This window comes from Neomonachus schauinslandi, chromosome X, assembly GCF_002201575.2.
Source record: "Neomonachus schauinslandi chromosome X, ASM220157v2, whole genome shotgun sequence".
NCBI lineage: Eukaryota > Metazoa > Chordata > Mammalia > Carnivora > Phocidae > Neomonachus > Neomonachus schauinslandi.
In genome coordinates, this window is record NC_058419.1 from 79,299,621 (window position 1) to 79,371,709 (window position 72,089).

Sequence of the window (72,089 nt, forward strand, 5' to 3'; positions counted from 1 at the left end):
GGCTTAGAGATGCATGAAAATATGCTCAACATCACTTGGCATCAGGAAAATACAGATCAAATCTACAATGAGATAGTACTTCACATCTATCCGAATGGCTAGAGTTGACACCTCCAGAAAGAACAGATGTTGGCGAGGACGCAGAGAAAGGGGAACCCTCTTACACTGTTAGTGGGAATGCAAACTGGTTGAGCCATTCTGGAAAATAGTATGGAGGTTCCTTAAAAATTAAAAATAGAACTACCTTATGACCCAGCATTTGTAGTACTAGGTACTTATCCAAAGGATATATAGTGATTTGAAGGGGCACACAAATCACAATGTTTATAGCAGCAATGTCTACACTAGTCAAAACATGGAAAGAACTCAGTTGTCCATCAACAGGTGAACGGATATAATGTGGTATATATATATGCAATGGAATATTACTCGTCATCAAAAAGAATGAAATCTTATTTGCAACAATTTGGATGGAACTATGCTATGTGAAATAAGCCAGTCAGAGAAACACAAATACCATATGATTTTACTCATATGTGGAATTTAAGAAACAAAAGAGATGAATAGAGGGGAAGGGAAGAATAAAATGAAATAAGTTAAAAACAGAGAGGAAGGTAAACCATATGAGACTCTTAACTATAGGGAACAAACTGAGGGCTGTTGGAGGGGAGGTGGGTGAGAAGATGGAATAAATGGGCGATGGGCATTAAGGAGGCCACTTGATGTAATAAGCACTGGGTGTTATATGCAAGTGATGAATCATTAATTCTATTCCTGAAAGTAATCATATACTATATGTTAATTAAATTGAATTTAAATTAAAAAAATCAATATAAGATTAAGATTGCAAAAAACTAGATTGGAAACAGGCTTCATGCAATGAAGAGCAGGCTGGTAGAAGGAAAGTAATTAATCACCTGGAAGACAAAATAATAGAAAGAAATGAAGCTGAACAAAATAGAGAGAGAAGAATCATGCAAGAGGAGAATAGACTGAGGGAACTCAGGGCGTCATCAAATGTAATAACATCCATATTATAGGAGTCCCAGAAGAAGAAGAAGAAGAGATATGGGGGCAGAAAACTTATTTGCAGAAATAAAAGCTAAAAACTTCCCAAATCTGGGGAAGGAAACAGATATCCTGATCTAGGAGGTACAGAGAATGCCCATTAAATTCAAAGGCAAGCCAACACCAGTCATATTTTAATTAAATTTACAAAATATAGTGATACAGAGTAAAAAAATCTTAAAAGTTGCAAGACAAAAGATGTCTTTCACGTACAAGGGAAAACCCATAAGGCCAGCTGGAGATCTTTCAACAGAAACTGGTAAGCCAGATGGGAGTGGCATGATATATTCAAACTGCTAAATGGGAAAATATGCAGCCAAGAATACTTTATACAGCAAGGCTATCATTAAGACTATAAGGAGAAATGAAGAATCTCCCACACAAACAATATCTAAGGTGGTTCATGACCACTAAGCCAGCCCTACAAGAAATATTAAAGGGGACTTTTTGAGTGCAAAGGAGAGACCAAAGCTGAGAAAGACAAGAAAGGATTAGAGAAAATCTCCAGAAACAACAAGTAATAAAATGACAATAAATATATATTGACTAATAATTACTTTGAACATAAGTGGACTAAATGCTCCAATTTAAGAGACATAGGGTATCAGAATGGATAAAAAACAAGAATCATTGATATGCCACCTAGGAGAGACACAATTTAGACCTAATGATACCTGCATTTTGAAAGTGGGGGGTAAACATTTATCATGCAAATGAATGTCAAAGAAAGGTAGAGTAGCAATACTTATACTGATCAAACTAAACTTTAAAACAAAAACTGTAAGAAGAAAAAAAGGACACTATATAATAATAATAAAGGGGGCAATGCAATAAGAAGATCTAAAAATTATAAATATATTTCCACCCAACATGGGAGCACCCAACTATATAAAACAATTAATAAAGAACATAAAAGAACTAAATAATAATAATAGTAGGGGACTTTAACATCCCACTTACATCAATGGACATACCATCTAAACAGAAAATCAACAAACAATGGCTTTGAATGACACACTGGGCCAGATGGGCTTAACAGATATCTTCAGAATATTCCTTCCTAAAACAGCTGCATACATGTTCTTTTCAAGTTCACATGGGACATTGTTCAGAATAGATCACACATTAGGTCATAAAACAGGCCTAATGAAATCCAAAAACATTGAAGTCATGCTATGCATCTTTTCTGACCATAACACTAGAAAGCAGAAGTCAACCACAAGAAAAAATCAGGAAAAGGCCACAAATGCAAGGAGTTTAAACAACATGCTATTCAACAATGAATGGAAATCAAAGAAGAAATTTTAAAAAAATACATGGAAACGAATGAAAATGTAAACATTACACTCTAGAACCTTTGGGATACAGCAAAAATGACCCTATGAGGGAAGTATATAGCAATATAAGCCTGCGCCAGTAAGTAAGAACAATCTCAAATAAACAACCAAACATTACACCTAAAGGAGCTAGAAAAGAACACCAAATGAAGACTAAACCCAGCGTAGGAAGGAAATAATAAATGAGCAGAAATAAATGATATAGAAACTAAAAACAAAACAAAAACAAAAACGATAGATCAATGAAGCCAGGAGCTGGTTCTTTGAAAAACAAATAATAAAACTGATAAACCTCAAGTCAGAGTTATCAAAAAGAAAAGTGACAGGGCACAAATAAATAAGATCACAAATGAGAGAAGAGAAATAACATCCAACATCATAGAAATACAAAAAATTATAAGAGAATATTATGTATAATGCTATGACACGTAATTGGACCACCTAGAAGAGATGGATAAATTCCTAGAAATGTATAAACTACCAAAACTGAAAGAGGAACAACAGAAAACTTGAACAGACTGATAACCAGCAAATAAATTGAAGCAATAATCAAAAAATGTCCCAACAAAGTCCAGGGGCAGATGGCTTCACAGGTGAATTCTACCAAACACTTAAAGAAAAGTTAATACCAATTCTTCCCAAACTATTCCAAAAAATAGACTGGGAAGGAAAATTTCCATTTTCCAAATTTCCATTAATTCCATGAGGCCAACATTACCCTGATACAAAAACCAGATAAAGACTCCACTAAAAAAGAGAACTACAGGCAAATATCCCTGATGAACATGGATTCAAAAATTCTCAGTAAAATACTAGCATGCTGAATTCAACAATACATTTAAAAAATTGTCACAGGAGGGAGGCAAGATGGTCGAGTAGTAGGGGACCCCCTTTCAACTGGTTCCCTGAATTTAGCTGGATATCTATCAAACCATTTTGAACACCCATGAAATCAGCCTGAGATGTAAGAATATATATCTGTATCTCTACAAGCAGAAAAGCAACTACTTTTTGCAAGGTAGGACGTGCAGAGTTGTGAATCTGTGGGGAGATATCAGAACATAAACAGAAGGGGGAAGAAGCCTCCTAATAGCTGGCTCATGGAAAGTGATATAACACTGGAGTGCAAAATCGGAACCCTTAGAAATCTGCTCTAGTGAGAGACATCCCTCTCTGAAAGGTGCTCTGGAAATGAAAAGGCAGATTTCTAGGTGGGGCATTGTGGTCTTGGGATCCAAGGAGTCACAGAGTGAACGGGGGTGCCTGAACTGGTATAGTGTCTAAGCAGTGGAGTGGGGAAGCAGGTTATGATCAGCAAACCCAGGAGGGGACTCCCAACTAGGGTCAACATAAACCACGAGCCAGGCCCCTAGGGAATCACTCCTTTACCTCTTTGGTTAGGTTTATTCCTATGTATCTCATGTTTTTTGATGTTATTGCAAATGGAATTGATTCTCTAATTTCTCTTTCTACAGTTACATTGTTAGTGCATATAAAAGCAACTGATTTCTGTGCATTGATTTTGTATCCTGCCACATTAGTGAATTTCTGTAGGAGTTCTAGTAATTTGAGGGTGGAGTCTTTTGGGTTTTCCACACAAAATATGTGTCATCTATGACATCTATGAAGAGAGTTTGACTTCTTCTTTGCCAATTTGAATGCCATTTTTTCTTTTTTGTTGTCTGATTGCTGATGCTAGGACTTCTAGTAATATGTTGAACAACAGTGGTGAGAGTGGGCATCCTTGTCATGTTCCTGATCTTAAGAGAAAGGCTCTCTGCTTTTCCCCATTGAAAATGATATTCGCTGTAGGCTTTTCATAGATGGTTTTTGTAAAATTGATGAATGTTCACTCTATCCCTACACTCTGAAGAGTTTTAAACAGTAAAGCATGCTGTAGTTTGTCAAATGCTTTTTCTGCATCATTTGAGAGGATCATATGGTTCTTGTCTCTAATTAATATGTTCTATCACATTGATTGATTTGTGAATGTTAAACCGTCCTTCCATCCCAGGAATAAATCCCAGCCGGTCAAGATGGATAATGCTTTTAATGTCCTGTTGGATCCTATTGGCTAGGATCTTGTTGAGAATTTTGGCATCCATATTCATCAGGGAAATTGGTCTGTAATTCTTTTTGATGGGGTCTTTGTGTGGTTTGGGGATCAAGGTAGAGCTGGCCTCATAGAATGAGTTTGGAAGTTTTCCTTCTATTTATATTTTTTGAAACAGCTTTAGGAGAATAGGTATTATTTCTTCTTTAAATGTTTGATAGAATTCCCCTGGGAAGCCATCTGGCCCTGGACTCTTGTTTTTTGGGAGGTTTTATTTTTTATTTATTTTTAAATATTTTATTTATTTGACAGAGAGAGATACAGGGAGAGTGGGAGAGGGAGAAGCAGGCCTCCCACCAAGCAGGGAGCCTGATGCAGGGCTCGATCCCAGGATCCTGGGATCATGACCTGAACCGAAGGCAGACGCTTAACAACTGAGCCACCCAGGTGCCCCTTTGGGAGGTTTTTGATTGACGCTTCAATTTTGTTACTGGTTATTGGTCTATTCAGATTGTCTATTTCTTACTATTTCAGTCTTGGTAGTTTATAAGTTTCCCAGGAGGCATCCATTTCTTCCAGGTTGCTTAATTTATTGGCATATAGTTGCTGATAATAATTTCTAATAATTGTTTCTATTACCTTGGTGTTAGTGGTGATCTCTCCCCTTTCATTCATAATTTTATTAATTTGGGTCCTTTCTCTTTTCTTTTGGATAAATCTGGCCAGTGGTTTATCGATCTTATTAATTCTTTCAAAGAACCAGCTTCTAGTTTCATTGATCTGCTCTACTGTTTTTGTTTCCATTTCATTGATCTCTGCTCTAATCTTTATTATTTCTCTTCTCCTGCTTGGTTTAGGTTTTATTTGCTGTACTTTCTCCAGTTCCTTTAGGTGTAAGGTTAGGTTGTGCCTTCAGGATCTTTCTACTTTTTTGAGAGAGGCTTGGATGACTATGTATTTCCCCTTTAGGACTGCCTTTGCCATATCCCATAGGTTTTGGACCAACGTGTTTTTGTTCTCATTCGTTTCCATGAATTGTTTAAGTTCCTCTTTAATTTCCTGGTTGACCCAAACATTCTTTAGCACAATGGTCTTTAGCTTTCAAGTGTTTGAATTCCTTCCAAATTTTTTCTTGTGATTAAGTTCGTTTCAAAGCATTGTGGTCTGAAAACATGCAGGGAATAATCTCAATCTTTGGGTATTGGTTGAGACCTGATTTGTGACCCAGTATGTGGTCTATTCTGGAGAAAGTTCCATGTGCGCTCGAGAAGAATGAATATTCTATTGTTTTAGGGTGGAATGTTCTGTATATCTATGAAGTCCATCTGGTCCAGTGTGTCATTCAAAGCTCTTGTTTCTTTGTTGATCTGCTTAGATGATCTATTGCTGAGAGTGGAGTGTTGAGGTCTCCTACTATTAAAGTATTATTATCAATATGATTCTTTATTTTGATTAAAAGTGGGCTTATGTAGTTGGCTGCTCTCATGTTGGGGGCATAGATATTTACAATTGTTAGCTCTTCTTGTTGGATAGACCCTTAAGAATGATATAGTGTCCCTCTGTATCTCTTACTACAATCTTAGCTTAAAATCTAATTAGTCTGATACTAGAATTGATACCCCAGCTTTCTTTTGAGGTCTGTCGGCATGAAAAATGGTTCTCCATCCCCTCACTTTCAGTCTGGATGTAACTTTAGGTTCAAAATTAGTCTCTTGGTGACAGCATATGGATGGGTCCTGTCTTTTTATCCAATCTGCAACTCTGTGCTGTTTCATGGGAACATTTAGGCCATTCACGTTGAGAGTTACTATTGAAAGATATGATTTTAGTGCCATCATGTTGCCTGTGAAGTCCCTGTTTCTACAGATTGTCTCTGCACATTTCTGGTCTATATTACTCTTGGGGTCTTTCTTCTTTTATAGAAACCCCCTTTAATATTTCTTGCAGGGCCGGCTTGGTGGTCACATATTCTTTCAGGTTTTGCCGGTCCTGGAGGCTCCTTCTTTCTCCATCCTTTCTGAATGACAGCCTTGCTGTATAAAGTATCCTTGGCTGCCTGTTATTCTCATTCCATACCCTGAATGTCTTGCCAGCCCTTTCTGGCTTGCCAGGTCTCTGTGGACAGGTCTGACGTTATTCTGATGTTTTCCCCTCTGTAGGTAAGAAATCTCTTCCCCCTAGCTGCTTTCAGGATTGCTTACTTGGTTCTACGATTTGCAGGTTTATTATTATATGTCAGGGTGCTGGTCTGTTCTCATTGATCTTGGGATCTGTTCTCATTGATCTCTGCCCATTAGACACGAATGCTTTTTTCCTTTCCCATATTAGGGAAGTTCTCAGCTACGATTTGCTCAAATATATCTTCTAGACCTCTCCCTCTCTCCACTCCCTCAGGGATCCCAATAATTCTGACATTGGAACGTCTCATGGCATCATTAATTTCTCTCAGTCTAGTATCTTGAGCTTTAAGCCTTTTCCCCCAGGCCTACTTGGTTTCCTTCGTTTCTATCATCTTATCTTCTAGCTCACTAATTCATTTTTCTGCCTTGTTTACCCTGGCTGTTAGGGTATCCAGTTTAGACTGTGCTTCATTCATAGCACTTTTAAGTTCTGCCTGATTAGATCTCATTTCTGCCCTTAGAGATTCTAGATTGGCGCTAATATTTTTCTGAAGCCTAGATACCGACTTCATAATCTCTACTCTGAAGTCTGTCTGACATCTTGCTTATATCCATATCCATTAGGTCTGTGGCAGAGGCCACAGTCTCTGATTCTTTTCTTTGTTGGGGGTTCCTCCTCTTAGTCATTCTGTTGGGGGGTGGTTGAAGGAATGTACAGAGTCCAAAGTATTAACCACGACCCAAGTAAGATGCACTCGTTTTATAGAGAACCTAGGGTTGTTGTCCTCTTGTTCTTCCAGCCTGTCTTCTGGGGGAGGGGACTGCCACACTGTTACTTATGCAATCCTGCTGAGCAGAATTGCCCTGCCCCTTGTCAGGGGCAGGGTGGGTGGTGGGCTCAGTGGAAACCAGTTTTTTGAGTTTTTGTTCTCTGGGGCTTTCTGTGTCTCTTCCGACCGCACCCAAACCTCTGACCCAGAGCAGAGAAATCATAGTCTGCTCTTCACTGAGCTCTTCAGGACACACAGTCTCTGTTGCTAAAAACCGCAGCCTCCCCAGTGGTGTAGCCCACAGCAACTCTCCCAGAGATCGATCCTAGGGCTGGTGTATCTCTGCTCTTTGTGCTTCTAAAGCTGCGAGCTGCCCCTGGTTCGCACACATGCACCCACAGCTCCTGGATCCTGTCTGGGGCTGCACTGAAGTCTTTTCCCTGCTGCTACCGCTCTGCGGTCTGTGCCTGTTCCCCAGCGCTGGACACTTTTGTGCTCTGGTATTATATCACCTTCCTGACACCAGCTTATGGCGGCTCCCTCCCCCTTCTGTTTATCTTCCAATATCTGCCCACAGAATCAAGGCTTTGCCCTTCGTACCTCATGACCACCAGAGATTTTCTGCTTGTAGAGATCCAGATATATATATTCTTACATCTCAGGCTGATTTTGTGGGTGTTCAGAATGGGTTGGTAGATATCCAGCTAAATTGGAGACTGGTTGAAATAGGGTTCCCTACTCCTCTGCCATCTTCCATGCTCTTCCTAAAACACAACATCTTGAAAAATATTTTAAAACTACTTGACTAGCATAATGAAGGCATGTCCCATTAGGTGTAATGGAATATATAAATTAACTATTCCTGGACTACAGAGAAAGACGACTTACATCTCATAAATCCTATCTCTTTTCCCTCAACTTTTTATTCATTTCTTCTCCAATTGCATCCTGCAAGAGACTTTTCAACACACCTCAGGCCTAAATTAGTGCCACAGCTTCCCCAACTGCCACCAGTAAGCCTATACAGTCTAGGTTAATTTTCTTTCAAAATTCCTTTCACATTAATTCCCCTTTTCAAAAGCTTATAATGCTTTCCTATTTCTTATCACATTATATCTAAACTCTTCTACCTAACTTTAAGGCTATGATCTGGCTCCATCTTTCCTATCCAACTTTATTCTGTAATATTTCCCAACCAGCAGATCCCCTCCCCCTAGGATAACTGCGAAATTCATTTGCTCTTAGGGAAAAGTTGAAGAAACAAGGAAAAGAAAAACAGACACTGAAATCCCTAACAGCAAAAGTTTATTTATAGTTGAAGTTAAGTAATATTTTTAATGCATGCTGAGAAAACAGTAATATTCCAAACTTACAGGTTACTATCTGATAAGGAACACAAAATGATGTTGGGAAAGGCTTTGGCATACACAACTATTAGAACTAGGTTATCAGAACACACACTATTAGAATCTTATCAGAAGACTTACATATCACATAATTTTATGCACATCAAGTCCATGAACAGCTCATCTTCTAACTTCTTACTGGCTATTTTAGTAAACAGCATTCAAGGTTAAACATTAAGACTAGAGAGTAGGAAGGAAATATAGAAGTGGTAAGCATCACATTTCAGAGCCTACATATATGAATACCTTAAGATTAATTAAGAAACAGTATTTCAAAATTTTTTGAAACAACACTTGGCAATGTTTAGCGCATGAGAAGACACTGCTTTGGTCCATCCACCCTTTCCAGCTTTTCAAAGTGTTTTCTGGCATTGCGGATGTTGATCAGAGTAGCTGCAGAAGCTGAGGGTAGGAGTGGAGGAAACAGCCAACAGAATAAGTACAGGCAGCCAAAGGAATGTATGACTAATAAAAACAAATAAACAAAAGAGAGCCAAATCTCTCAACATATGTCACAGAGAACATACAGGAATAGAAGTCCCAAGTTAACCGGGACTTAATTTTTCTGAATAAGTAGAAGATTTGTTTATATTCTAAATACTACATTTCCAAAATAAAATTTCAAAATCTTTTGGTTTGGTTTACTTTTAGAATAAAACCCATTATCTTATGTTGTATTTTAATATTAACCAAAGGTAGGAAAAGTGAGTGGATCAGAGATAATTTAAACTTCTGCGAACATCCTAAAAATACTCAACTAATGAATCATTGAACGTTATATCAAAAACTAATTAGCCAAGGTGTACTATACCTTAGCTAATTAAACAAAAAAGAAAAGAAATACTGCTAGAACCTTTATTACAGTGGTTATGATAGATATGGCTATTATGGCATGGATGTACCAAATACCTACTTCCCTTTATGCCCATAACACAAATATGGGAATATGGTACTTAGGAATATACATTAAAATGGCTTAACATTTAGTAGTTCAGAATTTAGATTGATTAGTCTTTTAAAAATGTTTACTATATGAAGCATAAATCATACATTTGGATTCTCTTTTCTTCAAAATCCCTAGATTTAGTAACTTGATTTTTGAAATACCATGAAGAAAAAACAAAATACCCTAGAGTCTAAATTATTTTTAAGCTTCAAAATGTAAGTCTATGAAACAAAAAACTATTTACCACTAGTATGAAAATAGCTTTTTCATTGTGGTCAATAATACATAACAAAAAAATTACCATTTTAACCATTTCAAAATATATAGGTCAGTGGCATTAAGTATATTCATACTGCTTTGCAGCCATCCCCACTACAAAATGTTTTTTTTATTACCTAATAAAGTACTACCTCTAGGGCAATTAGTTTAAAGAACGTGCCTTGAAACCTATGTCAGCTAAGTTTAAACTTACGAATGGATGGATCAGACATCACGACCATCACGTAAGTGTTGGATGTAAAGATGTCAATGAAAGCAGCAAAGTTAGAGTTCCTGACTTCCATGCTCTGAAAAGAAGCAGCTAGTTTGCTATAGGAGAAATGAGAAAAAGAAGTAAAGAATATAAAATAATATCAATATAAAACATTCTTACCTTTTATACCATTATACCTTGATTCATCACTTCATTAAGACAGTTAATCACTAACCTCCCTTTCTTTTCCAAGGAAACTCTACTGCTGTATATTTTGGAAAGTGACTTAGAAACTGCATTAGGACTTGATATTGACTGTGAAATGGGCTTAGACCCAGATCCATGTTAAAATATCATGTTACAAAAGATTTCTCTAATATTTAAGAAGCTTAAGTTGAAATTTTCCTATCATTGTGATTAATAACTGTATTTTTTGAATGTTAGTTATATTGAAATTCAAGAAATGATCCCATTTCTTCAAAAACAAACAAGGTAATTACATTTGTATGTCATTTGCTATTTCTTCCTAAAAATGTAGGCATAAACATGCCAGTAAGTCTCAGAGAGTACAAAGGCATAAAAAGAGTAAACTTATACCTGTACTTATACCTATTCTATTGTCTGGGCATCAAAATTTTACCAGGATAAGAATTTTGTTGATTAAATCTTTACTAAATTATAATGTTCTACCATTCTTTCTTCCTACATTCACAATGTTATGATTCAAACTGTATTTTATCAAAGGTGAGACAACATGATTAGGCATTTCTAGAATCTATTCTGTATTATTCCTGAATCATGACATCGCTATTTTAATTACTATAGTTTTACAGTAAATCTTTTATTTGGTAGGGTAAATTCTTTCTTCTTTTTCAAAACTCTCTTGGACATTGTTTATTTCTTCCTAAATAGTATCAAGTATCTCGAAAGGCTATTTTGCTTATTTTGCACATGCTTCTTCTCTATCAGTTGAATTTGCATTAAAGGACAATGACTTTCACCTCAGTCAATTGTAGGCTCCCTTAGAGGTTAGCTTTCTTTTTGATTAAATGAACTTTTATGAATACAGAAGTGCAGTCTACTATAGTTATTTGAACCTCTCAAAAATGACAATAATTTCTTTCTAGACATAAATAAATCACACAAGATCTCTTACCTGCAGCTCAGCTTAAACTGCTTAATAATGTTGCTGATTTTCTCAAATCTGTGGGCATCACGCTGCTTTTTACACTGATAGTGAGAAATCACCTATGAAAAAGAGCAATGCCTTTAAATATGCAAGGTAGTCATATCACCCTCTGCTACTTACTCCTCAAGGCAGACCTCTGTCAGTCTCTTGGTCACCCTATTTTCAGGGTAGACTTGGCACCTGGCTTCTTGTCTCTTCTTTCCCATATCATGCCAATGTTCTGCATAATTTCAACATCCCTATGGATAACCCATATAGTAGTGTTTGGTTATAATTTTATTAGAGCATTAAAGTATTATCTATTTTGGTTCAGTGCTGTTCTTCCTCACTTACTTTAATCATTAAATGTTCATCTTATATCAATATTTCACAGTATGTTTTTGATTAAATAAGTACAAATTAAAAAGAAAAAATATAAAATTTTTAGCTGTTCTTTACAAGTACCTAATGTATTGATTTTTTAAAAGATTTTATTTATTTATTTGACAGAGAACACAAATAGGCAGAGTGGCAGGCAGAGGGAGAGGGAGAAGAAGGCTCTCCGCTGAGCAGGGAACTGGACGTGGGGCTCGATCCCAGGACACCAGGATCATGACCTGAGTCGAAGGCAGCTGCTTAACTGACTGAGCCACCCAGGCGCACCTAATGTATTGATTTTAATGAGGGCTATAACTAAGTGGCCTTTGATATTACATTTAAAAATCTTAAGTATGCAGTGAAGCATGCCCCTCCCTGTCCCCACCTCTTTCTTATCAGCGCCCTCTCCATGCTCCTAGCTGAGTGTCCCATGGGGTCTGAAGCATTTACTTTGAAACAGAGTATTCAAAGCAGGACCATAAAGCATAAAGCAGGATTTTTTCCATAGCCACCTGCATAGGCAGCTAGTAATGATGGAATAAGACCATGGTTCTATTTTGTTGGTTTTCAGAAGCAACAAAATGATCGATTAAGAGGAATGGGCAGGAGCATTCATATTGCACTGCTACAGGTCAAATTCTTGGACTGACACAAGAAAGACAAGAGTGAAAACATTTGCCAAGAATGTTTTCATTAATTAAGAATGAATGTCAGAGGCTCACTCATATGTGGAACATAAGCAATAGCATGCAGGACCATAGGAGAAGGGAGGGAAATCTGAAGGGTGAGAAATCAGAGAGGGAGATGAACCATGAGAGACTATGGACCCTGGGAAACAAACTGAGGGTTTCAGAGGGGAGGGGGGTGGAGGATGGGGTAACAGGGTGATGGGTATTAAGGAAGGCATGTGTTGTGATGAGCACTGGGTGTTATATGCAAATAATGAATCACTGAACACTACATCAAAAGCTAATGACATATAGTGGCTAACTGAATAAATATATATATATATATATATATATATACATATACACATATATATATATATATATATATATATATGAATGAATGAATGTCAGAGGTTCAAAGACGATTAGATACCATTGTAGTTCTAACCACAAATGATGATGACTGATGATGCAGCAGCATTATAACCATGATCTGTGAGGTAGCTTCCAGGACCAAAGTCTTTGGGTTCCAAAGGGAACCTTTGGGTTCAGAGGTTACAAAGCTGCAATTTAAAGGAACTGATGGAAGGGCATCACCCCCCCTAGAGCCTGTGGCTTAATCTGACTCAACACTGGAAACCTTACCCAGCCTGGACATGGACAGGATTGACATGGAAAGTTCTTTCCCGATTCTGTGCATGGTGGTGCATGGCTGTTCTTATTCAGTGAAGTAATTTGCCTGGTTAATTCCTATAATGAACAAGACTCTGGCATGCTCACTAGTTACATGACTCCCAAGCTAGGAGCACCCAAATACATAAAGCAGTTAATAACAAACATAAAGGAACTAAGCAATAATAATACAATAATAGTAGGGGATTTTACATCACACTTACATCAATGGACAGATGATCTAAACAGAAAATCGACAAGGAAACAATGACTCTCAAAGACATAATGGAAGAGATGGATTTAATAGATGTATTCAGAACATTCCATCCCAAAACAACAGAATACACATTCTTCTCAAGTACACACAAAACAATCTCCAGAAGAGATCACATATTAGCTCACAAAACAAACCTCAATAAATTCAAGAATAACAAAATCACACCATGCATATTTTCTCACCACAATGCTATGAAATTAGAAGTCAACCAAAAGAAAAAAATGGGAAAGACCACAAATATATGGAGGATAAATAACATGCTACTAAACAATGAATGGGTCAACCAAGAAATCAAAGAAGAAATAAAAAGTACATGGAAACAAATGAAAATGAAAACAATTGTCCAAAACCTCTGGGATGCAGCAAAACCAGTTCTAAGAGGGAAGTTTATAGCATTACAAGACTACCTCAAGAAGCAAGAAAAATCTAAAATAAACAAGCTAACCCTACACCTAAAGGAGGTAGAAAAAGAACAACGAACAAAACCTAAGCCAGCAGAAGGAAGGAAATAATAAAAATTAGAGCAGAAAGAAATGATAAAGAAATTTAAAAAACAATAGAACAGATCAATGAAACCAGGAGCTGGTTCTTTGAAAAAGTTAATAAAATTGACAAACCTCTAAGACAAACCTCTATGTATCAAGAAAAAAAAGAGAAAGACCAAAATAAATAAAATCATAAATGAGAGAGGAGAAATAACAACCAAACATACAAGCAATCGTAAGAGAGTATTATGAAAAACTATATGCCAACAAATTGGACAACTTAGAAGAAATGGATAAATCCCTAGAAACATATAAACTACCAACACTGAAACAGGAAAAATAGAAACCTTGAACAGACTGATAACCAGCAAAGAAACTGAATCAGAAATAAAAAATCTCCCAATAACAAAAGTCCAGGGCCAGATGGCTTCCCAGGTGAATTCCACTAAACACTTAAAGAAGAGTTAATGCCTATTCTCACAATATTCCAAAAAATAGAAAAGGAAGGAAAACTTCCATATTCATTCTAGGAGGCCAGGTTTACCAACAGTGAAACCATATAAAGACACCAATAAAAAAGAACTACAGGACAATATCCCTGATGAACACAAATATAAAAATTAACAACGAATTCCCAGCAAACAGAATTCAACAATGCATTAAAAAAACCATTCACCGTGATCAAATGGGATTTATTCCTGGGTTACAAGAACAGTTCAATATTTGCAAATCAATCAACATGATACATCACATCAGTAAAATAAGGGGTAAGAACTATATGATCATTTCAATAGATGCACACAAAGCATCTGACAAAGTACAACAACCATTCATTATCAAAATCCTCAACAAAGTACGTTTTTTAAAAAATTTTATTTCATTATGTTATGTTAGTCACCATACATTACAAAAATAGTTTTTGATGTAGTGTTCCATGATTCATTGTTTGCGTATAACACCCAGTGCTCCAAGCAATACATGCCCTCCTTAATACCAATAACTGGGCTGACCCATTCCCCCACCCCGATCCCCTCGAAAACCCTGTTTGCTTCTCAGAGAACATAGTCTTTCATGGTTCGTCTCCCCCTCCGATTTCCCCCTCTTCATTTTTCCCTTCCTACTATCTTCTTCTTCTTTTTTTTTTAACATATAATGTATTATTTGTTTCGGAGGTACAGGTCTGTGAATCATCAGTCTTACACAATTCACAGCAGTCACCATAGCACATACACTACCCAATGTCCATCACCCAGCCACCCCATCCCTCTCACCCCGCCCCCACTTCAGAAACCCTCAGTTTGTTTCCTGAGATTATGAGTCTCTTATGGTTTGTCTCCCTCTCTGGTTTCATCTTGATTCATTTTTTCCTCCCTTCCCCATGGCCCTCTGTCTTGTTTCTCAAATTCCTCATATCAGTGAGATCATATGATATTTGTCTTTCTCTGATTGACTTATTTCGCTTAGGATAATACCCTCTAGTTCCATTCACATCATTGCAAATGGCAAAATTTTGGGGTTTTTTTGACGGCTGCATAATATGCCATTATATATAGAGAATATATATATATATATATATTCTATATATATATATATATATCTCACATCGTTATCCATTCATCTGTTGATGGACATCTTGGCTCTTTCCATAGTTTGGCTTTCGTGGACATTGCTGCTATAAACATTGGGGTGCACGTACCCCCTTGATCACTACATTTGTATCTTTGGGGTAAATACCCAGTAGTGCAACTGCTGGGTCATAGCATAGTTCTATTCATAACATCTTGAGGAAACTCCACACTGTTTTCCAGAGTGGCTGTACCAGCTTCCATTCCCACCAACACTGTAGGAGGGTTCCCCCTTTCTCCACATCCTCACCAACATCTGTCATTTCCTGACTTGTTAATTTTAGCCATTCTGACTGGTGTGAGGTGGTATCTCATTGAGCTTTTGATTTGGATTTCCCTGATATTGAGTGATGTTGAGCACTTTTTCATGTGTCTGTTGGCCATTTGGATGTCTTCTTTGCAGAAATGTCTGTTCATGTCTTCTGCCCATTTCTTGATTGGATTATTTGTTCTTTAGGTGTTGAGTTTGAGAAGTTCTTTATAGATTTTAGATACTAGCCCTTTATCTGGTATGTCATTTGCAAACATCTTCCCCCATTCTGTCAGCTGTCTTTTGGTTTTGTTGACTATTTCCTGTGTTGTGCAAAAGCTTTTTAACTTGATGAAGTCCCAATAGTTCAATTTTGCCCTTGCTTCCCTTGCCTTTGGCGATGTTTCTAGGAAGAAGTTGCTGCAGCTAAGGTCGAAGAGGTTGCTGCCTGTGTTCTCCTCTAGGATTTTCATGGATTCCTGTCTCACATTTAAGTCTTTCACCCATTTTGAGTCTATTTTTGTGTGTGGTGTAAGGAAATGATCCAATTTCATTGTTCTGCATGTGGCTGTCCAATTTTCCCAACACCATCTGTTGAAGAGACTATATTTTTTCATTGGATATTCTTTCCTGCTTTGTCGAAGATTAGTTGATCATAGAGTTGAGGGTCCATATCTCGGCTCTCTATTCTGTTCCACTGATCTATGTTTCTGTTTTTGTGCCAGTACCATACCGTCCTCATGATGACAGCTTTGTAATAGAGCTGGAAGGCCGGAATTGTGATGCTACCCGCTTTGCTTTTCTTTTTCAACACTCCTCTGGCTATTTGGGGTCTTTTCTGGTTCCATAAAAATTTTACGATTATTTGTTCCATTTCTTTGAAAAAAGTGGATGGTATTCTGATAAGGATTGCATTAAATGTGTAGATTTCTCTAGGTAGCATAGACATTTTCACAATATTTGTTCTTCCAATCCATGAGCATGGAATGTTTTTCCATTTCTTTGTGTCTTCCTCAATTTCTTTCATGAGTATTCTATAATTTTCTGAGTACAGATCCTTTGCCTCTTTGGTTAGGTTTATTCCTAAGTATCTTATGGTTTTGGGTGCAATTGTAAATGGGATTGAATCCTGAATTTCTCTTTCTTCTATCTTGTTGTTGGTGTATAGAAATGCCACTGATTTCTGTGGATTTTATATCCTGCCACTTTACTGAATTCTTGTATGAGTTCTAGCAGTTTTGGGGTGGAGTCTTTAGGATTTTCCACATAAAGTACCATATCATCTGCACAGAGTGAGAGTTTGACTTCTTCTTTGCCAATTCGAATGCCTTTTATTTCTTTTTGTTGTCTGATTGCTGTGGCTAGGACTTCTAATACTATGTTGAAGAGCAGTGGTGATCGTGGACATCCCTGCCATGTCCCTGACTTTAGGTGAAAAGCTCTGTTTTTCCCCATTGAGAATGATATTTGCTGTGGGTTTATCATAGATGGCTTCTATGATATTGAGGTACGTAGTCTCTATCCCCATACTCTGAAGAGTTTAATCAAGGAAGGATGCTGTACTTTGTCAAATTAACTATTGCGAGGATCATATGGTTTTGTTCTTTCTTTTACTAATGTACTGTATCACATTGATTGATTTCTGATGTTGAACCAACCTTGCAGACCAGGAATAAATCCCACTTGTTTGTGGTGAATAATCCTTTTAATATACTGTTGGATCCTACTGGCTAGTATTTTGGTGAGAATTTTTGCATCCACGTTCATCAGATATATTAGTTTGTAATTCCCTTTGTTCATGGGGTCTTTCTCTGGTTTGGGGATCAAGGTGATGCTGGCCTCATAAAATGAGTTTGGAAGTTTTCCTTCCATTTCTCTTTTTGGAACAGTTTCAGAAGAGTACGTATTAATTCTTCTTTAAATGCTCCGTAGAATTCCCCTGGGAAGCCATCTGGCCCTGGGCTCTTGTTTGTTGGGAGATTTTTGATGACTGCTTCAATTTCCTTACTGGTTATGGGTCTGTTCAGGTTTTCTATTTCTTCCTGGTTCAGTTTTGGTAGTTTATACTTCTCTAGGAATATATCCATTTCTTCCAGATTATCTAATTTGCTGGCATATAATTGCTCATAATATGTTCTTATAATTGTTTGTGATCTCTCCTCTTTCATTCATGATTTTATTTATTTGGGTCATTTCTATTTTCTTTGTGTTAAGTCTGGCCAGGGGTTTATCAATCTTACTAATTCTTTCAAAGAGCAAGTACCTAGTTTTGTTGATCTGTTCTAGTGTTCTTTTGGTTTCTATTTCCTTGATTTCTGCTCTGATCTTTATTATTTCTCTTCTCCTGTTGGGTTTAAGCTTCATTTGCTCTTCTTTCTCCAGCTTCTTTAGGTGTAGGGTTAGGTTGTGTACTTGAGACCTCTCTTGTTTCTTGAGAAAGGCTTGTATTGCTATATACTTTCCTCTTAGGACTGCCTTTGCTGCATCCCAAAGATTTTGAACAGTTGTGTTTTCATTTTCATTTCTTTCCATGAATTTTTAAAATTCTTCTTTAATTTCCTGGTGGACCCATTCATTCTTTAGTATGATGCTCTTTAGCCTCCATGTATTTGAATTCTTTCCGACTTTCCTCTTGTAATTGAGTTCTAGTTTCAAAGCACTGTGGTCTGAAAATATGCAGGGAATGATCCCAATCTTTCGGTACTGGGTGAGACCTGATTTGTGAGCTAGGATGTGATCTATTCTGGAGAATGTTCCATAGGCACTAGAGAAGAATATGTATTCTGTTGCTTTCGGATGGAATGTTCTGAATATACCTGTGAAGTCCATTTGGTCCAGGGTGTCATTTAAAGCCTTTATTTCCTTGTTGATCTTTTGCTTAGATGATCTATCCATTTCAGTGAGGGGTGTGTTAAAGTCCCCTACTATTACTGTATTGTTGTCAATGTGTTTCTGTGACTTTTGTTATTAATTGGCTTATATAATTGGCTACTCTCATGTTAGGAGCATAGATATTTACAATTGTTAGATCTTCTTTTTGGACAGACCCTCTAAGCAGGATATAGTGTCCTCCCTTATCTATTATACTCTTTGTTTTAAAATCTAATTTGTCTGATATAAGGATTGCCACCCTAGCTTTCTTTTGATATCCCTTAGCATGGTAAATGGTTTTCCATCCCCTCACTTTAAATCTGGAGGTGTCCTTGGGTCTAAAATGAGTCTCTTCCAGGCAGCATATAAATGGTTCTTTTTTTTTTATCCAATCTGATACCCTGTGTCTTTTGATTGGGGCATTTGGCCTATTTACACTCAGGGTAACTGTTGAAAGATATGAATTTAGTGCCATTGTATTGATTGTAAGGTGACTGTTATTGTATATTGTCTCTATTCGTTTCTGGTCGACGTTACTTTTAGGCTCTTTGCTTAGAGGATCCTTTTAATATTTCTTGTAGAGCTGATTTTGTGTTTGCAAATTCTTTTTTGTTTGTCCTGGAAGCTTTTTATCTCTCCTTCTATTTTCGGTGACAGCCTAGCTGGATAAAGTATTCTTGGCTGCATATTTTTCTCATTTAGTGCTCTGAAGATATCATGCCAGTCCTTTCTGGCCTGCCAGGTCTCTGTGGATAGGTCTACTGCCAATCTAATGTTTCTATCGTATTATGTTACAGATCTCTTGTCCCAAGCTGCTTTCAGGATTTTCTCTGTGTCTCTGAGACTTGTAAGTTTTACTATTAGATGTCAGGGTGTTGACCTATTTTTATTGATTTTGAGTGGGGTTCTCTGTGCCTCCTGGATTTTGATGCGTATCTCCTTCCCTAAAATAGGCAAGTTCTCTGCTATTATTTGCTCCAATATACCTTCTGCCCCCCTTTCTTATTCTGGCATCCCACTTATTCCAATACTATTTCATCTTATGGTATCACTTATCTCTCAAATTCTTCCCTCATGATCCAGTAGTTGCTTATCTTTTTCTCTGCTTCTTTATCGTCCATTATTTGGTCTTTTATATCACTAATTCTCTCTTCTGCCTCATTTATCCTAGTAGTTAGAGCCTCCATTTTTGATTGCACCTCATTAATAGCCTTTTTGATTCAACTTGGTTAGCTTTTAGTTCTTTTATTTCTCTAGAAAGGGATTCTCTAGTATCTTCCATTCTTTTTTCAAACCCAGCTAGTATCTTTATAATCGTCATTCTGAACTCTAGTTCTGATATCTTACTAATATCCATATTGATTAGGTCCTTGGCAGTCGGTGCTGCTACTTGTTCGTTTTTTTTTTTTTCTTGTTCATTTTTTTGAGGTTTTTCCGTCTTGTCATTTTGTCCAGAGAAGAACAGATGAATGAGAGAACAAAATGTTAACAGGGTAACAATGACCCCAGAAAAATATACACTAAACAAACCAGAAGAGACCCAAAACCGGGGGAAAAGAAAGGATAAGAAAACAAACAAAAGAATATGATCAGATTGTGAATAGATCAGAGCCACACACTAGATTTTGGGCTTATTTTGGTTAGAGGAAACTGCCTCTCAAAATTTTAAAGAAAGGAAAACATATATATACAAAAATAAGGGTAAATACGATGAAAGGATGGAATATGACTGTAAAGATGAAAATTATAAGATTTTCTAAAAGGAATTGATAAGTTGGTTGAAGAAAAGAAAAATTAAAGAAAAAAACAAAAAAAAAGAATGTGATCAGGCAGGAGACTAGAACAAGCAATACACTAGAGATTTAGGGTATATTTTGGTCTGTTAGAAGAAACTGTATCCCAAAATTTTAAAGAGAGAAAAACATATAGATACAAAAAATGTTAACTACAATGAAGGGATAGAATATGACTCTAAAATGAAAATTAAAAAAGATTTTAAAAGAGGATAATAGTAAGATGTTTGAAAAAGGGAAAAAAAAAATCAAAAAAAATAGAAAAAGAAAAAATTAAAGAAAAGTAAAAAAATGAACTTTGAAAGACTAAAGAATCATGGGGGAAAAAAGCCATGAATTCTATGTGCTGTATTCCGCTAGTGCTGGAGTTCTGCAGTTCTCATTGATCGGTAAACTTGGTCTTGGCTGGCTCTTCTTGCTGATCTTCTGGGGGAGGGGCCTGTTGGGAGTGATTCTCAAATGTCTTTGCCCGAGGCGGAATTGCACCACCTTTGTCAAGGGCCAGGCTAGGTATTCCGCTCGGGTTTGTTCTCTGTAGCTTTTGTTACCTGCAAGCTTTCTGTACAGCTTTGGGGGATGAGAATGAAAATGGTGGCCTCCCAATCTACACAAGGAGGAGCCAAGAACTTATGGCCCCACTCCTCTGAGCCCCCAGAAAAAAGCAGTCAAACAGTCCTGTCTCCCCAGTCTCCAGATGCACTCCATGCTCACCCGGCCTGTGACCGAGTATTTCTATCTCTGGAACACAACCCCATTTGGAGTCTCCAAACCCAGCAGATTCCTGTGTTGCATTTCCATGCCACTCCTCCCAAGGGAGGAAGGAGAGTCTCCTCGGATCTGTCGCTTGTTGGGTCCCTGCTCGAAGAGTAGTGGCCCGACTGTGTTGTGAATCATGGTTTATGGCAACCCTGAGCTGAGAGCCCACTCTTCAGCTCCATCTTTGCAGCCGGCTTCCCTGCTCCAATACCTGGGAGCTCTGCTGCACTCAGACACCCCTGGTCTTTTGTGACCCCAAGGGTCCTGAGACCACACTGTCCCAGCAAGGGTTCCACCCCCCGCTTAGCCACTGGAGCGACATCCCTCAGCGGAGCAGACTTCTAAAAGTTCTGATTTTGTGCTCCACTTCTCTATCACTTGCTGTCAGCCCACTGAGGGAGGCTCCCTCCCCCTTTGGTCTATCTTCCCAAATATCACCTCAGATTCACTTCTCCACATACCCTACCTTCCATAAAGTGGTCACTTTTCTGTTCATAGAGTTGCTGCTATTCTTTTCTTCGATCTTCTGTTGAGTTTGTAGGTGTTCAGAATAGTTTGAGACCTATCTAGCTGAATTCCTGGGACCGGATGAAATTTAGGTTTCCTACTGCTCCGCCATCTTGCTCCTTCCCCTCAACAAAGTAGGTTTACAGAAAACATACCTCAACATAATAAAGGCCATATCATCCTTAATGTGGAAAAACAGAGCTTTCCCGTGAAGTCAGGAATAAGAAAAGGATGTCCACTCACACTTTTATTCAAGATAGCACTGGAAATCCTAGCCACAGCAATCAGACAGCAAAAAGAAAAAAAAAAGGCATCCATATTGGTAAAGACGACGTAAAACATTGATGATTGGCAGAGGACAGGATACTATATATAGATAACCCGAGAGACTGCACCAAAAAACTGCTAGAACTGATAAATTCATTTAAGTCACAGGATTCAAAATCAGTGTACAGAAATCTCTTCCACATCTATATACCAATAATGAAGCAGCAAAAAGAGAAATTACAAAAGCCCCACGTGGGCATTTACAATTGCAACAAAAATATGAAGAGGGCGCCTGGGTGGCTCAGATGGTTAAGCGTCTACCTTCAGCTCAGGTCATGATCCCAGGGACCTGGGATTGAGCCCCACATTGGGCTCCTGGCTCAGCGAGGAGCCTGATTCTCCCTCTCCCTCTGCCTCTCTCCCTGCTCATGCTCTATCTCTGTGTCTCAAATGAATAAATAAAATCTTAAAAAAAACCAAAAAAAATATGAAGATACCTAGGAATAAACCTACCAAAGAGGTGAAAGACCTGTACCATAAAAACAATGAAACACTGATAAAATAAACTGAAGAGGACACAAAGAAATGGAAAAACACTGCATGCTCACAGACTGGAAAAGCAAATATTGTTAAAATGTCCATACTACCCAAAGCAATCTACACATTTAATGAAATCCCTATCAACATACCAACAGAATTTTTCATGGAACTAGAAGAAACAATTTTAATATTTGCATGGAACCATAAAAGACCCTGAGTAGACAAAGTAATCTTGAAAAAGAAAAGCAATGCTGGAGGCATCACAATTCTGGACTTCAAGTTACACTATAATGCTATAGTGATCAAAATAGTATGGTAATGGCACAAAAACAGACACAAAGAGCAACAGAACAGAATAGAAAATCCAGGAATAAATCCACAATTATATGGTCAATTAATCTTTGACAAAAGAGGAAAAAACATAATGGGAAAAAGACAGTCTCTTCAACAGATGGTGTTGGGAAAACTGGACAGCAACATGCAGAAGAATGAAACTGAACCACTTTTGTACACCATACACAAAATGATGAAAGACCTAAATGTGAGACCTGTAACCATAAAAATTATAAAGAGAACACAAGCAGTAACTTCCTTGACATCGGTCACACAATCCTGTTGCTAGATATATCTCCTGAAGCAAGGGAAACAAAAGCAAAAATAAACTACTGGGAGTACATCAAAATTAAAAGCTTCTGCACAGCAAAGGAAACAATCAACAAAACTAAAAGGCAACCTATGGAATGGGAGAAGATATTCACAAATGACATAATCTGATAAAGGATTAATAGCCCCAAAATATAAAGACTTATATAACTCAACACCCAAAAAATGAATAATCCAGTTAAAAAATGGGCAGACGACATGAACAAACATTTCTCCAAAGACATACAGATGGGCAACAGACACATGAAAAGATGCTCAACATCATTCATCATCAGTAAAATACAAATCAAAACTACAATGAGATATCACCTCACACCTGTTAGAATGCCTAAAATGAACAACACAAGAAACAACAGGTATTGGTGAGGATGTGGAGAAAAAGAACTTTCCTGCACTGTTGGTGGGAATGCAAACTGGTGCAGCCACTCTGGAAAACAGTATGGAGGTTCCTCAAAAAGTTAAAAATAGAACTACCTTATGATCTAGGAATCGCACTCCTGGGTATTTATCCAAATAATACAAGAACACACTCACCCCTAAATTTATAGCAGCATTATTTACAATAGCTAAGATACAGAAGCAGCCCAAGTGTTCATTAACTGATGAATGGATAATAAGATCACACCAACACACACACACACACACACACAAACACACACAGAATATTACTCAGCCAGAAAAAAGAATAAAATCTTGCCATTTGTAATGGATGGAGTTGGAGAGTAGTATACTGAGCAAAATAAGTCAATCAGAGAAAGACAAATACCATATGATTTTACTCATATGTGGAATTTAAGAAACAAAACACACAAGCAAAGGGAAAAAATAAGAGTGACAAATCAAGACTTTTAATTATAGAGAACAAATTGATGGTTACTAGAGGGCAGATGGGTGGGGGGATGGATTCAACAGATGATGGCAATTAAGGAGTGCAGTTGTGGTGATGAGCACAGTGCGATGTATGGAATTGTTGAATCACTATACTGTATACCTGAAACTAATATAACATGTATGTTAACTGGAATTAAACATTTAAAAAATTATAAATAAAATAAGCATAAAAAACAACAAAAATCTTAACTAAAGGATTCCCATCTCTGAGGATTTACTATTTATAAATGAACTTATTCATAATGGACACCCATATTAGCTAAAAATATTTCCCCTAATACTTTCAGATTTTAATAAAACCATGTATTTCCTACAGGCTGAATATTCAGATATAAAGTTTCTAGTAGGAAGCAAAAGTTGAGTTGCTCACCAGAAGAAAATTCACAGGACAATTTACTGAAACCATGTGAAACTTTCAAAAGGTAATTTCTAGACCAATGGTGGAACAGGTTCCCCTTGCTTGACTTCAACCCCCTCAGTGAAAATGGTCCATCACAACTAATCTTGGTCTTCAAGAGAAACCAGAGCCACCTGTTACTGTTAGTGAGGAATAGGGAGCTTATATTAGGTTAACCTCTATGATCATCTGTGGTGGATAAGGCAGGATAATACGGCTGAAAGCAGGATTCTGCCATGTCGTGCACACCAAGATGATCAGAATAGCTCACTTGTTTGTTGCTTTTTACATTATCAGCAAAAGAGGACGCAGGATAGTATAACTGTAAGGAAGTGACCCCTCCAGTGGGCTGAGGCAGAAAGACACTTTAGTTAGGACTCCTTGCCACAGCTGTACCACTTAGAAGGAAGTCGACTCACAAACATGGCTACAGTTACAAATGTTTCCACAAAGGAAGGAGTAAAAACAACAGTCTGCATTCTCTGCCCTCTGTTTTAACAGCAAAAGGAACCAACATTTAATAGTTTGCCAACTACATGTTAAGCTTTGCATTAGGGCTTAACATTACATTGTCTCATTTTAACCCACACAATAAACTTATGATATAGATATATTACCTCCATTTTATAGAAGGGGAATCAAGCTCAGAGAGATTTAGAAATGTGTTTTAAAATCACGAGGCAATCAATCAATTAATCAAATCACCAGGCATTGGTAAAGCTCAGAAATAAATTATTTACTGTGAATTGCTCTTAGAGTTATATTTATTAAACTGATCAGCAATTACTTATGCAGTGCTTTGTGACATCTCAAATTAGTTTGTTATTGTTCTTTAAAATTTTACTTATAAATATATTATTGCATCCCCCTCAGGGCCATATACACAGTAGGCTCTATAGTTAAGCTGAATTTATGTAAGAAAAATAAAAATACCAAGGTGCCTCTTTCCCCTTCCACCTCTCTGTCTGAATTCTTAGTTATGTCACTGAGATGACCATTACAAGTCTCCCATGTTAAAAGTCTTCAAATCAGTCTTTTGGAGAAAGGAGTGGGATGAGAATTTTCTCAAAAGGAAAATACCCCTCATTTCACAATAAAAATCAATAGGAAATTAGGAATCCTTTAACACAAATGAATTATTAGCAGAAATAATCTAAACTCTATAAGGCATACTTGTAAAAATATGTTTTACTAACTACTAACGAGTTACACACCAAAGAACTTCTTTCATGTCACTTGCTAACACTACTACTTTGTAAATAAGGTTATACATGCTGATGTAATGAGAAGAGGGAAAAAGGTTCTTCCTGAAAGTAGCAACATGTTCTCTGTTGCTGGACAGAAGAAGGTTAAGTGTAAAGTACATCTGCAGAGCAGAAATTTCTCACCAGAAAAGTAGCTCTTTCAAACAAAAGCACTTCATCAGCCTCGATAATTTCAGCAAAATTCCTTAGGTTCATTTCCAGCTGCTGAACATTGGGAATCAACTGATAAACAATGCTGGACCAAGCCTAACAGAACAGAAGTACAGTGTAATATTACTAACAGGTAGCCAGTCCCAGACCTTTGCAAATGAGTAAGTACACTACAACATATCGACAGCAAAATATGGTAATAGTTGAGTCCCAGACAAATACTGGTAACAAATATGATATAACACAAATAAAATGAGAAAATGAAGCTAATATTTGATTTTTATCTTCCAGTTGGAATTTTTTTAAGTTTCAAACACTTATAAAATGCTGGAGAAACTTTCCATTGATAATTAAAAAAATAATAATAATTTAATTCCACATATGCCTTAGGAATAATTGAAAACTCTGATTTACTGGGCTAAATAAAAAGTTTCTAATCCAGCCATTCAACAAATATTTAAGTCCCATAATGCAGACTGCTCTAAAGATCAGAACTTAATAATGCTGTATTTAACATAAATCTAAGAATCAATTTTGTAAAAATATTAGAGTCACATGGAAAAATGGCCCCTCCCCTCAACGGGATAACATACAAAAGAAATTACAAGAGAAATTAGTGGCATTATCATTCCAAAAGGCTTATTGTCAGCTATATAAATTATTGATCCAATTGAATTAAAAATGGTCCATTGGTGTGTTTCCCTACATAGACTTCATCCAGAGAAGTATGACTTATGTAAGGAGTTGGAATTAACCATACCCTCCCTCTAGTCTCTTAAGGCTCTTTTATTTGCATTTCCATTGTAATAATTTCTTCCAATTTGTCTAGTAAGCTGTACAATGTTCTTCTCTCCCCTACTAGAGGGCAGGAACCTGGTCTTAGTCATTTGTGTGTCCAAAAACATCAAGCAGATATGCAATGAGTGCTTGTAGAATAAAACAATATAAAAATTTAAGTCAGCTCTATGCAACATTGATGTAAGAGATAGTAGTGCTATGTCTCTGTTCCAATTAGTTTTATTACTTAAGCATGGGGGTTCAGGTTCCAAGTTCCCAGGTCGGTGTTAATGTCACTGCTGAATTTACCTTGGAGAAGGCACCAAAGCTAACCACAGCAGAGACATTGTCACTCACAGCAGTGTTGTGATTAGCCAATTGTCTTTGGTCGTGTTATGTATTGCCATCCTTCACACCGCAGTTGGTTCTTATCAGTGCGTCATGTCCATCCTTATTCACGGTTACCTGTTCTATGGGAATAAGGCTTTGAGAGAAATTCGGCCCAAATTAATCTAGAGCAGTATTTCCTAGACAGGTATCTCAAAATGATCTGTTATTAGAGTGAGGCTGGGTCAACATAATATTGGGAAAAAATGAATTAGTTTAAAAAATAAATCAATGGCTATTTTTAATGTCCATTGGTTTTTCTCCTTGGCAAATCAGGTTTCTGTGCTTCTCTGGTTGTAGATACTTGTCAGATGCAGTTGATACTGAGGCTGTTGCTACCAATGACAGAGAAGAATGCTTTCCCACCCAGAGTCAGACTTGTCAATGTATACTAGCAGCAGTCTGAAGGAAAGGTCTGACCATGAAAGGACCCCAAAGAAGCCAGTCTTTCAAATCACTAGATCTCGTAGGAGAAAGAGAGGAAGCAGGATAAGGAGCCTATGTGCTAATAAGGTAATTTCAGCTTAGTTCATAACACAGCTACTGTTGTAACCTCTACAACTACTGCAAGCAGTATGGTATTCATTCCAGCAATGGAAACAATCCTGGTTGAAAGAATGCTAGTCCCCAATTTGGCATGAAAGTTGAAGCTACCATATTCTAGGCATAAAGTATCTCATTATAAGACTCCCTTCTCCAATCTCTTCCCTAAATGTTGTTATTCTAATGTCATCCAAACCGGGGCAGACTAGTTTATATCCTGAAGAGGTACCTGAATATTAGATACAGCTCCAATCAGCATTGAGACCACAACAGGTCACAATGGATGATGGTCAGTGAAACCTCTGCTGTCACAAACACCAGTATCAAATTAATCATCATAAAACTGGCTAATTCAGTGTGACTTGGTAGGTATCTCAACACAATTTAAGATCAAAACCAAAATCTCTTAAGGTTAAGTTTGATATTTTTCAAACAATTTATTGTAGATTATTTCTTTTTTTAATTCAACACATCTAAATGGGTATGACAGTTTAAAATCTTTTGACAATACCCTTTTAGCTTTTTCTCATGTTCTTAAAATAAGGGAGCTCAGGGAAACATACACACCTTATAAAGAGTTTCATCCCAGATAGATGTTCGGAAACAAGAACATTCCAATGGGCGAGACAAACGCCTCAGATCTTCTTCTCGCTCTTTAAAAATCTAAATTAAAAAGTCCACATATAGATCAGCATATAACAGTCTTTCATTGCAAAATCTGAGATGTAATTATTTCAGTGTATTTTAAACAGGAGAATTTCCTCTTTCCTCAGAGGAATTTTTCAGTGTGTGTATTACTTCATGAACTAGGATGGCAGAAATTATTTCAGGTCAGGTCTAAAAGTACAACAGCTACTAGAATTCTTCAGGCCTCTGCTGCTTGTGCCGAGTACTCAATGAGAGCACTGTGTTGGGGGAAAAAATTACCATACAGAGGGAAATATCTATCTTGAAATTGATATTTAGGGAAGCACTTTGCACTTTGACTTCAAGACTTGAAAGTTTTAATCTTTAATGAAATGGAGTATACTTCTATTAATTAAGCTTAGAATCCCCACAAAAAACATTAATATATTTTGAGGATATATTATATAATATATATAATTATATAAGATATATAATATATATAATTATATAATATATATATTATATAAGCATGTAAGAAACAATAAGTTGATTAACAATTAATGAAAAGTAATTTAAAAAATCCATAAGGACCTCGTTTGTTGGAATGCTGTTTTTTTATTGCAAATTGGGCCAGGGAATGAAATGATTTTTAAAGGAAACAGAACAGAAAAGAAAACAACAGCAAGAATAACAATAACACAGCCCTCACAATCTCAAGACTCAACCTACATACAGGGTTTTCTGCTGAATTAAATGGAATACTTAGTGAGAAAAAGAGAGGCAGAAGGAAAAAAGACTAGATACTCAAAAGTAGTTTTCAGAGTCAAATACAGAATCCTGTCAAGTCATTTGTGAAAGCCTGTAAGCTTACTTAGAAACACCAAAACATGCCCAAACACTGAAAACACTAGAGGCAATCTTGTAACTAGTTATAGGAAAAAAGTATTTCTGACCACAGTTGTTACCAAAAAAATCCTTTAAATAAAGGGTATCCTTAGACTCCTAGGCTCCAACCCAAAAAGGAACTGAATTCTTCTACATCACCAAAATATTCTAAAACTGCTTTTCTTACCATTATCCTTAGAGGATCTCTTTCAGCTTAGACTTTAAAATCAAATCCTCTTATTTTATACGGTATAAACTAAAGCTGGACTTCCTTGCCAGTCCTGGGGTCTCATAGCTAGCTAGGAGTCTGCTCTTTCTACTGTGTCTTCTTTGGTTTAAATTTATGTGTACTAATCCCCATGCTAGAAAAGAAGGCAAAGATACCATACATTGCAACTAAAAGGGACTTGGCATTGAGCTTAACACAGTGTGATTGCACTTCCATTGGAGCATACATGTTTCCTAAATCAACCCAGTGATAGCTATAATCTTTCTTCATCTCACCCCTGGTGGGTCTTCTAGCCTGGACAAGAACTACTTATTCTGAAGGACAATAAAACAGGGGCAGGAAACATAAAGATATGTAAAGGAGAATGTAAATGGGGAAGATGGTGGAGTAGGAGGATACTAAGCTCATCTTGTCCCACAGACATGCATATATAACAGCCACATCAGTGCTACCAACCCAGAAAATGACCCAAAGACTGGCAAAACAGACTTTCCACAGCTAATCATAGAAAGGAGAATACACTGAAAAGGGTAGGAGGGGCAGAGATGTGGAGAACCAAACTCTCAGCCAGACTAACCACAAATGGGAAGGATACTACAAGAATGAAGAAGGAAGAGGAACAGACCCCACACTAGGCACCCCAGACCTGAGTGCACTAGATGCACTAGGAAGATGAGTCCCCATATAACATTTGGCTTTGAAAACAAGCAGAGCTTAACTTTTTGAGCTTTTATAATCAGGGAGCTTAACTTCATGTACTTGAAAATCAGCTGGCTCAGCTCTGGGAGAGCTAGAAGGCAACAGGGAACTAAGTCTTCATCCTCAAAGAACCAGCATACCAAACATCTCCACTGAGATACAGCATAGAAGCAGCAGTGTGAAAAGTGCCTAGGGTACACATGAAAGAGATTTATTTACTAATCTCAGAACACATGAAAGAGGGCAAGAGATCTTTAGGAGACTTCTTCAAGAACAAAAGAACTGGTGGGAACCATTTCGCTCTGCACCCCCAGCCGAGATAGCTGGACACTTGCAGAAAACACCACAAACACTCTCCACTTTCCTTGCTAACACTATGTACCTCACCACCACAATCTCCTGCAGACCCATCCTATCGAACCTGCTCCACACAGCAGGAGTCCCTCGAAAGCAGGTCCTGCATGTCTCATCCTGCAAGGAGCCCTGGCAGGGGCCAGCACCCTTCAACGTTACTCCTGTCTCGGGGAGAAGGGAAGATAACAATAAACACAGCCCCAGCAGCCAAACCTTATAACTGGTAGTACAAAGAGAGTGCCCTGTCAAACAGTACATCTGCAGCCCCTGCAGGAATCTGGCCTGACTCCTGGCCCTACACACCAAAAAAAACCTCTCAGGGAACAAGGCAGGGAGAACACCCTGCAGTTTGGCGCTACTGTAGCTCCTGCAAATGTGCTGAGGGCAGGCATCTGGTCTGACTGTTGAAACCATCCAATGATAAGTCCACAGCAGCCTCAGACTGACCCCTAACAGGACAGGGACCAAATCCTACCCAGTGTGTGCACAACAGGCAAAGCGGGCCATTGTAGCATACTGATCTGAAGGCAAACACAGCTCAAACAGAAGAGTAGGGTGCACACAATCCACAGGTTCTGTTAAACAGGTGACATTGTGCTACAAGCCACAACAGGACCTTTTCTTCATTAGGCCATTACTTTCAATATCAGGAGACGTAACCAATGTTCCTAATACATAGAAACAAACACAGAAAATTAGATAAAATGAGGAGACAGGAATATGTCCCAAATGAAAAAAAAAACAGGACAAAACAACAGCAAAACAGCTAAATGAAATGATGATAAGCAACATGTGTGATAAAGAACTCAAAGTAATGGTCATAAAGATACTCACTGGATTTCAGAAAAGAGTGGAAGATCTCAGTGAGACCCTCAACAAAGAGAAAGAAAAGCAAATAAGAAATGAAGAACTCAATAATTGAAATTAAAAATACACAAGAGGGAATCAATAGATTAGAGGAGGCAGAAGAATGGATCAGATAGCTGGAAGACAGAGTAGTTAATAGAAAGCAACCAAACTAAACAGCAAACAAACAAAAAAAAGAAGAATAAAAAAATAAGAATAGGTTGAGGAAATTCAGTAACAAAATCAAGTGTAATAACACTTATATTATAGGGATTCCAGAAGAGAGGAGGCAGAAAATTTATTTGTAGAAATAATAGCTGAAAAATTCCCTAATCTGGAGAAAGAAACAGATATCCAGATCCAGGAGGCACAGAGAGCACCCAAAAAAATCAACCTGAGGAAGTCCACACCAAGACACATAAAAATTAAAATGGCAAAAAGTAGTGATAAAGAGAGAATTTTAAAAGCAGCATGAGAAAGTTAGACACAAAGGAAATCCCATAAGGATATCCACTGCTTTTTCAGCAGAAACTTGGCAGACCAGAAGACAGTGGCAGGACATATTCAAAGTACTAAAAGGAAAAAAATCTACAACCAAGAATACTTTATCCAGCAAGGCTATCATTTAGAATAGAAGAAGAGATAGAGTTTCCTAGACAAACAAAAGTTAAAGGAGTTCACCACCACTAAACCAGCCTTACAATAAAAGTTAAAGAGAATTCTTTGAGGGGAAAGAAAAGGCCATAATCAGGAGAAAGAAAATTATGAAAGGAAAACATTTCATAGGTAAATAAAAACATAATGAGTATAGTAGACTAATCACTTACAAAACCAGTATGGAGGTTAAACACAAAAGGAATAAAATCAATTATATCTATAAAAATCAGTCTATGGATTCACAAAATAAAAAGATACAAATTATGACATCATATATATAAAACGTTGGAGAGGAGTAAAAATTTAGTACTTTTAGAATGGGTTCAAATAATATAGACTGCTATATGCATCAGATGTTATACATGAGCTTAGTGGTAACCACAAATCAAAAACCTGTAATAGATAACCAAGAAAAAAAGGAGAAAGGAATCCAATCATATCATTACAGAAAGCCATCAAACCATAAAGGAAGAGAGCAAGAGAAGAAAAAAAAAAACACAGGAAAAGTAGAAAAACTGTAAAACAAATAACAAAATGACATTAAGTATGTATCTATCAATAATTACATTGAATTTAAATGGATTAATGCTCTAATCAAAAGACACAGGGTGACTGAATGTATAAAAAGCAAGACCCATCCATATGCTGCCTACAAGAGACTCACTTCACACCTCAAGACACATGCAGGTTGAACATGAAGGGATGGAAAAACATTTACCATGCAAATGGAAGTGAAAACAAAGATGGAACAGAAATGCTTATATAAGACAAAATAGACTTTAAAACAAACACTGTAACAAGAGACAACGAAGCACACTACATGATGATAAAGGGAACGATCCAACAAGAGGATAGAACAATTATAAATATGCACTCAAGATGGGAGTACCTAAATACACAGAGAAACATAAACACAGGGGTGCCTGCGTAGCTCAGTGGGGTGAGTGTCCAACTCTTGGTTTCAGCTCAGGTCATGATCTCAGGGTTGTGAGATCGAGCCCTGTGCTCAGGCTCCACATAGAGTCTGCTTGGGATTCTCTCTCTCCCTCTCCCTCTGCACCCCCCCCAACCCACTCACGCTCTTGCTCTCTCTTTAAAAAAAAAAAGAAACAAAAGAAATATAAACACATAAACATAAAGACAAGCATTCAGAGTAACAAAATAATAGTAGGGGACTTTAACATCCCCACTTACATCAATGGATAGATAATCCAGACATAAAATCACCAAAAAACAGTGGACACTGGACCAGATATAACTAACATATATTCAGAACATTCCATCCCCAAACAGCAGAATACACTCTTTTAAAGTGCACATGGAACATTTTCCAGAATAGATGATATGCCACAAAACAAGTGTCAATAAATTAAAAGAGTGAAAGCATACCATGCATGTTTTCTGACCACAACGGTACAAAACTAGAAATCAATCACAAGAAAAAATCTGGAAAGACCCTAAATACACGGAGACTAAATGACATGGTACCTAACAATGAATGGGTCAACCAAGAAATAAAAGAGGAAATCAAAAAAACTACATGGAGATAAATGAAAACACAATGATCCAAAATATTTGGAATGCAGGAAAAGCTGTTATAAGAGGGAAGATAAAAGCAACAAAGGCCTATCTCAAGAAGCAGGAAAAAGCTCTGATAAACAACCAAACCTTACACCTACAGGAACTAGAGAGGTGCAGGGTGGCTCAGTTGGTTGAGCATCCAACTCTTGGTTTCAGCTCAGGTTGTGATCTCAGAGATAAGGGATCGAGCCCCACGACAGACCCCGCACTCAGCGCAGAGTCTGCTTGAGATTCTTTCCCCTCTTCCCTCTCCCTCTTCTCCTCCCCCTGCTTGTACGCTCTCTAAAATAAATAAATAAAATCTAAAAAGACTGATAAAGGAACTAGAAAAAAAATGCTCAAAGGCAATTAAAAGGAAATAATAAAGATTAGAGCAGAAATAAATGAAATAGAGACAAAAAAGAAACAGTACAGGTCAATGAAACCAGGAGCGAGTTCTTTGAAAAGCTCAACAAAATTAATAAAATTTTAGCCAGACTTATCCAGAAAAAAAAAAAAGAGGACTCAAATAAAATCACCAATGAAAGAGGAGAAATAACAACCAGCACCACAGAAATACAAAAGATTATAAGACACTATTATGAGAATTTATATGCCAACAGACTGGACAACCTAGAAGAAATGGATAAATCCCAAGAAATATATAACCTCACAAAACTCAATCAGGAAGAAATAGAAAATATGAACAGACCAATTACTAGCAACGCAACTGAATCCATAATCAATTAAAATCCCAACCAAAAAAAAAAAAAGTGCAAGATGAGATGCTTCACAGGTGAATTCTACCAAACATTTAAAGAAGAGTTAATATCTATTCTTCTCAAACTATTCCAAAAAAATAGATGAGGAAGGAAAGCTTCCAAATTCATTCTACAAGGCCAGCATTACCCTGATATCAAAACCACATAAAAACACTACAGAAAAGAAAACTACAGGCAAAATCACTGACGAACACAGATGGAAAAATCCTCAACAAAATATTAACGAACTGAATTTACATTACATTAAAATAAACATTCACCGGGATGCCTGGGTGGCTCACTCGGTTAAGCATCTGCCTTTGGCTCGAGTCATGATCCCAGGGTCCTGGGATAGAGTCCTGCACCAGGCCTCTTGCTCAGCGGGGAGCCTGTTTCTCCCTCTGCCTGCTCCCCCTACTTATGCTCTCTCTCTCTCCCTGACAAATAAAATCTTAAAAAAAATCATTCACCATGATCAAGTAGCATTTATTTCTGGGATGCAAGGGTGGTTTAATATTTGCAAATCAATCAACATGATACATCACATTAGCAAGAGAAAGGGTAAAAACCATATGATCATTTCAACAGATGCAGTGAGGGCATCTGACAAAATACAATATCAATTCATGATAAAAACTCTCAATAAAGTAGATTTAGAGGGAATATACCTCAACATAATAAAGGCCATACATGAAATACCCACAGCTAACATCATTCTCAATGGTGCAAAACTGAGAGCTTTCCTCTATGATCAGGAACACGACAAGGATGTGCACTCTCACCACTTTTATTCAACATAGTATTGGAAGTCCTAGCCAGAGCAACCAAACAAGAAAAATAAATAAAAGGCATCCCTATTGGTAAAGAAGAAGTAAAACTTTCACTGCTGATGACATGATACTATATAGTTAAAACCCAAAAGAATCCACAAAAAAACTACTAGAATTGATAAGTGAATTCAGTGAAGTTGCAGGATACAAAATTAATATACAGAAATATATTGCATTTCTATACACTAATAATGAATACAAGAAGGAGAAATTAAGAAAACAATCCCACTTATATTTGTACCAAAAAGAATAAAATACATAGGAATAAACTTAACCAAGGAGGTGAAAGACCTGTACTCTGAAAACTGAAGATGACACTAACAAACGGAAAAGATATCCCACGCTCATGGATTGGAAGAACAAATATTGTTGAAATGTTCATACTACCAAAGCAATCTACAGATTTAATGCAATCCTATCAAAATACCAACAGGATTTTTAACAAAACTAGAAAAAATAATCCTAAAATTTGCATGGAACCACAGAAAACCTCGAAAAGCCAAAGCAATCTTGAAAAAGAAGAACAAAACTGGAGGTATCAGAATCCCAGATTTCAAGATATACTACAAAGCTGTAGTAACCAAAACAGTATGGTACTAGCACAAAAAACAAACACACAGATCCATGGAACAGAATAGAGCACAAATACACCCATGCTTATATGATCAATTAATCTACCATAACAGAGGCAAGAATATACAATAGGAAAAAGTCTCTTCAACAAATGTCGTTGAGAAAACTGGGTAACAACATGCCAAATCATGAAACTGGACCACTTTCTTTCACAATACACAAAAATGAACTCAAAATGGGTTAAAGACCTAAATGTGAGACCTGAAACCATAAAATTCCGAGAAGAAAACATAGGCAGTGATTTCTTTTACATTGGCCATAGAAACATTTTTCTAGATATGTCTGTTCTGTCAAGAGAAACAAAAGCAAAATCAAACTATTGGGACTACACAAAATAAAAAGCTTTTGCATAGTGCAGGAAACCATCAACAAAATAAAAAGGCAACCTACCAAATGGGAGAAAATATTTGCAAATGATATATCTAATAAGGGGTTAATATCCAAAATATATAAAGAACTTAAACAATTCAAGCCCTCCAAAAAACAAATAATCCAATTTAAGGAATGGGTGGAGGATCTGAATAGACATTTTTCCAAAGAAGACATACAGATGGCCAACACACATGAAAAGATGTTCAACATCACCAATCATAAGGAAAGTGCAAATTAAAACCAGAACACAATATCACTTTACACCTCTCAGAATGGGTAAGCTAAAAAAACAAGACATAACAAGTGTTGATGAGGATGTGGAGAAAAAGGGACCCTCGTGCACTGTTGGTAGAATGCAAATTGGTGCAGGCACTGTGGAAAACAGTATGGAAGTTCCTCATAAATTAAAAATAGAATTACCATAGGATCCAGTAATTCCACTACTGGGTATTTACCCAAAGAAAAGGAAAATATGAAAGCAAAATGATACATGGGTCCCTATGTTGCAGCATTATTTACAATGGCCAAGATATGGAAGCAACCCAAGTGTGCTTCCATAGATTAATGGATAAAATAGTTACATATTATATACATACATTATATATATATATACATATATTATATATATATGTGTGTGTATATATACACATACACCAATTATGTGTATATATGCAGTATTATACAGCCATAAAATGCAGTATTATACAGCCATAAAATGAATGAAATCTTGCCCATTTTCAAGAATATGGATCAACCTAGAGAGTATAATGCTAAGTGAAATAAGTTCGAGAAAGATCTATACCATATGACTTAACTCATTTGTGGAATTGAAGAAACAAACAAAGCAACAAACAGAGAAAAAAAGAGAGACAAACAAGAAAACAGACTCTTAAATACAGATAATAAACTCCTGGTTGACAGGGGAAGGGTGGGGAAATAGATGAAATAGATAAAAGGGATTAAGAGAACACTTATCTTGATGAGCAGTGAGAAATGTATAGAATTGGTGAATCATTATATTGTACATCTGAAATATAACACTATATGTTAATTTTACTTGAATAAAAAAATACATAAAGGCTGCTTAATGATATCACATTGACAAGTTCCTTACCTAAATCTGAAAATTATTTGCCAAATGGACATTATAGTTCCCTTACCATGGAAAGTTTATGAATGTTTTTAAAAACCTGACAACTTTGAGCGCTTAAGCTGAAATTTATTCTTCCTGAAAACAATCATACTACTTATCTATTTCTCTATAAAAGAAGTTTAGAAAGCATGTCAACCATATCATGCAGTATCCTTTGTGCTTCTTACCAGGTCCCGTTGATCCTCCTGTACCAGATCCATTTTGTGTACCAAGCAAAAGATTTTGGCATCTGGAGAATTCTGCAGAATGGCCTCTAGGCATGATTGGTAATAGTGCATGTCTTTTTCCAGTTCACGGCTTTCCACATCAAACACATATATCAGAACCTCTACATTTCGGAAGATGTTATCTCGCTGGCTAGTGAAATAATTTTCCATGAAGGTATCCTGTCTAGTAGGAAAAAAAACATCTAGGTAATAAGCAAGTCCTCAGTTTAGTCACTCCTACTTACAATTTATTTTTGTTGGTTTAATTAATGTGAAAGATAATCTTAAGGCTTCAAATTAATAGGCAAATAGTAAACTGGTAAGGCTTTACCTTCTTAGTTGAGCCACATCTTGCAGCATCCTTTGCCCCTCTCCTTGTGTTCCAAATACACTTTGACCTTCCCTCAGTTCCAATGGCCTTTACACATGCTATTTACTCTGTTTCACATGATAGTCCCCTATCTGTACATCTAATTAACTCCTACTTGTCCCTTTAGATTTTAGTCCAATCCATATTTCCTCACCGAAACCATTCCTGACCTCCCTGTCTTGAGCAAATCCGTCACCACAGGCCCTAATACAATTACACTGTTTTTATTTTTAACACTTAACCACAAGTGTGATACTACATATGTTTGTGTGTGTTTTTAATTAATGGAATTCACTTCCCTACAGCGTAAGTTCCATGAAGGCAAGGACCATGTCTGTTATTGTCTACCATTGTTTCCCAGCTTTAAGCAAAGAGCCTTCCATAGAGTAGGTGCTCAGTGAATATTTATTGAATGAATAACTAGTCAAATACTCTAAATTATATGAAAATGACTCCAAGATAGCTTTTTAGCAGCTTTGTTCTTTGATCCTTAGGCTGTGTGCTGCTTCCCAGTTCTCAAATACCAAGCATCCAGCAAAAAACAGTAGTTTTGTTGGAATTTAAAAAACAAAACAAATGAAAAAAGGAAAAAAAGAGAGAGAGATAGAGAGAGATACAGAGAGACAAACCAAGAAATAGACTCTTAACTACTGGAAACAAACTGATGGGGGAGGGGAGGCAGATGGAGGGGATGGGTGATATAGGTGATGGGGACTAAGGAGTGCACTTGTCATGATGAGCACCAGGTATTGTATGGAATTGTTGAGTCACTATACTGCACACCTGAAACTAATATAACATTGTATATTAACTATACTGGAATTAAAATAAAATAAATAAAAAAAACCCAGCAGAGTTTGGTCATGGGAAAAAAAAAGACATGAACCTAGCTTTCAATCTTGTACTTTGCTATTAATTAGCTGTGTGACCTTGGGGGATTCTTAGTATCACTGTACTTCAGCTGCCTTATCTGCAAAATTAATGATAACATCTTAGGGCCTAAAAGCAAGGAAGCTGGACTAATCTCTTGAAAGAGATTACAGAATTAGAAGAATGATAAGGAGGAAGGATTTGTATGGAAAGAGCTCTAGAGCATTAAGTGATCCCTCTGCTAGCAACTATGGGAGTCATTTTCTTATAGAATATTTGGCTATTTCATTATTCTTTCAACAAATAACTCATTGAGCACCTGTTCCATGGTTGGTTCTATGCTCGAGCTGGTAAACACTGAGCTAACAATAACGTCTACTTATTTTGTGAGGAACTTTAATCATCAAAACAACCCTATGATTTAGTACCATCATTATCCCTATTGTACAGATGAAGTAACTGGCTCAGAGAGTTTAAATGATCTACCCAAAATAACATAGGTAACAGAGCTGTGCTACAAACCCCAATCTAACTCCAGAGCCTAGGCTCCTAACCACTGTGCACTACACACTGCTGCTGCAGCATGGAGATGCAAATGGCCATAGGGTAAGGAGCAATACCTGCATATAAGCACAGTGAACGAGCATTTGTGATGGAATATTCTGGAAGTACCTCAGCCATAAGAGGAAAAACTGTTTCCTACTCCTCCAACAGTTGGTAACTCAGCTGGAGAATATGTGTTTAGGGCTGATCTACAGTGCTTAGACTGCCTGGAGATTGAAATAATAAAGAATGAGGTGGTATGGTATGATGGGTAAGAGCTCAGCATTGGTATTATGCCACCTGAGATAAAAACCTAATTTCTTCAACCTGCAAAAGAGGGGGATAATCTATCCCATACTATAGATCCCTAGACACAGCTTGTGTTAGTGCTGATTAAATACGTCACAGAGAGAGGGCATTTTCACAATTACATAAAAGTCATAAATCTTTATTTAATCAACTGCCAATTCTGAAGCAATTTCTATCAAATGTATCTATTACAAATGATAGTTACTGTAATGCATTTTCCATGCTGATTATACTAGGTGCCATGATTACTGCCGCTGGCCTCACAAACAGGCAGATGGTACTCACCCACCACAGTCCCACAGGTTCAATACCAGGTTTCCCAGAAATCGAACATGAGAATGTTCTACATCAACTGGAAGACAAATACGACAACTCTAGTAACTGTAGCACGAATGAGGTGAAATTAAAAATAAGCAAAGAACTAACCCATGTAATTTAGAAGGACCAAAGTGGAGTGAAATGCTCAAAGCTACAACAAGAAGGTGATTTTCAGCTTAGTAATGTGGTTGGTTTAGTGACAAGGTGGGCACCTAAACTACTCTGAGCTACGGAACTGGCTCTCAATGTAAGTAATTTTACTTTTTAGTAGTTTAGTGCTTAGAGCAGAAACAATCTCCAATTATAATATTAATGTTAAAATTTCAACATGTAAGACAGAGACATATACCATTTAATAGCTCTTCACTGACCCACGAACACCCTCCACAAAAAAAAATTTTTTTTAAATGACAACAAACACCAAATACAAAACAAGCATAAAACATAATCCAACTTGTTCCCTCTATTGGTTTCCCTATTTCACTTAGTGACCCTATCACTGTCCCATTTCAGGAGAGGTGGTCATTGTTGACTCCTCTGTTCACATTCATTGCTATTTCTTTGTAATTTCTTGATTCCACTCCTTGTTTTACAACCTGCCACTAACAATAAGGAAGGCCCTTACCTTCTCAAGCCTACACAACTACAATAGCTCCATAATTACCTCCCACCAGGAAGCCTTACCCACTTTACTTCATCCTACAGGCTACTGTCAGATTCATCTTCTTAACACTACTTTGAACATGTCACTCCCCATGCAAAAAACTTTCAATAGTTCCTCCATGCCTACAGGGGGCATTCAAGGTCCTTCAAATTTGGCTTCCAATCTACCTTTGTATTTCCCAGTGAGTCATACTAATAAAGACTTTTGTTCCAGTCCAATTTGGTTTATTCATAATCCTCCCCAACCCCACTACCTCCCCAAACCCCAACATACCTTACATCAGGGGTCGCAAACTTGCTAATATGGGCCAGGCCAGTAAATGTACAAAAGCAAAGATGATCATGTATTGAGAGTAAACATGCACCCAAGAGGATGATAGAGTGGGTGGCAATTACTCAGCTCCAGCTCATTTGTCAGGCAGGAATGTGGGATCAAGATGATCATATCTTTACATTTTTCAGTATTAGTGGGAAACCAGATTTTTATGGAAACTTTTACATATTAATAACTAATTCCAATTTTTCTAAAACATTGTACAGGCCAAGCAAAACATATCTATAGGCCTTATCCAGCTTACAGACTGCCTGTTTGCGACCTCTGCCTTACACTTCCCTCCCCACTCTATACTTTGCCTACTCTGTTCATCTGCCTAGAAAGTCCTCCCCACATTTCTTTCAGTTATATTCATCTATTATGACCCAGCTTAAATTCACCTTCTCTAAAAGCCCTACCTGGCCACCCCCACTTACTATCATCACTCCCTCTGAATTCATTCAAACATTTATTAAGCATCTACTCTCTGCCAGGCACCAAAAATCACAAGGAGGAATAATGAAAGTTCTTATCCTGAAAATTTCTTAAAGTCTAGCAATTATATTTTTTACAATTTATGTGACAATCAATCACACAGTGGTGTTTCTTCTATGACTATCTTGAATCTATTGCTTATATTGACTGCTATCTAACTTTTGTGCAATTTTATCTTCTTATAACCTAGATCATAAGCAGCAAAGCATTAAAACATAGGCATTAAAAAAAAACATGGGCATTGGAGTCAAACAATTCTTAGTTCAAATACCAACTGTATCTCTCTGTGTGACCTTGCGCAAGTCACTTAACCTCTGAATATTAGTTTCCTTTTCTAATACAAAAGGTAGGAGGCATGCTATTACCTCACAGGATTGTTGTGAGGATTAAAGGAGTTATCATACATAAAGTGCCTGGCACGTAGTAGGTGCTCAAACTACTTCCCTTCTCCCCCTTACTTCCCCCTCCTTGGAAAAGGAATCATATCTTACATGTCTTTGTATTTCCAACAGAGTCTACGAGAGAGTAGGTGCTCAAACTGCTATTAATTTGAAGACTATGTAAACGGTCTAGTACTAAAAAAAAATGGAAAGAAGTGCTACTGAGAAAGGGAAAGACAATAATAAAAGAAGTGACAGGATTCAGTGACTGTTTAGATATGAAGCACATGGGATAGAAATCTGGTTTCTACTCCCATATCATAGAAATTGTTTTCATCCAGTGACCAATGGCCCCATTACTAATTCCAGTAGACTTTTTAGTCCTTGTCATACTTCCTGTAGCATGACACTGTTGACTACTCTCTTCTCAAAAAATTCTCTTCTCTTGGCCTCTGATATCATACCTATAACTTCTCTGGTATATCTTCCTATTCTTCTTTCTGTCCCTTAAATGTTGGAGCTCTTCAAGATTTCACCTTTGGCTACCTACTTTCCCCCAGGCAAGCTAATCTATTCAAATTATTTTATTTACCATTTGGATACTGATAACTTGTAAGTGTGTATCTCTAACACAGATGTCTCTCTCCCTTTCTGAAACATATACTGGACATCTTCACTTGAATAATGCATAAGTATCCCAAACTCAGTATATCCAAATATAACTCATCTCCCCATTTTTTCCTACAAAATCCGTTCTTTTCAGTCTTCTCCATCTCAGTGAATTTAACCAGTTGCCTAAGCCAAAACCTTAATTTCATCCTTGAGTCCACTCTTTCCTCCACTATTCCAACGAAACCTATCAACAAGTCCTATTGACTCTATCTCTTAAATATATCACAAATGCATTTGCTTCTCATTATATCCACTACCACTACCCTAACCCAAGTTAAGGGTTATCTCTTACCTGGTCTACTAAAAAAGTTTCCTAATCTGTCAACCTGTTTCTACCCTTGCCTCCCTCCAATCTATCCTCCATATTAGATTTAATGGTCTCTTCAAAATGCAGATTTTACTCCATTATTCTTTTAAAAGAAAAAAAAAGTCTCTGTGTATACATGATTGTATATACCCAGGAAAAAAAAAAGGTCTAAAGGACAATCTCAAACTACTAATGGTGGTTGTCCCCAGGAAGCAGGCGTGAGAATGAGAGAAGGAGTAGACTTTCTATACTTCTGCAATATCTGAATTTTTCACAAGTATTACTTTTGTAATTAAAATTGAAAATTAAAAATAATAAAATCTGATGTTACTTTTTTGTATAAAACTCTCTATGGGCTGCCCTCTACCCTCAGTTCAAACTACCTGACTTGGTTTATAAGGCACTTTATGATCGAAACCCCACACTCTGCCTTCCATTTTAGTCTTATGTCTCCTATATGGCCCTCTGGCTCTCCTGGTCTTCCTATCCTGCTGTCATAAGAGCAACTGAAAAGAACCAGAACAGAGCTTTAGGAAATCACATACATTTATGGGGCAGAAAGAAGAAAATATTTTTTAAAGCAGTAGGGATGGTTAAAGATAAGGGAAAAAAACCAGGGTAATAAAGCATTAAATAAAAGCCAAGGGAACAGAGAATTTTGAAAAGGTAGGAAATCTTGGAGCTGTCAACAGTGTTTTTGACTAAAATACTTTATAATCTTATTTTTATTGACAAGTTTACTATTCCAACAAACACATTTTAACAGCCCACAAATAAATTAATTATATCACCATTCTGTAACCTTACCATGAATTTTAAAACACAGTAGGCTCTAAGTTTAACAAAATAAAATTGGATTTTTTTCAGCAATGATACACTAGAAAAACACTAAAACATTAAAGGTGATATAATATTTTAGAAGTACTCTTTTGCTACTGTTAAAGAAAATCAGCAACTTCATAAAAAGGAACAGTAAGTAAAAATCAAGGCACTATATGTATTTTCAAGTAGTCTATAAGTTTAGCAGTAGAACCCAGACCTTTCTTTAGCAATGACAAATTAGGTAATGATACATTAAAGCATTAAATCCAACATAATATTTTTTTTTATTTTATTTTAAAGATTTTTATTTATTTATTTGAGAGGGAGAGACTGAGAGAGAGAGAGCACATGAGAGGGGGGAGGGTCGGGAGGGTCAGAGGGAGAAGCAGACTCCCTGCCGAGCAGGGAGCCTGATGCAGGACTCGATCCAGGGACTCCAGGATCATGACCTGAGCCGAAGGCAGTCGCTTAACCAACTGAGCCACCCAGGCGCCCCCAACATAATATTTTAAAGCATACTTCTACTATCTTTAAGGAAATACAGTAATTGCTAACAAAGTATATCAATAAAGGTCCCATTTGAGACAAAAGCCCTGTCCCATTCACAGTGCCTGGCACACAGGACGGTTCAGAAAAGCACTTACTGAATAAATGGGACTGCTTAAATGTATAGTGTACATATAATTTGCAACATTCTGTTCATAATTTTTAATGATGCTGCTAGATCACTTCAAAACTATTTCAAGTAGCTTGAATAGTTCTAAAATTTGGGTTGTATGACTATTCACTAGACTTAGGGTAGTAAATCAACTCTGCTGATCAGCTAAAAACAAAAATATTAATTGACTAGAAAATTGACCATTGCTTCAATAAAATGTACAGAACTTAAAACACACAAAGAAAGAAATCCTCCAGAAATGGTGGGTGTGGCACAATGGATAGAGCAGGAGCATAGATGACATTCCAGCTCTAATGCTTGCTAGTTGAGTAAGCTCAACTTCTAGGTCATCTATCAAAATGAAGTTAATATAAAAACTAAAGTAAATAAAAAAGCATATAATAAACAGAAGCTTCCTCTAATCTACTGAAACTATATGATTATTAGGTCCAGATCTTTAACTTGGGAGAATAGAAAAAAATTAAAATCTACCAAACCAAGACACAAAGAATTTGTCCTTTCTAGAAGGAAGTCTTTCAAGGCATGACAGGCCATAGGACCCTGTGGACTTAGATGAAAACTAGATGAGATGCTTATCAAATGTACAAAATGCACAAAGCTAGGAAGAATAGCTAACATATCAGATGAGATAATAAGCACCTAAAATGAAAACAGATCTAATCATTTTTCTACAGATAAGGAAACTACGCCCTGAGAAATGATGAGTTGTCCTGGACTTCACAGTTAACAAACAGTGGATACAAGAACATAGGTGCTAAAACAAACAAAACTGAATATTTTAATTGAGTAAGAATTTAGATTCAAAATATTAGCTGTACAAGAAGCAGGATGATATGTATTTTAACAACAATGTATGTGAGAAGGAATTGGTTTTTTTTAGTATGACTCAGTATAATGAAAGCCACTCCACAAAATAAGAGTAGGGGACTAGACTGTGCTAACAGCAGTGTGAGGCCCAAAATAAGAGATATAATAGTCCTACTCTGCCCTGATCAGATCACATCTATATTCAAGTCTCAGCACTTTAAGAAAAACATAAGACACATGCAAACAAGTCCTTAAAAATGTTTCAAAATGATGTCACATAAGGAATAGATGGAGGAACTTGACATGTTTAACTTAAGGAAGATAAGTTTTGGGAAGCAAAGGTGGCTAGGATAGATTGAGACATTAATCATACTCAAATATTTGTAGAGACTCAAAGGAACAGAAAAGGGGACCAGCTAACAGAAATAAAGAGAAACAGATTCAGGGTTCTAAGAAATAGTTTTCTAACCATTAAAGCTGCCCCAATTATGAGAGTATATATACTCCAAGCACTTTATAAAGAAAACTGAGGTTTCCTTCTTTATATCCTAGGGTCTGGAACATAAGTTGTTTTAAAAATGTTTGTTTTTTCTTGGAACCAGAGTGAGATACCTTACGAACCAGTGGGTGACTTGTCCCTAAAAGTGTTCAAGATGCTAAAAACTCAGATCAGGAATCTTTGAAAGCCAGGTAGGGAGCTGCCTTCATCACTGAGAGGCCAAGGACCATGGCAGAATCCAGAAATGCCTGGATGCTGCAAAACAAAATGGCATTACACTCTAGAGACAGAAGAGGTCTCCCAGAAGCACAGATCCACTGAACTGGCAGCCAAGGCAGCTCAGCTAGCCCTTATTAAGAAGCCAGATTTAACATTCAAATTATAAAGGGCAATGAAACATTTCTCAAGTCAGAGCTGGAACTCCAGTGAGAACATCTATGTATATCCAGGAAGAGAAGAAGCAGAGTACACATCAGGTTAACCTTCCCCTCTCAGCACCCCCACTCAGAATTTACCTTTTAATGAAGACTAGGACTAATTATAGCTTTAAAAAAAATCTTACGAGATTTTATTGTTATGCTTGTTAATACCTATCAATTAATTTCCCTTTATATAATAAATTAAAAACAACCTCCCACAAAAAAACAAATAAGCAAACAAAAGGGTCCCTATGTTTATTTAATAAAGAGCAGGATAAAAAAACAAGTTGGACAAGGGTATCCCATTTGGTAAGCAACCTAGAAAGAACCTCTCCAAGACAGCAAGCAGTAATAATGAGAATTAGGTCACACCCCTTTGAGAAGGAATGAAAAAACAGGGAAAACATGCTCCAAAAGAAATCTCTCAACCTCTGCAACCCTAAGTTACTGCAACCAAGTGTGTTATGCAGATTATTAATAGTTAATATCACCTGATTTCACAATAAGATAAAACATCTTACTTGTTGCACCAAGGCGACGTGTGTCTCTGGCAATATAATTTGCAAAGATAATAGACCTCATGCTGGTCTTACCAGACCCACTTTTACCCATCAACAGCACCTAAGGACAAAGTCAGAAAAAACAACAAAGTTAGAAATCTAGAGCAAATCAAGTCAAAAAGGATCTATTTCTCTCTTGTACTTGATGTTTTACTGAAGTGACAGTACCAACAACCTATTGCAGACACTTATAACTTAGTTCCCTGACCAATGGTAAATGCAGAGATACCTAAAATTCCAGGAGCTAGGTACTTACCTGTCATGCATCACACATCCTCTTAGCAATAAAATCACGTGAATTTATTATGCTACCATTATACACTATCATTCATTCAGAACTATGTTAGAGAAATAACAACTTGAGGAAATCGAACCCTCATCTCTCATAATCTAATGCTTTATGCATTGAACTACCTGGCAGGGGATTTCATTATAACTGAAAGTTCTTTCCCCTGCTCAAGGTCAACCTTTCCACCTCTGCCCTTGATCTCATTCCTTCTACCTACTCTATGATTTTATTCATTAATTACTCAATCTTTTTTTTTTTTTAAGTGTCCCATAGCCTACAGGCTCAAGTCCTTAAACTACATTTAAGACCTTCCTTGACCTGGCTTATCTATTCCTCTGCCCTTACCTCCTGGCCTAGAACTTTTGGAGTCCAGCCATAAGGAACTGAACTAAACCTCTTACAGTCCCTCTGACTGCTCCCAGAATTCCAGGGAGCCCAGTTATATGTCTTTGTTTCATGCTGTACTCTCTGCCAGTAACTTTCCATTCCTTTTTCTTTCGTCATCTAAGCTCTGCTCATCCCTCTAGACTTGGTTCAGTAACCATCTCCCCAAGAAGCTTCCCTGATCCCAATGCCCTAGGCTGGCTTAGGTGTGTCTCACCTCTTTCCTCCCATGGCACTCCTATAGCACTGCAAAGACCATAATGCACTGCAGTTATCTATTTTTTTGTTTGTTCTTGTTTTTTTTGTCTGCTTCTCACAAGACTGTGAGGTTTTTTTTTTATTTTTTTAATTTTTTTTAAAGATTTTATTTATTTATTTGAGAGAGAGAGAATGAGAGAGAGCACATGAGAGCGGGGAGGGTCAGAGGGAGAAGCAGACTCCCTGCAGAGCAGGGAGCCCGATGCGGGACTCGATCCAGGGACTCCAGGATCATGACCTGAGCCGAAGGCAGTCGCTTAACCAACTGAGCCACCCAGGCGCCCCAAGACTGTGAGTTCTTAAATGGCAGGGAGAATCCCCTTTGTATCTCCAGTGCCTAACATATAACAGATGCTTAAAATATGTTCATCAAAAGAATGAACAAGCTATCTAAACAAAGATATGAGACAAGTGAGTTTATAATGATGAGAACTGTCCAATGGAAAAGGTGACCTCATGAAGGTCATCTTCATGTCAATGTCAGCACCTTCAAAGTCATGACATTGACCTTCATGTCAATGTCAGCACCTAACAAAGACAGAAAAACACCTATCAAAGATACTGTTGATTCTTGCACTAGGAGGGAATTGGGTAAGGTGACTTTTCAGAGTTTTTTCAAACTTTAACATTTATGGACTATAGTTCCAATTACCTTGCTTTTCAAATGAAGGGGTTACAGGTTGTATCTTCAATCCCAAGAAATTTTTTAAAAATTTCTAATTACAAATACAGTGAATATTAATGAAAGTATATAGCACTCAGGCTCAATTTAATCTAGCTATTTAGCTACATAACTTTATCTCACTAAAAAAATGTTACTGACAAGTCAGTCTAAAGAGTTCTAAATTTTTTTTTGTTTTATTCTTAATCATGTAGAAATTTCTGATATTTTTAGCCATCCTTGTTGATAGCAACTTTAGACAGGCTCATCAAGAACATTCCTTTAGGAAATTGAGTTATATAACTGAATTGTTAGATGAAGTTAAGGGTAAATATGGTTTATTTCTTGTGTTTTTTAAGAAATCTTCAACTGCTTATGAAAGACTAACCAAGGATAACTGTGTTAGGTGCTAACCTAAGTGCTCCACATGCATTTACTCATTTAAACTTCATAACGACCCTATGAGATAAGTAATATATTATCACCATTTTACAAATGAAGAAACTAAAAGCCCCAAAGGTTCAGAAATTTACTCCAGAATTGTGCCCTTATTGATTCAGCCTAAACACCAAGGTGGGGCACAGTACCATAAGAGCACAAGGGAAAGGATGCTCAATTCCACCTGGAAAACTCATATAAAGACCTTATATAGGTAACATTTAAGTTGGGTTCCACATAAATGTGCAGGAAGAGGCCTGTGTAGTGTTTGTGTATGGCTTGCACAAAATGCAAATTAATTTGTAAATTTGGAGAAAAACAGATTCTGTATGGCTATAATAGGGTGGTACAGGTATGGCAGATCAGTTTAGTCAGGAATAGATTTTTAAAGGGCATTCTATATGATGAAATCATTTGGATTTTATTCTATGGGTTTTGGGAAGTTATGAAAAGGTCTTAAGTATAAGAATGACCCAATTAGATTTAAATATTAGAAAAATCAAACCTGATTAGCAAAGAGGAGGACGAGTCAAAGAGCACACAGAAGATTCCTGCAATGGTCCAGGAAGATGGTATATATACACCACAAATATATTTCCTGAATCATAATTTCTTACCTTTACTTTCATGTATTTGATGTACCTAATATATCTTACCTTTTTCTTCATGGCTGTATTTGGTAGCACCCACCTGCAGATATAAACCAAAAGACAGTTTCCAGGATCCATTGCCTTAGAAATTGGAATTTAAAAAATACAAATAAATGTGGAGGTGCAAAAGAACATGTTTAGCACAACAGCTGAGTACAGCTGTGTGTAGGAACTCAGTGAAAGAGGCCTTTGTTTTCTTAAATTGTAAAACTGGGTTCAAGCTCCCTAATTACAGTACTCAGGAGATGGGTCCTAAGAAGACTGACTTAGTAATATAAATGAGCAATAAAATTCAAGATGCAATTTTTTATCATCTTAAAAAATGCACCAAAGCAACACATACAAGTGCTTTAATCAAACAATATTGTCTCATTTAAACGTCCTCTATTATTTTTTAAGTTAGGCTATTTCAAAATCTGGAAGTATGTTTAGCCAGCTGTCCTTCCAAGTCAGATTTCTCTCATTACAGGTTCAAAGTATATACAATACAAATCTCAAATTCAGGTACAAAAAGGCACTGAAAGCACTTTTTAAGCCACTGATCTCTGCCCCAGAAATACCAACCTTCTCCCTAGTCTTCCTATCCTCAACACGATGTTAAATCTCTTTTACTGATAATTCAAAGCAACTCAGAACTACCTTCTCAATTAGAACACCCCCTCACCAAACCTCAGGACTGGTATCAGGCCCATCCCAAGGGCTGTTTCTACCCAGTTAACAACCAACCAGTCCTCTTGCCAGTTTATCCTGTCAGCAAAAGCTTGATACCAATCAACCTTACTGGCAAATTAAAGCTATTTATCATAGGTGGGGTGTTCTAATTCACAATATTTTCTCAGAACCCCACCACCACCTTCCAGGTTTGACATAATAAACTTCACCCACCCAAGCGATCCTTCCGGTTCCCCTATGGGAGGATCCATTCTTGGCCCCAGATTCTCTTTCTCCATCTTTCTCTCAGAGTCAGATTCTTCCATCGTGCAACAAGTCCTTTCCAGTCCTTTCTAAACCGCAGTACTCTTTTCCTTTTTTTTTTTTTTTCTTTTTCCTTGTTCACACCCTCAGTCGCCTATTTTTATTGCCTGTGGCCGCTAGGCCTGCTCTATTCTTGCCTCCGCCTTTGTCCACTGGGGGGCTGTTTTCCCCACGGTTACCTTAACCACCTCAAACTTGGCTTCAAGGCACAGCCGAGTTGGTCAGCTCAAAGGCTAAATGATGTGGTGGTGCAAAGGAAGAGACTGAGAATGAGTGGGAAGGGGGGTGGCGGGGGTTCGTGTCGAGTTTGGGCCTCAGGCCCCAAAGTCTCGAAACGCAAAGGTGACTTCACCCGCAAAGAGGTGGGGACGGCGGAGGTGGCAGAAAGAGCAGACCCGTGCGGTAGGCACTAAGTAGCAAAAGCTTCCGCCGGCTTATTGTTACCGAGCCTGGTCGCACGAGAGCGTCCGCCGTTAGCAGCAGTTACGATAAAACCGCCCGCCCTTCAGGAGCCCAGGTACCTCACCGCAGGCACAGACTGCAGGCCAGGATCACGTGGGCACCTGCCGTAAACCCGGAGCCCGTCACGTGACTGCTGCTACCCGAGGGGCGGGTGGACGAGGAAGAATACCATAGAGACTGCGCCGAGAAAGACAGAGTGCCGCCCGCCGCCGTCACGTGGCCCCGGCTCTCCCTCTTCCTTGAGCCCGGTAAGGAGCTATCAGTTTGTAGATGCTTCTCTTGTGGGCTCCCCTGGCCTGACCTGTCCAGCACACAGAATTAAAGGAGACGTTTTCAATTTCAGTGCTTCAATGCTAACCCCTCTGTGTGTGTGTGTTGTTGTTGTTGTTGTTGTTGTTGTTTTAAACTGCTGTTTCACCCTTAACATTTTTTGGTGAGGAAGGCCAAGCATTGTTTTTGTCTTCCTGTTTTTTATTACTAGTCCCTGTAGCCGGGCTTGTAATGAAATGATTTAATACATCCAAAGCGATTACAGCTATGTCTTCCACATAGTAAGCACACAATGAAAGTTATTGTTGCTGGAACCAGGGATTCATTGGGAATTTTAGGACACATACTCATCTCCCCGCTTGTTTAAAACTGGAAGTAAGGGAATAAATTCTCATAGACCATAGTAAGAAGTCAAAGTCTAGAATTGATAACTGAAGAGCTATTGACATGTATTTATATACTATGTTTAGATATAGAGACCTCCAGATAAAATGGCCAAAAGAGTTCAAAGGGGTTGCTTCTGGAGAGGAGGCAGGGGATAGGAAGTGAGAGGACTGATGCTTTTCATCTTAAACCCCTTTGTACTGTATCTATCATCTATCATCTATCTATCATCTATATGTAGATATATAGATATATCACGTGTATATGCTACTTAATAAGAAAGGAAAGGAAGGAAAGAATGACAGAAGGAAGGGAGGAAGAAAAGTAGGAAGGAAAGGGAAACTGGATAGAACCAGGGTGCTATCTGATTCCAGATTTCCCCAACTGCTGTTCTATATGATCCCTTATCACAACTGCCATGCCTCAAGAAAAATTTATTTTATTCTGATCACATCTTCCTTAGCCCTATCTCTCCCTACTATTCTCTCCTCCCCACCAACTCCCCCCCCCCCCCCCCACCAAGCCCTTGTTCTAGTTTTTCTTGTGTGGTGAAAGATTATGAGTCCCAATCCAGGAAGTCACTTTAGATTCATTGCCTTCCATACCAGATAGTGATAAACAAATTCTGAGTTAAAGCAGTGAAAGCAGACTTTATTCAATAACTACTGACAGTAATGGAGAAAGCTGAGCTCCATTCCAATATGTGCAGAGGTAATTAGGCCTTTTATTTTTTGTAAAGATTTTATTTATTTATTTATTTATCTTAGAGAGAGAGAGAAAGAATGTGTGTGTGTGTGTGTGTGTGTGTGCACGCACGTAGGGGGAGAAGCAGAGGGAGAGGGACAAGCAGACTCCGTGCTGAGCCCCACACCAGACTCCATCTCATGATCCCAAGATCAGTACCTGAGCTGAAATCAAGAGTTGGATGCTTAACTGACTGAACCACTCAGGAGCCCTAATTGGGCCTTTTAAAGGGACAATGAGGTAGGGGAAGAACTAGGCCTCATTTGAGTCAGAGAAGTGGAAAATTTTAAAAGGTTCGTCAGTATAAATGTAATTAAGCTGTTATCTGGCAGTTATCAAAGTTAGGAATCTATTTTCCCACAGAGACTTGAAAACAAAAGCCCTAACCTTCTTGATGATTACATTTCAATGGGATGGCTCTCAAGTCCTTGAAAAAGACTTCTGAGTTGTAGGAGATACATATTCACCATTGTAAGCCTTTATAGTAAACGATCTGAGAAAAGTAGGTCAGGGACCTACCATCAGGCTAGAACAAACAGTAAATTATCTTTGCTGTGTTGAACTTTCTCAGTCAGGCATTTTAATGGAGCATTGGGATCAACAGAGAGTTGGGGACCATCCTAGGGGCATGGCAAGTGTCTTGGTGCAGGGGTTTGGACAGAGTTCTGTGCTGAGCGGTCTGCTGTTCTCATTAGTCCATTTTCTACAACCTATCTGCTCCTCCCTATCTGCTTCTGCCATTTTTGTTCCAGCTGTTATAATATCTAGTCTGGATAATTGTAAGTGATTTTCCTATGGTGACAGCTCCAAAGTTGTTAGGAGTGGGTGGAATAATCTTCATCAATTATCTCACCCCCCCAAACATTCAATAGAAGTAATACATGCATGTTTTATGTAAAGGCAGCTTTCAAACATATCATCCAACCTCTGCTACCACCAGGCATCACCAGACAAATTATTCCCTTACACTGTTCTATTATAGAAATTCATTGTCTCCCTGTTGCCAGTCTCCCTCTCCACCCGACCAAACCATCACATTTATCTACCCTCAAGGTCCAGGAAGAACAGATGAAGAAAGGGAAGAGAAGGGATGAAGAAGAAAAACGGGGCAGCTGAGTGGCTCAGTCAGTTAAGTGTCTGCCTTTGCCTCAGGTCATGATGCCAGGACCCTGGGATTGAGCCCCGCATAGGGCCCCCTGCTCAGCGGGGAGCATGCTTCTCGCTCTCCTCCTGGCTTCTTCTCTCTCTCACTACTTCTGTCTCTCTCTCTCTCTCTCAAATACATAAATAAATAAATATGAATAAAATCTTAAAGAGGGGGGAGAAGTGAGAGGAGAAAGGAGAAGAGGAAAGAGAAGAAAAAGGAGTAGGAGGATGGGAGTGGAAGAAAGGGATTTGACAAAAGATTGAAGAAATAAGCCAAATTAAGAGTTCATTCCAAAGAAGTTGAGTAAGACTGTTGATACAATGCATTCCTATATGGTCTAGAGGTTGAGATTCTGATTTCCACCCAGGCATCCTGGGCTGCTTATTTTTACATTTTCACTGAAGAATCTTACAGAGATAGAAGACAAACCTTTTTTTTTGTCAAATTAATTTTTAACTTTTAATTATACATACTTTTCAAAAAGTGTTGATTAAGCTCTGCAGAATTATTCATGCATCAATTTGGCAAATATTTATTGAGCAGCCATTCAGTTCCAGAAACTATATTAGACACTAGATATGCAAACATTTCTCTATTTCTGGTCCTGTTGCATGTCAGATGCTTCCGTCTGACACCTCAGCTCCACCATGCTCACACACTCATATACACACACATACCAACACATTAGCATTCTGTCTATCCAGATCCCACACCACATTTTTTTTTCAACCATCCATCTCAGCAAGAAAAAATAATAGACCCCTAAGATCCAATAAGATATGTTTCCTTATACTCCTTAAATTCATTCCAGTCACTTTTTTATCCTCAACCACATCCATGGGTCTTCAATTCCCAAACTGTCCTTCATAACTTCTGCCCTTCTTTTTCTCCACCCCCTCTTCTTCCTCTGTTCCCACAGCTCACTGATATTTCCCAGAGCCCCATGAGGTTGTTCCTACATCTTTATGGCAGCTCTTTCTTTTCCATTCCCACAGCTTTGCTTGAAATATCAGAAAATAATCTTCCAGTTAACCAGACTTAAGGATTTGATGAATGAAATTTTAATGGAGGGACTTCTGGTTTCATACCCAACATGTAAGGACCTTAGGAGTTGCCACTCTATACTAACAACAAGTAAAAGGCTGCACAAGATGAAAAATCAACAAATCTTAGATGTATCAGAGAAATGAAGTCACAGGACAAACTGCTGTCCCTAAAACTGGAGAGAAAAACAGGTGGATACAGAGAATGGTAACTCTCTAGAGCAGAATCCTTCCCCCCTCCCCAGAAACATCTGTAGGAACCACTATCAGGGTAGAAAAACCTAAATTGTAATTGACAATTTGTTGGAGGCTCAATGTGGATAAGTCTGAGAGTTAAAAACTCCAGGGCAGCCCAGAGAGGTCTCCACACTTTTGTGAATTTTACCTCCAGGAACTCTACTAGGTCTTCACAGTAAGTATCAGAGAAAATTATCTTCCTACTAATGGACATGAGAGGTGAAAAGTAACCATTTTGAAATAAACTAAAATTTTCTGTTCTTCGTAACAAGGCTGGCTCTCAGGAGGAACTATTTTACTATAGCCTAACTTGCTAGGGTTTTATAAGTGCATAGGCTACCTGAGGAAAGGGAAATACCCAACTCCAGCCCACTTTAGACATCCTGTCCCACCCAGAGGAAGAAAAACTTGAGACACACTGGTGAAGATGACAGTTTAGAGACACAGGTTCAGCAAAGATAGCCCCTCAAATGCATACATATACTCATACCACCACACTACCAAAAACCTATTTGCCAAAGTTCCTTTCACCTCTACATTATATCCACCTATCAACAAAAAATTATGTCATACAAAAAGGCAAAAAACACAGATTGAAGAGACAGAAAAAAGATCATAACCAGATAATGGCAGAAATGTTAGAAAACCCAAGTGTGAATTTAAAATGATTAATATGCTAAGGACTCTAATGGAAAAATGCAGATAACATGAAATAACTGATAAGTGATATAAGCAGAGAGGTGGAAATTCTAAGAAAGAATAAAAAAGAAATGCATGAAATAAACAGTGTAATAGAAATGAATGCTTTGGTTGGACTCATTAGTAGACTAGACACAGCAAGGGGAAAAAAATCTCTGACCTTGAGGATATGTAAAAGAAACTTCCAAAACTGAAAAGCAAATATTAAAAAGACTGAAAAAAAACCCCAGAAATATATATAAGGACTGTAGGATAACAACAAAAAGGTAGCATATGCATAATGGGAATACCAGAAGGAGAAGAAAAAGAGAAATGAACAGAAACAATATTTGAATTAATGATGACTGAGAATTCCCCCCAACTTAATGTCAAACATCAAATCACAGATTCAGGAAGCTCAGAGAACATGAAACAGGATAAATGCCAAAACTGCACCTAAGTACATCATTTTCAAATTACAGAAAATCAAATATCAAGAAAAAAATCTTGAAATAAGCCAGAAAAAAACCCACACCATTTCCACAGTGGAGCAAAGATAAGAATTACATCTCACATCTTCTCAGAAACCATGGAAGCAAGAACATAGTGATGTGAAATATTTAAAGTGTTGAAAGAAAAAACCCAACAACCTAGAACTCTGTACTCTATAAAATTAGTCTTCAAAAATGAAGAAGAAATAAAGACTTTTGAGACAAACAAAAACAGGAAATTTGTGGCCAACAGACTTGCCTTGAAAGAAATGTTTAAAAAAAAAGATCTTCAGGAAAAAGGAAAATTATATAGGTCAGGAATCCAGATCTAAGTAAAGGAAGAAAATTTGAGAACAAAAAGTGAAGATTTCTATTTCTTATTCTTAATTGATTTAAGAGATAACAATTTATTCAAAATAATAATAGCAGCAAAGTTAGCAGAGTAGTAGGAGGATCCCAGACTTGCCAGGTCACTTGACCACAGCTACATAAATATTAAATCATTATGAATATCCAAGAGATTAATCCGAGGACTGAAAAAAAAAAACAGCACAACTAGAGGGAGAGAAGAGGCCACATCATGGAAGTTAGGAGGTGCAGAGACATGATTTGGGGGGAAAATGGATCATGGATGCTGCAGAGGGGAGGGACCCCCTGGTCATAGAGATAGGAGAGAGGGCAGGGGGAGCACACAGGAGATCACACAAGGAAAGCACTTTCCCAAAGTGGGGAAATGAGTGCACACTGGGAAAATGAGAGGGGCTGATTTATTTTTTGTAGTTTTTAATTTTATTATGTTATGTTAGTCACCATACAATACATCATTAGTTTTTGATGTAGTGATCCACGATCCACTGTTTTCATATAACACCCAGTGCTCCATGCAGTACGTGCCCTCCTTAATACCCATCACCGGGCTAACAAATCCCCCCTCCCCCCTCCCCTCTAAAACCCTGTTTGTTTCTCAGGACCATAGTCTCTCATGGTTCATCTCTCCCTCCAATTCCCCCCGCCCATTTTTCCCTTCCTTCTCCTAATGTCCTCCATGTTATTCCTTATGTTCCACAAATAAGTGAAACCATATGATAATTGACTTTCTCTGCTTGACTTATTTCACTTAGCATAATCGCCAGTCCCATCCATGTCAATGTAAAAGTTGGGTATTCATCCTTTCTGATGGCTGAGTAATATTCCATTGTATATACGGACCACATCTTCTTTAGCCATTCATCTGTTGAAGGGCATCTCGGCTCTTTCCACAGTTTGGCTATTGCGGACATTGCTGCTATGAACATTGGGGTGCATATGGCCCTTCTTTTCACTACATCTGTGTCTTTGGGGTAAATACCCAGGAGTGCAATTGCTGGGTCATAGGGTAGCTCTATTTTTAAATTTTTGAAGAACCTCCACACTGTTTTCCAAAGTGGCTGTACCAAGCTGCATTCCCACCAGCAGTGTAAGAGGGTTCCCCTTTCTCCACAACCTCTCCAACATTTCTTGTTTCTTTCCCTGTCCATTTTTGCCATTCTAACTGGTGTAAGGTGGTATCTCAATGTGGTTTTGATTTGGATTTCCCTGATGGCTAATGATGATGAACATTTTTTCATGTGTCTGTTAGCCATTTGTATGTCTTCTTCAGAGAAGTGTCTGTTCATCTCTTCTGCCCACTTTCTGACTTGATTATTTGTTTTTTGGGTATTGAGTTTGAGAAGTTCTTTATAGATCTTGGATACCAGCCCTTTATCTGTAATGTCATTTGCAAATATCTTCTCCCATTCTGTGGGTTGCCTATTAGTTTTGTTGACTGTTTCTTTTGCTGTGCAGAAGCTTTTTATCTTGATGAAGTCCCAAAAGTTCATTTTTGCTTTTGTTTCACTAGCTTTTGGAGATGTATCTTGAAAGACGTTACTGTGGTCGATGTCAAAGAGGTGACTGCCTATGTTCTCCTCTAGGATTTTGATGGATTCCTGTCTCACATTGAGGTCTTTCATCCACTTTGAGTTTATCTTTGAGTGGTGTTAGAGAATGGTCGAGTTTCATTCTTCTGCATGTGGCTGTCCAATTTTCCCAGCACCATTTATTGAAGAGACTGTCTTTTTCCATTGCATGTTTTTTCCTGCTTTGTCAAAGATTATTTGACCATAGAGTTGAGAGTCCATATCTGGGTTCTCTATTCTGTTCCATTGGTCTGTATGTCTGTTTTTGTGCCAGTACCATGCTGTCTTGGTGATCACTGATTTGTAATATAGCTTGAAATCAGGCAACGTGATGCCCCCAGCTTTGTTTTTCTTTTTCAACATCTCCTGGGTGATTCGGGGTCTTTTCTGATTCCATACAAATTTTAGGATTGTTTGTTCCAGCACTTTGAAAAACGTCATTGGAATTTTGATCGGGATGGCATTGAAGGTATAGATTGCTCTGGGTAGCATAGACATTTTATTTTTTATTTTTAATTTTTTTAATTTTTTTAAAGATTTTATTTATTTATTTATTTGACAGAGAGAGACATAGCGAGAGCAGGAACACAAGCCGGGGGAGTGGGAGAGGGAGAAGCAGGCTTCCCGCCGAGCAGGGAGCCTGATGTGGGACTCGATCCCAGGACCCTGGGATCATGACCTGAGCCGAAGGCAGACGCTTAACGACTGAGCCACCCAGGCGCCCAGCATAGACATTTTATCAATGTTTATTCTTCCAATCCATGAGCATGGAATATTTTTCCATCTTTTTGTGTCTTCTTCAATTTCGTTCATGAGTGTTTTGTAGTTCCTAGAGTATAGATCCTTTACCTCTTTGGTTAGGTTTATTCTGAGGTATCTATGGGTTTTGGTGCTATTGTAAATGGAATCGTTTCTTTAATTTCTCTTTCTACAGTTGCGTTGTTAGTGTATAAGAAAGCAACTGATTTCTGTGCATTGATTTTGTATCCTGCCACATTACTGAATTGCTGGATGAGTTCTAGTAATTTGGGGGTGGAGTCTTTTGGGTTTTCCACATAAACTATCATGTTGTCTGCAAAAAAAGAGAGTTTGACTTCTTCTTTGTCAATTTGAATACCTTTTATTTCTTTTTGTTGTCTGATTGCTGTTGCTAGGACTTCTAGTACTATGTTGAACAACAGTGGTGAGAGTGGGCACCCTTGACGTGTTCCTGATCTTAAGGGAAAGGCTCTCAGCTTTTCCCCATTGAGGATGATATTCACTGTGCATTTTTCATAGATGGATTTTATGAGCTTGAGGAATGTTCCCTCTATCCCTATACTCTGGAGAGTTTTAATCAGGAAAGGATGTTGTATTTTGTCAAATGCTTTTTCTGCATCAATTGAGAGGACCATATGGTTCTTCTCCCTCCTCTTATTAATGGGTTCTATCACATTGATTGATTTGTGAATGTTGAACCACCCTTGTATCCCAGGGATAAATCCCACTTGGTCGTGGTGGATGATCCTTTTAATGTATTGCTGGATCCTATTAGCTAGGATTTTGTTGAGGATTTTGGAATCCATATTCATCAGGGATATCGGTCTGAAATTCTCCTTTTTGGTGGGGTCTTTGCCTGGTTTGGGGATTAAGGTAATGCTGGCCTCATAGAATGAGTTTGGAAGTTTTCCTTCTGTTTCTATTTTTTGAAACAGCTTCAGTAGAATAGGTATTATTTCTTTGAATGTTTGGTAGAATGTTCTGTAAATATCTATGAGGTCCATCTGGTCCAATGTATCATTCAAAGCTCTTGTTTCCTTGTTGATTTTCTGCTTAGATGATCTGTCCATTGCTGAGAGTGGAGTATTGAGGTCTCCTACAATTAACGTATTGTTATCAATATGACTCTTTATTTTGGTTAACAGTTGGCTTATGTATATGGCCACTCCCATGTTGGGGGCATAGATATTTACAATTATTAGATCTTGTTGTTGGATAGACCCTTTAAGAATATAGTATCCTTCTGTGTCTCTTATTACAGACTTTAGTTTAAAATCTAATTTGTCTGATATAAGAATTGCTACCCCAGGTTTCTTTTGAGGTCCGCTGGCATGGAAGATGGATCTCCATCCCTTCACTTTCAGTCTGGCTGTATCTTTAGGTTCAAAATGAGTCTCTTGTAGACAGCATATGGATGGGTCCTGTCTTTTTATCCAATCTGCAACCCTGTGCCGTTTTATGAGAGCGTTTAGGCCATTCACGTTGACAGTGATTATTGAAAGATATGAATTAATTGTCATCATGTTGACTGTGAAGACGTTGCTTTTATAGATTGTCCCTGTAAATTTCTGTTGTAGATCACTCTTGGGGTCTTTCTCCTTTTATAGAACCCCCCTTAATATTTCTTGCAGGGCCGGCTTAGTGGTGACATATTCTTTCAACTTCTGCCGGTCATGGAAGCTCTGCATCTCTCCATCCATTCTAAATGAAAGCCTTGCTGGATAAAGTATTCTTGGCTGCATGTTCTTCTCATTTAGTACCCTGAATATGTCTTGCCAGGCCTTTCTGGCTTGCCAGGTCTCTGTGGATAGGTCTGATGTGATTCTGATGTTCCTCCCTCTGTACGTAAGGAATCTCTTCCCCCTAACTGCCCTTAAGATGGTTTCCTTGGTTCTAAGATTTGCAAGTTTTACTATTACATGCCGGGGTGTTGGCCTGTTTTCCTTGATCTTAGGAGGGGTCCTCTCTGCCTCTAGGACTCGAATGTTTGTTTCATTCCCCAGATGAGGGAAGTTCTCAGCTACAGTTTGCTCAAATACTTCTAGCCCTCTCTCTCTCTCTCCACTCCCTCCGGGATTCCAATTATTCTGACATTGGAACGCCTCATGGTGTCATTTAATTCTCTGATTCTATTTTAATGGATTCTGAGTTGTTTTTCCCTGGCCTTCTCTTTTCCCTTTTTATCTATTATACTGTCTTCCAGATCGCTTATTCTCTCTTCTGTCTCAGTTACCCTAGCTGTTAGATTATCCAGATTGGATTGGATCTCAGTGATAGCATTTTTAAGTCCTGCCAATTCACCTTTTATTTCTGCCCTTAGAGACTGTATGTTGCCATTAATTGATTTCTCCATTCTAGCCATTGTCTTCACAATTGCTAGCCTGAATTCCATCTCTGACATCTTGGTTATATCTGCATCCATTTGTAAATCTGCAGCATAAGTCATAATCTCTGAGTCTTTTCTGTTTGGGGGGCTCCTCCTCCTAGTCATTCTGTTGAGGGGTGTTTGAGGGAATGTATAGAGTCCAAATTATTGACCAGAACCCAAGCAAGATGCACCTGTTTCCTTGGGACCTTAGGGTTGCTGACCTCTTGTTTTCCCAGCCTGTCTTCTGTGGAGGGGCCTGCTGCGCTGTTACTCAGGCAACCCTGTTTGGGCGGAGTTGCCCTGCGCCCCTGTGGCGGGGGATGGGCTCAGTGGGAATCAGTTTTTGGGGCTTTTGTTCTCTGGCGCCTTTCCCTGGCAGCTTTCCGTCTCTTCCGCGAGTCAAGCAGAAGAGACCGTTTCCAACCCTCTGCCTCAGAGCAGAGAAATCGCAGTCTGTTCTTCATTGAGCTCTCCAGGCCACACCGTCTCCGTTTCTGTCCGTGCTGCTATAAACTGCAGCGTCCTGGGTTGTGTGCCCCTCCGCAGCGCTCCCAGTCCTGCCTCCAGGTCGGGGCACGTCTCTGCCCTTTGTGCTTCTAAAACCGCCAGCGGCTCCCAGTTCCCGTGGGCGTGACTCCGCTGCTTGGGGTCTTGTCCCGGGGACTGCATTTCGCGTGCGTGTGACTCCGCCGCCCGGGGTTTCCACCCCCAGGGGTTGCAGTTCACCGTTGCGACCCCGGTGCACCGGGTTTCCGTCTTGGAGGTTGCAGTTCGCGTGCGCCCAACTGTCGCTCTGGTTTCTGTCCCGAGAGGGGCTGATTTTTATGAAGTTTTACAACCAGTGGGGCTCAAAGACTGGAGTTTTAGAGGTCCATGGGCATGACTGATGTGGAGCCCTGAGGGCACTGCAGTGCTCCTGGTGAGAAGGAAAGCAGAAGTTTAAGAGCAGACAGCTGACCTGAAGTTCCCTTGGGATGCACTGGGAGAGATGGTTCCCCCTTCTTGGGCACATCTGGGAGAGGTGGCATTGTCTCTCTTGGGACAGTAGAGCCAGTGGGCACCATTACCCTCCCCCATCCCTTAGCATAGATGCAGAGACACCTGCTGAGGGCAGCTAACTTGGATAGCAGCTTCTTGCTACACTTTTCTCCAAACCCCAAGCCCCTGCCCTTTGGTGTGACTGCTCTTCTGGGTCAAACATGCATCAATCCCAGTGCAAACAGACACTACCCTAGAGGACCAGTGCAGGTCCATGCAATGCCAGCCCCCTAAAATTTGGAGTTGTACAACTCAGCTGGCCTGCCTAGGATAAACACAGGTGCACTGTGCTGGTGGGCAGGCAGACAGCCCAGGCACAGGGTGAAGGCAGGGATCTGAGGGATGCCTGAGACACAGGAGGGGAGATAGTTCACTCTTCTGGGAGGGTCTCCAGACAGCAGTGGGTGTGAGCTCCCCTCTTCAGGGAAGAAGAGAGGGCTGGCACAATTTCCCTCCCTGCCCCTCAACATAAACTAACTTCAGTAAGTAGCACAGCACCAACAGTGGAGGCCTAAACCACTTACATCAGGTACCCCCTCCGTGCTCTGCAGGTGTCACTTTTCTCTGGCAAGTGTACCTGAGAATCAGAGCAGTAAGCACCTCCCCCAGAAGACCAGCACAAACACCCTGCACACACCATGTCTACTGACTATAGAGTTCTGCAAAGCTTCAGTTCTAGTGGACATAGCATCAGGTCTCTTTTAACAAGCCGACCAGAGCACACTTAATCAAGATTCACCACACTCTGGCCAAGGTCCAAACACTCCCCACTGCAGGCAAGGAGAAACTCTGCAGAGGGCTGACCTGAGGAAAAGAGCAGCCAAAACACAGCAGCAGAGTGCACACAGCATTCACTAGAGACAATTCCTGAAGTGCCAGTGCTTCACAGTATAAGACCTCTCCTTCAAAAAGCCATTACTCTCAGTAGCAGGAAATATAACAGGCTTTTCTAACACAGAGAAGAAGACAGAGACCCAGACAAAACACCAAGATGGGGGAATTCATCCCAAAAGAAAGAACAAGAAAAGGTCACAGCCAGGTGGCAAAGCAAAGCAGAATCTCAGGCATGGCACTGTGATCTGAGGATGTCTCCGGGTCGTAAGAAGAGTGGGTGGCACCTAAGGGCGACACTGTTCCCAGGCGTAGGAGCGTGGAAGCTGGCTGAGAACAGCAAGTCAAGGTGCCGACTTTCTGCTCTGTATTACCATAAAACTTGAACCGCTGCTTGGTCATGTGACCGCATTCCTGGGATGGGTCAGGCAAACAGCAGAAGTGTGGCAAGACCCTCCCCGGGAGGAACAGCGTGGGTCTACACAGTGGGAGTCCCTAAAATTTGGAATTTTGAAACTCATTTGCAGGCCTGAGATAAAGAAGCTTGGACACAGGCAGGGTAAACACAGTGATCTGACAGAAACCAGGGAGATAAGAATGATTGCTCTTCTGTGATGAAATCTGAAGAAGGGAGGCTTGAATTTTCAGCTCCAGGGATAGACAGCTGGGCACTGCCATATTCATCCCCCCCGCCCCCATCAGTGTTGAAAGCCTTCAGGGAGCAAAACAGAGCCACCTAGTGGAGTCTGGAGCTGCTTACACCAAGTCCTGCCTCCCTGCACCCTGGAGACACATTTCCACCAGAGCGAGTCCACCTGAATATCAGCTCAACAGGCCTCTCCCCGGAAGCCCAGCACAAACAACTCACTTACACAAAGTTTGCTGATCATAGAGGGTTGCAATGGGTCAGCTAGAGGGGAAAATAGCATCTTTTGTACTTTTATTCTTTATTATTATTTTTTCATTTATTTCCTTATTTTTTCAATTCTTTTTAATCTTTTTAATTTTATTTTTATATATGCTTTATGTATACATATTTTTATTTACTTTATTTTATTTTATTTTTATATATTTCTTCCTTTCTTATTTGGGGAATCTAGATTCTTTAAGTAATCAGACAAAAACACACCCAGGATCTAGTATTTGTTGTTGTTGTTGTTGTTGTTGTTGTTGGGTTTTGTTGTTTTTGTTTTTTTCTTTTCCCTTCTTCTTTTCTCTTCTGGATGAAATTACAAGAAAGAGAAATTCACCTGAAAAGAAAGTATGGGAGGTAGGACTCACAGCCAGAGATTTAATCAATAGAGATATAAGTAAGATGTCTGAACTAGAATTTAAAAGAATGATTATATGGATACTAGCTGGGCTTGAAAAAAGCATAGACGACAGTAGAGAATCCCTTACTACAGAGATTTAAAAAAACTAAAATCTAGTCAGGACAAAATTAAAAAGGCTATTACTGAGATGCAGTCCCAAATAGAGGACATAAAAATGAGGATGGATGAAACAGAGGGGCGATCAGTGATATAGAAGATAAAATTATGGAAAATAATGAAACCAGAAGGAAGAGGGAAAGAAAGGTAATGGACCACAAAGGTAGACTTAAGGAAATCAGTGACTTATTAAAATGGAATAACATTCGTATCATAGGAGTCCTGAAGATGAACAGAAAGAGAAGAGGGCAGGTTTACTGAAGCAAATTATAACTGAAAACTTCCTAATCTGGGGAAAGATACAGACATCAAAATCTAAGAAGCACAGACAACTCCTATTAAATTAAACAAAAGCTGACCATCACCAAGGCATATCAATGTCAAATTCACAAAATACACAGACAAGGAAAAAAATTCTGAAAGCAGCAAGGGGAAAAAAGTCCTTAAACTACAAGGGAAGACAGATCAGGTTCACAGCAAATCTTTCCACAAACCCTGGCAGGCCAGAAAGGAGTGGAAGGAAATATCCAATATGCTGAATGGGAAAAAGGTGCAGCCAAGAATTCTTTATCCAGCAAGGCTTTCATTCAGAATAGCAGGAGAGATAAAGCGTTTCCCAGATAAACAAAAACTAAAGGAGTTTATGGCCACTAAATCAGCCCTACAGGAAATTTTAAGGGGACTACTTGAATGGGAAAAAAAAAAAGACCAAAATCAACAAAGACTAGAAAGGACCAGAGAACATCACCAAAAACACCAACTCTACAGGTAATACAATGGCACTAAATTCATATCTTTCAATAATCGCTCTGAGTGTAAATGGACTGAATGCTCCAATCAGAAGATATAGGGTATCAGAATGGGGAAAAAAAAAAACAAGATCCATTTATATGCTGGGTACAAAGTCTCATTTTAGAACTTAAGAAACCTGCAGATTGAAATTGAAGAGAGGGTGACCCATCTACATGATAAGGATGGCACAAGAAAGCCGGAGTAGCCATACTTATATCACACAAACCAGATTTTAAAGCAAAGACTGTAATAAGAGTTGAAGAAGGGAATTCTATCATAATAAAGAGGACTATCCATCAGGAAGATCTAACAATTGTAAATATTTATGTCCCTAATTTGGGAGCACTAAAATATATAAATCAATTAATAATAAACATAAAGAAACTCATGGATAATAAAACAATGATAGTAGGGGACTTTAATGTCCCAATTACAGCAATGGACAGATCATCTAAGCAGAAAATCAACAAGGAAACGATGACATTCAATGACACACTGGACCAGATGGAGTTAACAGATATATTCATAACATTTCATCCTAAAGCAGCAGAATACACATTCTTTTCAAGTGACATGGAACATTCTTCAGAATAGATTGTGTAATGGGTCACAAATCAGCCCTCAACAAGTACAAAAAGATCGAGATCATATCATGCATACTTTCAGACCACAAGACTATGAAACATAATGTCAACCACAAGAAAAAATTGGAAAGAGCTCAAATACGTGGGGGTTAAAGAATAAATGGGTTAACTAACAAATTAATGAAGAAATAAAAATATATGTGGAAGCAAAGGAAAATGAAAACACAACAGTCCAAAACATTTGGGATGCAGCAAAAGCAATCCTAAGAGGGAATTCTATTACAATATATAGGCCTACCTCAAGAATCAAGAAAAGTCTCAAATACATAACTTAACTTTTCACCTAAAGGAACTAGAAAAGGAACAGCAAATAAAGCCTAAAGCTAGCAAAGGAAGGGAAATAATAGACTTGACTAGAAATAAATGATACAGAAACAACAAGAACAACAACAAAGAAAACAGTAGAATGGATTAAAGAAACTAAGAGCTGGTTCTTTGAAAGAATTAGTAAAATCGATAAATTCCTAGCCAGACTTATCCAAAAGAAAAGAGAAAGGACCCAAATAGATAAAATCATGAATGAAAGAGGAGAGATCACAAGCAAAACCACAGAAATACAAACAATTCTAAGGGAATACTATGAAAAAATTATATGCCAAGAAATTGGGCAATCTAGGAGAAATTGACAAATTCCTAGAAACCTACAAACTATCAAAACTGAAACAGGAAGAAATAGAAAATTTGAACAGACATAACCAGCAAAGAAATTTAATCAGTATTCAAAAATTTCCCAACAAACAACAGTCCAGGACCAGATGGATTACCAGGGGAATTCTACCAGACATTTAAAGAAGAACTAATACCTATTCTCCTCTAACTGTTCCAAAAAATAGAAATGGAAGGAGAACTTCCAAACTCATCCTATGAAGCCAGCATTACCTTGATTCCAAATCCAGACAAAGACCCCACTCAAAAGGAGAATTACAGGCCAATATCCCTATTGAACATGGATGTAAAAATTCTCAATAAAATACAAGCAAATTGAATTCTACAGTATATTAAAATAATTATTCACCATAATCAAGTGGGATTTATTCTTTGGCTGCAGTGGTGGTTCAATATTCACAAATTAATCAGTGTGATACACCACATTAATAAAAGGAAGAATAAGAACCATATGATCCTGCCAGTAGATTCAAGAAAAACATTTGACAAAATATAGCATCCTTTCTATTTCTTGATTTTGTTTTTGTTTTTTTGAGTGAAAATATTCTTTTTTAAATTTTTTTAATGTTATGTTAGTCATACAGTACATCATTAGTTTTTGATGTAGTGTTCCAGTGTTCCGTGATTCATTGTTTGCATATAACACCCAGTGCTCCAGGCAATATGTGCCCTCCTTAATACCAATCATTGAACTAGCATATCCCCCAACCCCCCTCCTCTCTAAAACCCTTAAATTGTTTCCCAGAGTCCATAGTCTCTCATGGTTCATCTCCCCCTCTGGTTTCCCCCTCTTAATTTTTCCCTTCCTTCTCCTAATGTCCTCCATGCTATTCCTTATATTCCACAAATAAGTGAAACCATATGATAATTATTTTTCTCTGCTTGACTTATTTCACTTAGCATAATCTCCTCCAATTTCATCCATGTTGAAGGAAATGTTGGGTATTCATCCTTTCTGATGGCTGAGCAACATTCCATTGTATATATGTACCACAACTTCTTTATCCATTCATCTCTTGAAGGGCATCTCAGCTCCTTCCACAGTTTGGCTATCATGGACATTGCTGCTATGAACATTGGGGTGCATGTGCTCCTTCTTTTCACTACATCTGTATCTTTGGGGTAAATACCCAGTAGTGCAATTGCTGGGTCATAGGGTAGCTCTATTTTTAACTTTTTGAGGAACCTCCACATTGTTTTCCAAAGTGACTGTACCAACTTGCATTCCCACCAACAGTGTAAGAGGGTTCCATTCTCCACAACCTCTCCAACATTTGTTGTTTCTTGCCTTGTCAATTTTTGCCATTCTAACTGGTGTAAGGTGGTATCTCAATGTGGTTTTGATTTGGATTTCCCTGATGGCTAATGATGATAAGCATTTTTACATGTGTCTGTCAGCCATGTGTATGTCTTCTTTTGAGAAGTGTCTGTTCATGTCTTCTGCCCATTTTGGACTTGATTATTTGTTTTTTGGGTGTTGAGTTTGAAAAGTTCTTTATAGATCTTGGATACCAGCCCTTGATCTGTAGTGTCATTTGCAAATATCTTCTCCCATTCTGTGGGTTGCCTCTTTGTTTTGTTGACTGTTTCCTTTGCTGTGCAGAGTCTTTTTTCTTGATCAATTCCCAAAAGTTCATTTTTGCTTTTGTTTCCCTTGCCTTTGGAGACGTGTCTTGCAAGAAGTTGCTGTGTCTAATGTCAAATAGGTTACTGACTATGTTCTCCTCGAGGAGTTTGATGGATTCCTGTCTCACATTGAGGTCTTTCATCCATTTAGAGTTTATCTTTGTGTATGATGTAAGAGAATTGTCAAGTTTCATTCTTCTGTATATAGCTGTCCAATTTTCACAGCACCATTTATTGAAGAGACTGGCTTTTTTCCACTGGATATGCAATAGCATTTTTCAAAGTGCTGGAACAAACAATCCTAAAATTTGTATGGAACCAGAAAAGCCACAGAATCTCCAAAGAAATGGTGAAAAAGTAAAACAAAGCTAGGGGCATCATGCTGCCTGATTTCAAGCTATACTACAAAGCTGTGATCACCAAGACAGCATGGTACTGGCACAAAAACAGACATATAGATCAATGGAACAGAATAGAGAGCCCAGATATGGACCATCAACTCTATGGTCAACTAATCTTCAACAAATCAGGAAAAAATATAGCATCCTTTCTTGACAAAAACCCTCAACAAAGTAGGGATAGATAGAAGATACCTTAACATCCTAAAGGCCATATATGAAAGACCCACAGCTAATATCATCATCAATGGGGAAAAACTGAGAGTCTTTCCCCTATGGTCAGGAAGAAGACAAGGATGTCCACTCACACAATTACTATTTAACATAGTACTGGAAGTACTAGCTCAGCAATCAGACAACAAAAAGAAAGAAAAAGCATCCAAATTGGCAAAGAAGAAGTCAAACTTTCACTATTTGCAGATGACATGACACTCTATGTAGAAAACTCAAAAGACACCACCAACAACTTCCTAGAAGTAATACATGAATTCAGCAAAGTTGCAGGATATAAAATCAATGTGCATAAATCTTCTGCATTTCTATACACCAATAATCAGAAAATCAAGGAATCTCATTTGCGATTGCACCAAAAACAATAAGGTACCTAGGAATAAATCTAACTAAAGAGATAAAAGATCTGTTCTTTGAAAACTACAGAAGACTTATGAAAGAAATTGAAGAGGATACAAAGAAATGCAAAAGCAATCCATGCTCATGGATTGGAAGAACAAACATTGTCAAAATATCTATACTGCCCAAAGCATTCTACACTTTTAGTGCAATCCCTAATAAAATTCCAAAGGCCTTTTTCCCAGAACAAACAATCCGAAAATTTGTATGGAACTACAAAAGACTGTGAATAACCAAAGCAATTCTGAAAAAGAAAAACAAAACTGAAGACATCACAATTCCAGATTTCAAGCTATATTAGGAAGATGTTGTGATCAAGACAATATGGTATTAGCACAAAGACAGGTGCATAGATCAATGGAACCGAATAGAGAAACCAGAAATGGACCTACAGCTATGTGGTCAACTAATCTTTGACAAAGCAGGAAAGAATATCCAATGGAAAAAAGACAGTTTCTTCAACAAATGGTGTCAGGAAAATTGGACAACAGCTTGCGGAAGATGGAAACTGGACCACTTTCTTACACCATACAGAAAAATAAATCCAAAATATATGAAAGACCTAAATGTGAGACAGAAAACCATCAAAATCTGAGAAGAGAACACAGGCAGAAATATGTTTGACCCCAGCCTTAGCAACTTATTAGACACGTTGTTGTAGGCAAGGAAACAAAAGCAAAAATGAAATATTTGACTTCATCAAGATAAAAAGTTTCTGCACAATGAAGGAAACAATCAATAAAACTAAAAGGCAGCCCATGGAATGGGAGAAGATATTTGCAAATGACATATCTGATAAAAGGTTAGTATCCAAAATGTGTAAAGAACTTATCCAAGTGAACACCCAAAACCCAAATAATCCAGTTAAGAAATGGGCAGAGGACATGAATAGACACTTTTCTAAAGAAGACATCTAGATGGCTAATGGACACATGAAAAGATGCTCAACATCACTGATCCTCAGGGAAATACAATTCAAAAACATGATGAGATACTACCTCACACCTGTCAGAATAAAACTAATAACAGAAGAAACAACAGGTGTTGGTGAGGATGTGGAGAATGGGGAACTCTCTTGCAGAGTTGGTTGGAATGCAAACTGATGCAGACACTCTGGAGGGTCCTCAAAAAGTTAAAAATAGAACTACCCTATGGTCCACCAGTTGCACTACTAGGTATTAAAGGATACAAAAATACAGAGTTAAATGGGTACATGCACCCTGATATTCATAGCAGCATTATCAACAATAGCCAAACCATGGAGAGAGCCCAAATGTCCATTCACTGATGAATGGATAAAGAAGATGTGGTATATATACACAATGGAATATTATTCAGTCATCAAAAAGAATGAAATCTTGCCATTTGCAACAACATGCGTGGATAGAGCTAGACTGTATTATACTAACTGAAGTAAGTCAGTCAGTGAAAGACAAATATCATATGATCTCACTCATATGTGGAATTCAAGAAAGAAAAGAGATGGATATGTGGGAAAGGTGAAAAGAAAAAAAAAGAGAAAAGGAAACAAGTCATAAGTGACTCTTAATGATAGAGAACAAACTGAGGGTTGAAGGAGAGAGGTTGGTGGGGGGTGGGCTAGATGGGTGATGGGTATTAAAAAGGACAATTGTTGTGATGAGCACTGGGTGTTTTATGTGAGTGATGAATTACTGAATTCTACTGCAGAAACCAATATTGTACTGTATGTTAACTAACAAAATTGAAAAAAAAATGTAATAAGGTGACAGAATGGATAAAAATTGAAGACTCATCTGTATGGTGCCTACTAGAGAATCATTTCAGACCTAAAGACATGCAGATTGAAAGTAGATAGATGGAAAAGCATTTGTCATGTAAATAGGAAGGAGAAGAAAGTGGGGGTAGTGATACTTACGTTGGACAAACCACACTTTAAATCAAAGACTCTACCTAGCCGTAGCAATCAGAAAACAAAAATAAATACAAGTCATCCGAATTGGCAGAGAAGAAGCCTAACTTTCACTATGGCAGAGGACATGATACCATATATTGGAAACCTTAAGAACTCCACCAAAAATTTGCTAGAACTGATAAATGAATTCAGCAGTCTCAGGATACAAAATCAATGTACAGTAAACTGTTGCATTTCTATACACCTGTAATGGAGCAGCAGAAAGAGAAATTAAAGAATCAGTCCCATTTATAATTGCACCAAACCCCAAAAGATATGTAGGAATAAATCTAACCAAAGAAGTAAAAGATCTGTTCTCTGAAAACTACAGAACATTTATGAAAGTAATTGAAGATGACACAAAGGAATGGAAAAACAGCCCATGCTCATGGATTGGAAGAACATATATTGTTAAAATGTCAATACCACCCAAAGCAATCTACACATTTAATGCAACCCCTCTCAAAATACCACCAGCATTTTTTACATATCTAGAAGAAACAATCCTAAATGTTGTGCAGAACAACAAAGGATCTGGAACAGCCAAAGCAATCCTGAAAAAGAACAGCAAAGCTGGGGCATCACAATTCCCAACTTCAAGCTATATAACAAAGCTGTATGATCAAGACAGTATGGTACTGGCACAGAAAAACAGACACATAGATTAATGTAACAGAATAGAAACCCAGAAATAAGCCCATATGTAAATGGTCAACTTACCTTCAACAAAGCAGGAAATAATATCTAATGGAAAAAAAGAGTCTCTTCAATAAATGGTGTTGGGAAAACTGGACAGTAACATGCAAAAGAATGAAACTGGACCACTTTTCTCACACCATACACAAAAATAAACTCAAAATGTATGAAAGACCTAAATATGAGCCAAGAAACCATCAAAATACTATAGGAGAACACAGGCAGCAACCTCTTTGACCTCAGCTAGAGCAACTTCTTACAAGACATGTCACTGGAGGCACAGAAATCAAAAGTGAAAATGAAGTCTTTGGACTTCATCAAGATTAGAAGCTTATGCACAGTAAGGGAAACAATAATAATAATAATAAAACCTAAAAGGCAACCTTCAGAATAGGAGAACTTATTTGCAAATGGCATATCTGTTAAAGGGTTAGTATCCAAAAACTGTAAAGAACTTATCAAACTCAACACCCAAAAAACAAATAATTCAGTTAAGAAATGGGCAGAAGACATGAATAGACACTTTTCTAAAGAAGACATCCAGATGACTAACAGACACATGCAAAGATGCTCAACCCTCACCATCAGGGAAATACAAATCATAACGATGAGATACCACCTCACACCTGTCAGAATTGCTAAAATAAACAACACAGGTAACAACAGATTTTGATGAGGATGCAGAGAAACGGGAACACTTTTACACTATTGGTGGGAATAAAAACTGGTGCAGACACTCTGGAGAACATTTTGTGAAGGATCCTCAGAAAGTTAAAAATTGAACTACCCTATGATGCAGCAATTGAACTGCTAGGTATTTACACAAAGGATACAAAAATACTGATTCGAAGGGACACATGCACCCTGATGTTTATAGCAGCATTATCAAC

At 38.0% G+C, this 72,089-nt stretch overlaps 1 protein-coding gene across 2 annotated transcripts; it reads right to left on the minus strand.

The window, feature by feature from the left end:
- Positions 1 to 8,643: 8,643 nt before the first annotated feature.
- Positions 8,644 to 50,544, minus strand: RRAGB (Ras related GTP binding B). 2 transcript variants are annotated; one of them, XM_021701341.1, is made up of 11 exons: positions 49,906 to 49,997; positions 49,027 to 49,060; positions 46,302 to 46,401; positions 41,687 to 41,770; positions 39,692 to 39,758; positions 37,276 to 37,498; positions 28,070 to 28,165; positions 25,769 to 25,891; positions 11,329 to 11,420; positions 10,173 to 10,288; positions 8,644 to 9,156 (listed from the first exon to the last, which is right to left on the minus strand). In XM_021701341.1, exons 1-11 carry the CDS (start codon positions 49,995 to 49,997, stop codon positions 9,059 to 9,061), a joined length of 1,125 nt encoding a protein of 374 aa, XP_021557016.1. In that variant the 3' UTR covers positions 8,644 to 9,058. The 2 variants fall into 2 exon arrangements, with proteins under 2 accessions (XP_021557016.1, XP_021556884.1); XM_021701209.1 differs by lacking the exon at positions 41,687 to 41,770 and having other exon boundaries at positions 49,906 to 50,544.
- Between the last annotated feature and the right edge of the window lie 21,545 nt (positions 50,545 to 72,089).

What these genes read in the sequence shown, in the direction of transcription:
- RRAGB (XM_021701341.1), bottom strand. Translation starts at nt 49,997, where the DNA reads ATGGAAGAATCTGACTCTGAGAGAAAGATGGAGAAAGAGAATCTGGGG. An exon ending in ATACAGCCATGAAGAAAAAG is followed by an intron (nt 46,402 to 49,026) that starts GTAAGATATATT and finishes CTTTGTCCTTAG; the next exon opens with GTGCTGTTGATGGGTAAAAG. An exon ending in CAGTTTAAGCTGAGCTGCAG is followed by an intron (nt 10,289 to 11,328) that starts GTAAGAGATCTT and finishes TTTCTCCTATAG; the next exon opens with CAAACTAGCTGCTTCTTTTC.